General features: G+C 39.6%; 1 protein-coding gene across 2 annotated transcripts; it reads right to left on the reverse strand.

Moving 5' to 3' along the window:
- Positions 1–18,365: 18,365 nt before the first annotated feature.
- Positions 18,366–38,214, reverse strand: TBC1D21 (TBC1 domain family member 21). 2 transcript variants are annotated; one of them, XM_074296236.1, is made up of 11 exons: positions 37,933–38,214; positions 35,006–35,113; positions 34,635–34,739; positions 32,516–32,610; positions 31,308–31,418; positions 31,038–31,138; positions 23,782–23,878; positions 23,237–23,337; positions 21,435–21,551; positions 19,449–19,532; positions 18,366–18,504 (listed from the first exon to the last, which is right to left on the reverse strand). In XM_074296236.1, the coding sequence occupies exons 2-11, from the start codon at positions 35,062–35,064 to the stop codon at positions 18,472–18,474; spliced, it is 903 nt and encodes a 300-aa protein (XP_074152337.1). In that variant the 5' UTR covers positions 35,065–35,113; positions 37,933–38,214; the 3' UTR covers positions 18,366–18,471. The 2 variants fall into 2 exon arrangements, with proteins under 2 accessions (XP_074152337.1, XP_074152338.1); XM_074296237.1 differs by having other exon boundaries at positions 34,635–34,741; positions 35,009–35,113; positions 37,933–38,189.
- Positions 38,215–72,089: the final 33,875 nt, after the last annotated feature.

Below are 72,089 nucleotides of genomic sequence, written 5' to 3' on the forward strand. Positions count from 1 at the left end.
ATCAGACTTTGGGTCCAACTTCTAGGCCCAGGCTTCTTCCTAGGATCTACATATAGCACTTTAGAGTTTGCAAAACCCTTAATGTATGATTATTTCATTTGATCTTCACAACAACCCTGGGAGGCTGAAGCTATGATTATCCCCATTTTATGATGAGGGGAAGATGAAAGATATTAAATGACTTGCCCAGGGACACACAGTAGTTACTAAGTGTTTGAAGGAAAATTTGAACTCTAATCTTCCTGATTTCCAATCCAGAGCACTAATACACTCCTTAGCTACCCCATGAGTCCTAACTCAGTTTTCCTGGGTTTTGATCATATATTATCGTTCTAAGAGGCAGTTGGTTCAATGTAGTGGGATTTGATTCCAGGAAACTTGTGGGTTTAAATCCTATGTCTAGCAATTACTTGCTGTGTGACCATAAGTAAGTCTAAATTTTTCTGAATTTATTTGTAATATCTTTGTAGGGTTCTTGTGAAGACCAAATGGAATGATCCTTGGAAAGCCCTTGGGCCCAGTCTTCAAACTCCATATCAACATCAGCTGTTATTATTTTGGGTGCATTTTGAGTTCTTTCTGTGCTTTGCACTGTGTCTGGCACATAGAAAATAATTAGTGTTTGTTGACTTTATTTACACATCCCTTAAATAAGTGAATAGTTAAGTGCTAAAGATGGTTTGGGGAATCTGACTTGGGGACCCTTTCCCAGAGGAAGGGAATAGAATGGGCCTCTGCACTAGAGCCCATTGCCTGTCCTCTTGGGAATGGTGCCAAATGATTGAGAAAGAGAATTTTCTTCTGCCTTTGAGTGTTTATATCTGCCTTAGAAGAAGTCGATGAAGAATAGTTTTTTCCATTTAAATTTTCCATCTATGGTACTAATGCATAAGCAGTGGGCTGATCCCCAGGAAGGATGAGACCAAAGAGATTTAACTAGATCCTCTATGTTCAGGCAGGAGTTTCATTCTGGGAGAATGAAATGTCTATTCAATGGTCCCACCAAGTACTTTTACTTTGGGGATGAATATGAAAATGATAAAAATTATAGTTTTGTATTATTTACTTCTTTGAATTTATTAGTCTTTTGTGTTTTAACTATTTTTGTAATGAAAGAAATGATAATACTAGCTATCATTTGGATGGTACTTGGAAGTGTATGTAATACTACAAATATTATCTCCTTTAATTGTCACAACAACCCTTGGAAATAGATGCTATTCTTTTTTCTCATTTTACACATGAGGAAACTGAGGCAGTCAGGGATGAAGTGGTCTGTCCAGGGCCACATAACACTAGCTATGCCTGAGAAAATCAGAGGTTGTTCTGATTCTAAATCCAGAGCTCTACCCACAGTGCCAATTAATTACCATATTGTATCTGATACCTGTTTTGGATAGTGTCTTTTTTATAAAGGAAGCTCTAGAGCAGGGGTTCTCAAACTATGGCCCTTGGGCCAGATGAGGCCCACTGAGGACATTTGTGGGCCCGCCGGGTTATGGCAAATGGGCTGAGGGGCGGAGACAGAGGGTGAGTTTTTGTTTTTACTACAATCTGGCCATCCCACAGTCTGAGGGACAGTGAACTGGCCCCCTATTTAAAAAGTTTGAGGACCACTGCTCTAGAGGTTCTACATGGGAGACATAAGTTTTGTTTCAGAGATTTTACCAGGAACTCTATGGGGGTTGAGACACAAGTCAGCAAAATGAGAAAAACCTGCCCCTCTCCCTTACCATCTAGAGTCCTGTTCCCTCTGGGACTGAGCCTTATCTGTGTGAGTCCAAAGCCCATTGTGGGAGGGGGAGCTCCTTTGATCAAAGGCGACTTTATATAGATATGTGTTACCTATGCCTAGGAGAATGTAAACCCCTTGAGGGAACTGTCCCACATTTGAATTTGTATTGCAGGCATCAAAAACTGTTCTTGGCACATAGTTGGCGCTTAATAAATAAGCACTTATTGTGCATTTTTCTTTGTTTTGGAGCATGATCATCAAGTTGATTATAGACATATGTGTGTGTGTGAGACACAGAGAGAGACAGAGACAGAGAGACAGAGAGAGAGAGACAGAGAGACAGAGAGACAGAGAGACAGAGAGAGAAGTGACCTGAGGTGCCTAATACTTCCTCCAGCCTACCCACTTACATCTGCCTCTTGCCATAACACTTGTTGATTCCAGTCCAGGTTGGCGTCAACAGCAAAACCCAATTCCCTCCTCCCACTGATTTAGTATTTAAAAAAACACACCCAAGATAACGTGTCTGGAAATTAAAGTGTGGCCCACAACCAGCAACACACGGAAGAAGTCATCTTGTTAAGAATCTCAGCAGGGATGTAGGTAATTAATACTAACGCGTCTTCTCCGAGCGATCCCTCCATCACCTCTGCGTGCTCCAGCAGCTGTCACACATCTCATTCCATCATCACAGACCTGAATTCCCTGAAAAGGAGACAGCGAAGGAAAAATGATGCTCAATTATGTCTCCCGTCATATTTACCATGTACAATGCATAATTGTCGGAGAAGTCTGCTAAGCATAATGGAATATACTATTGGTCCCTCAGCCTCCAGCTACTGATGTGCGAGGCGGCCTGCAGGAAATGGCAAGTGGGTGCTGGTGACCGGAAGACTACGGGGTGCTGGGAGCCGGAGTTGTGAGACGAATGGATTGAGTTTTAAGAGACATCTCAGAAAGCTGGAATTAGTGCCTACATGGCTCTGAGAGATTTTTCTGTCTTTGAATGAGTTTAGAAGAGCTTTCCCCCTCAGGCTAGCCCATTTAACTAACTAGGTAGTATAATAGAGACAAGCACTGGAAGAATTTTGTGAGCTTGGGCAAGTCACCTCAGCCTCAGTTTCCTTATCTGTAAAATGATGATACTACTTCAGTGTTGTTGTGAAGATTATATAAGAGCATATCAAGACCTTGAAGCTCTCTATACATATTAGCCAGTATCATTATTATTCCTGATTCACAGCTTACTGGCTCTTTAAAAGGCAAGATAGTCTACGATCACGGCATATTTTGGTTTTATATGAAATTTTTAAACTTATTTTTTCAAATTACTATAAAAACAATATCTAACTTGGATTTTTAAAAGTTTTGAAGTCCAAATTTTTTCTCCCTCCTAGATATTGATTATAAATGTGCAGTCATACAAAACGATTTCCATATTATCCATGTTGCAAAAAAAAGAGATAAAAAAATACTCTAAATAAAAAGAAAGTTTTTAAAAAATATGCTTCAGTTTGCATTCACCTATATCCCACCAGTTCTTTCTCTGGAGATGGATAGCATGTTTCATCATGAGTCATTTGATATCATCCTTGGATCATTGTATTGCTGAAAATAGTTAGGTCATTTGCTGTTGACCACTATACACTATTTCTTTCCCTGTGTACAATATAATCAATCTTATTTCCTTCCCCATGCTCTCTCAAGCCTTGGCCGTAGCTGATCTCTTCTTCTAGTCCCAGTTTTTATTTTGGTCATTGATTCTTTGACTTGTTTCATCAATAACATTATTCTTGGCTTCCCTTCTCTGCCCTTGATTACTCCATCAGCTTTCTCAATACTCTGTTCTTTGTTCAGCTTTCACATCCTCCACACGTTTCTATACTTTAAATAATGACATATTTTGACCTAGCCATGGTTCCTGAGACATCAGTTTCCTTCCCAGTCTCTGTATCACTAGGTCTTGCCCTATCCAGTTTTTTTAAGTCTAGATGCTGAAATCTTTCCTTAACTTTCAGTCATCTATCACTTCTCACAGGGACTCAGATATAGTGAAAGGAACAAAGATGAAGGAAGGAGACTCTACCCAACCATGAACAATGAAGTCAAGAAATGACTAAAACATTTTTCAAAGAATTGAAAGTCTTTGGAGAATGACTTACATATTGGTCAAAAGGAACAAAGATAAAGGACAGAGACTCTATCCAACCATGAAAAATGAAGTGAAGGAATGGTTAAGATATTTTCCAAAGAATGGAAAGTCTTTGGAGAATGAATGACTTACATATTGGCCAAAATAATCTTAAGGAAAGTAACATTGTAAGACTTAAGAATTCTGTTCAATACACTGATCCACTGCAACCAAAGGAAAGATCCTCCTCACTCCACCACCTCACATCAAGAGAGTATCATATTTTGCCAGACATGGCCAATCCATGAAGTGCTTTGTTGTACTATATATTTTTTGTTCTTTTAAGAGGAAGATTAAGAAGTTACTGATAAGTAATAGATAGATAAATGAGATATGATAGGTAGGTGATAATTGATAAATGATAGAAAGAATATTTAAGCATATATATATACACATACATATAATTTTTTAAAAAAAAGCATTACAAAAACTTTTAAAAGTCTTAAGTTCATTTCTGGTATTGTTTCCATGCTGTGTTTGCCCTCTCCATCACTCTTTCCCCCTTTACTTGTGGTTGTCCTGTTCCTTATTCTCATTGAGCTGTGATGATAATGGGTAGTGTGGTATACTGGACAGAATGTTGGAGCCCTAGGTTCATGCCTAGTTCCATTATGGATGTGCCACTTATTCTTGCTAAGGCTCAGTTTCCTCATTAGTATAAAGAGGGAGGCCATTGAATGATCTTTAGCTTCCCTTATAGCTCTAAATTGAATAGGCAATTCAATGTGGTCTCTCCATAACACTCCCCAGCATCATGTGTATTTTTGTGAGGACAAGTTCTTAAAACAAAATAATATGGCTTTAACTGTAGAATTTCAAGCATCATCATAGGCCTGTGAAGAAAATGGTTTTAGGCAGATGATTTTCACTCTGATCCCTTTATATCGTACGTCTCAGAGCAGCTTTAAGATTAACCTTCTGAACGGTTTATCTTCATGCTAGCCCAGAAAAAAAAATGATTATTTTATCACAGTATCATAGAACTAAAGAGTTCTGGGGTAGGAGGGGGCAAACACATCAGGTATCACTGAGAACATTCTCCTGCCTCTGCACAGAGGAAACCTTCGTTTCACCAGGTTCAGCTTTGGAAGATCTCTGTTGACAAGAAGATGACCGTGGGGTGGAGAGTTATTGAATTTGTTGAATTAAGCTGCTTTATCATCTTTGTATTCCCATACAGTTCTTGGAACATAATCAGCATGTAAGAAATGCTGGTTGAATGAATGAATGAGTTGTTCCCACCTCTATGCGAGTTTGTTAGCTCCTTCCTAGAGGGATGCTAAGTTGAGAGCAGTTTTCAAAGGAATGGAATTGGGAAAGAAAATGTGAAAATACCAAAGGCTACAGGGTAGGGAAAGGACAAGAAAGGGTAAATGAAAGGCTATGGAATCGACCTGATTCCCCCTTATGCCTTCCTACTGTTCTAGATCTAGAGATGTTCCAGTAAATATTTAATAACCAGCTTTCCAAGAAACAAATGCATGCATGACACACTTTTAAGTCTAATCTGTATTAACAACAGTTTCTGGATCCCTTTCTTATTTAAACAGTCAACAAAACAATTCATCAAATCTTGATTTGTAGCATTTAAAAAATTCCAAGGTATAACAGGCTCATACTGAAAATTTAACAATGGACTCTCCCAAGACTGGAGGAGCTGACTCCAGTACACCCCTGCCTGAGTTCCAGCAATTTCTGGATCTTGCTGTTCATTCTGTAGCTCGGTGAGCTCTCCCTCCATTCTTTCTTATTCTTTCATTATATCTGAGTACCTGTCAAAAGGAAGATGTATGATTGAGTAGCTCCCCTGTTATTTTAATTTGCAAAACCTGCCATCTGTCTTCAGAGCCCCTGGCTGGGGTGGGGGGGCAGCACTAGGATCCATGTTATTGTTCCAGGCACAGGGAATGAATTCATCTTTCCCTTGCTTTGATTATATTGCTTGATGGATCCCAAGTTTCACGTATTGGCTGTCCTGACAAGAGAAGAATATAATACAAATTGGGTGTATAGGAGGAGGGGGAAGCGGGGAAGGAAAAGACGCTTCTTCTCCTTCATCATCATTCAAAAAGAGATGATGGGATTTTTGTCAAACTTTCAAAAAGAAGAAGAAAAAAAATTCCTGGGAAGAATGAAAAGATTTATTGGCTGAGATCTGTCCTGAAGAGTACCAACTGAAAAGGAGGCTATTGTCACGGTCTTGAAAGGGAAGATTTAGTTACAGTGAAGGTGCCTGAGGATCTCTCTGCCAGCCGCACTAAGGCTGTCAGCACCTCATGGCCCGAACAGGTGACAGTGGGAGATCGGAGGCCACCACCTGGGCCTGTGAAGGCCCTTCTGCCATTGAATTTCACTCCCACCCTTCTCGGCTTCTGCTTTTCCTTCTTTTCTTTTTCTTCCTCCTCAATATTTGGCTTCTTTTGTTCCTTCTTCTTGCTCCTTCTTATTTCCCTCCCTTTGTCTTCCTTCCTTACTTCCTCCTCTTTATTTACTTTGTTCTGCTTCTGCCAAGTCCTTATTTTAAGGGGAAGAATTTGAGCTTTTGTCCAAAAGTCACACATTTATTAAGCAAGAAAAGGATGGAAAACTAATTCTTGGGACTTCAAATGCAACACATTATCACTCTCTCCACTGTATCTCTCCCTCTTTCTTTCTCTCTCTTTTTCTGTCTGTTTCTCTTTATTTCTGTGTCTGTCTGTCTGTCTCTCTGTCTTTCTGTCTCTGTCTCTGTGTCTCTGTCTCTGTTTCTATCTCTCTGTCTGTCTCTGTGTGTCTCTTTCTCTGTTTCTGTCTCCTTCTGTCCCCTGTCTCTATCTCTGTCTTTCTTTGTCTCTCTCTTCTCTCTGTCTCTGTCTTTTTGTTTCTCTCTATCTCTGTGTGTGTGTGTCTTTCTCTATCTCTCTCATTTGCCCCTCAGAATTCTTCGTTGACCATCAAATAAAGTTCAAATTTTCCAACTGGACTTTCTATAACTGCCCCCTCCCCTCCACCCTTCTGCCCCATACTTCTCCACATGTGCCCTTTTCCGGCCTTCCTTCAGTCCCCCAACACCTCCAGCTCCACCCAAGGCTCATTTCTATGCCTGATTCTTTGCTTCTGCAGTTCCTCATGAATCCCATTCCTCTCCTCTTCAGCATCCCTCCAGAGGCAGCTTTTGAATCTCAAGTTGTTGCAGCCCCTTCCCAAACCCCTCCCAGAGAATCCCAGGCTTGGGCTTCTCTCGCTCCTCGGCCTTCCTTCAGCCCATATCCTGTCCTACTCTGCTGGTGCGACTCATGGCTCCCAGATACAGGAGCCTGCAGAGACCCCTGACCCTTTTTAAAGCAGGAACAGAATGTGGAGCTACCACGGATGTCCACCCAGAGATGTCCCAGCAGCCTTCCAAATCAACCTGTTTCTGCTTTGAATCCTTCTTATAATATGGATGGCAGGAGGCTAAGAGGACTGGTCTGGCTTCAGAGCTGCAGGGATAGGGATGGGGTCATCTCTGTGGACCCCCGTGTCACAGTGGGACTAAAGGAAAGGCAAGGACTGATAAAACTGAAGGAAGGAAATAACTGGATGAGCAGAATTAAAAAAGCAAACAGAATCCTGGGCAGGCCCAAGTAAGCACCTTATGATCCCTGAGGTCCAGAGTTTCCAAAGCTGTTTTTTCATGCTGGGAAGCCTAATGGCCTCCAGCTCCTGCCACTCTTTAAAGGGCTTTCTTCTTGCTAGAGTCCTGAGAGGGCAGGACACAGAGGAGGCAGAAGGAGCAGCTGCCCCAGACATCACCTCTGCTGTAATGAGCTTATTTAACCAGATGGAGGACAGGGAAGCAGCTCCAGCAAGCTGTTAATGAGCCGCGTGGGCTGACCCGAGGTGAGAAGGGGCTAGAAAGCTTGGACCTGAATTATTCAAGAAGGTAAAAGGCTGCCCACAGAGCTCCGTGGCCTTTCCACTCCTCTGCCCTTTCAGGGGGCAGACTGCTGAAGACATTTGTTTGCTAACCTCCGTCCCTTCTTCTTTTTTTGGGGGGGGGTGATGGAGACTGAGACCATCCAGTGAGATCTACCATGCTCCCACCACCCCTGCCAAGTGTGCTTCTATTCATGTTCAGGGAAATCATGGAGGGACGGGTACCAAGAAAGCCCCTCTAACCCAAAGGTGTCTTCTCCAGCCCTGTCTGAAATCCCCCCATTAGTGCTGTCTTCCTTTGGGTTTCTGTAATTCTATCTTAAGCATAAATCCTTCTTGGGAGGAGAAACTTATACCACTGCTTTGCCTCAGTGGGCCTAAGTCTATAAAGGCTTCTGCTGTGGTAGATGTGTGTGTGTGGGGGAGGGGATAGCAAGAAAAGGGGAAGGGGAGTGTGTATGAGAGGAAGAAGCGTGCTGATTCTGCGAGGTGGAAGTGGGGATTGTCCGGAGAGAGATTCAGAAACTTCTTCAAATGCTCCCAGAGGGGAGTCCCAGGTCCTGGATCTCACTTCTGTCATACAGCCCCCTTCCCCTCACCCTCCTGCTCCTCCGTCCGTGGCTCCCCAGTTCAACTTCCAAATTGTCTAGTCCGACTTCTGCGAGACTCAGTTTCTAGAATAAGTTGAGAATCCTTCAGCCCAACACGATCACTGGGTCATAAGATAAATAGATTGGTTGCTAGAAGGGCCCTCAGAGGCCCTCCAGTCAAAGCTTCTTAAACTATGGGTCATGATCCCATATGGGACCTCATGAGTGAATGATGGTTTATTATGAGTAATCTGTGTAACTACTTTATGTGACCATATACCTGGGGTTGCATAAAAGTTTCTTGTTGAAAAGGAGGCTCAAATGGAAAAAGGTTAAGAAGCCCTGATCTCGTCCAACCCTCTCATTTTCCAGACAAGGAAACCGAGGGCTGGAGAGATTAAGTCTTGTCTAAGTGACAAAGACAGTTATCCCTGGTCTCACACTGAGTAAAGATACAGCTCAGCACCTTCTTTAGGAAGCACAGCTAACTGACACATTTTATCCAGCGTGGTTGGACCCCATTGGACAACCTTTCCTCCAGAGATGATGGGCTTTCTTTTGAACACTTCCAATGACAGGATGCTCACTACCTCCAAGGGAGCTTGTTTTGTTGACAGACTTTTTAAACAATGGCCTATGAGTGCATCTGATTTTAATGAGACAAAGTTATTAGCCTAGGTCCCAATGTGTCTCTCTGCCAGCTTCCATCAACTCAGTGGTAATCTGTAGGCCATAATGGCATGAAGGTCGGCAATTTTGTATCTCAAGTGCTAATCCTTGCCAAATTCCCTTTAAACCACATAGATGTACTTTTCCTATTCCCACGTTGAAGAAAACAGGGCAGAATCCTCCAACATAGTTAAGCCATAAGTAGGAGCAAAAGGGGTTTGGGTGGGAATGGGAATGATGAGGAAAGCAAGGGAAGAATATTTTGATTTTCTTTGAAAGATAAACAAACCAATCAAGTGAGAGAAGAGCTCGTGTTTTTAATGTTAGACCGATAGACAGGTTGATAGATAGTGTTATATGCATACATATATATGAATAAATGTGTATAAGTGTATATACACACTCATATACATGTAAATGTGCATAATATGTACTGTGAACTCACATATACATACATGTTTTATACATACATTCACAATACAGCCACGTGCATACACATACATTATATATTAACTACGATATGCATAAACACATGTGCTCACACCCACATGTACACATACATGTATTATAATCACATGGGGTGTGTAGACACATACACACATGTACATGTGTGTTCACATGTATGTGTGTACATGCCTTGGAGACAAAGGCAATAGCATCAGTGTGATTAATTTCTGACAAATATCAAGCAGCAATTTTGACATAATAATGATCTTTCATTGGGACAACAGCTTTCAATTAAAAGAAAAAAAGCATTTTTCCTTCCACTAGTTTCACTTCTCTCTCCCTTCTTAATTCCTCAGTTCAGTTCAGTGAAAACAAACATTAAGTACCTCCTGTAAGCATAATACCGTGCTGGTGACTGGGAGAGACACTCGGTTTAAATAAATTCCAGTGTCTGATCTGGGAGATTGTACAATCTGGATTTTATGGACACATACACAGATAGCTATAATATCTAATAACACATGACAGGCACATAATGAAGAATCAAAGGGATATATGAGGTCAGAGAGGGAAGGTCATTACGAACAGAGAGATTCAGAGAGAAGAGGGTGAGAAGGCTGGGGTGTAAAGGACAGGTGGGACTGGGGGAGGTAGGGAAGGGGTAAGGAGGAAGACATTTCAACCTTAGAACAAACAGTGTAACTATAAGATAGGAAGCAGGATGGTTTTGGGGAGGTGAAAGTTCTAGACCTATAATTTTACAGGTATGGGGACCTCTCCCAAAGAAACTCTCTACCAAGGTGAGTTAGCACTTTCTCGGACTGACATTTCTGTGGCAGTTAGTGGATAGAGTCCCAACTCCAGAGTTAGGAGGACCCTCAGATCCAGCCACTTTTGTGGTGTGTGACCTGGACAAGTCACTTAATCCTGATTTCTTCTAAAATGTTTCTGAGGCACTGGGACATCATATAACTTTCCTACACAGTGTCACAAGAGGGACTTGGAACCAACCCTCTAAGCATCATATCAACATTCCTCACACAGAGTATTTTAGAGAGATATAAAAGAATAATGAAGGAAAGTAGTATGAGAAAAAGCAGGAAAAGTAAGGACGGCATCGGGGCTATGCTGATACACATTGAATAACTGGCTCTCCAAAAAAAAGTCTATGACATACTTTTAAATTTAAATCACCTTATTCACATTTTATCTACCACCTTCTTAAGTTTAAATAATCAGCAAAACAATAAATCAAGCCCTGCAGAATTTGTAACATTTAGTTATATAAATGTTCAGATTGAAAATTTAACAATTGTCTATCTTAAGCCAGCTTGAGCTGGTTCCAGTCTACTCTGGAGAGAATCCAATTGTGTAAGGTCTTAAATGCCAGGTAGAGAAATTTGAGCTTTCTCTGGAAGGTATTAAGAAGGCCCTGAAGTGCTTTAATCAGGGCCAGATCTATTCACATGGAAGTTTAATCTGACTGGCAATTGTGTAGAAGGTAAATTGGAGAGGGCAGAGGGTAGAGCCAGGAAGAATGGGTCAAAAGCCCTATGTCTTAATTTAGGAAGATGTCAAATCTCCTAGTGCATTATTGGTGGTAGAATAAGAGAATATTGATGTGATGGAAATAATTATTAACCAAGATTAATCAATTATTACATAAAGGCTATCTATTAATAGTGTTTATATAGTACTTAACAAACCTTTATAAAATGTTTTAAGAGCTACTAAGCACGTTATAAATATAATCTCATTTGATGGTTTTAGAAACCCTGGGGGAGGCAGTTTCCATTTTACAGATAAGGAAATTAAGGCAGAGGTCACACAGCTAGTAAGTGAAATCCAAGGATAATGCTCCATCTGCTGTAGCACACAACTAGAGTGAGAATCCATAGAACATTGGTCGCTGGATGAAGGAGGAAAGAGTCAAAGGTTACACTGAGGCTTTGGAAATGGTAAAATGGCAAACTGGGATGTCAATGAAAGAAATAGAAAAATCTGCAAATCAATATTTATTAATCACCTACTATTTCATGGATGTAGGAGGAATAGACTTAATTCATGTCAAGTGTAGGTGATAATAGGGTATCTAGGTAGATTGTTTTGTAAGCAGTTGGGAATATACATTTTGGGAGTTTGAGTGGAGAGTTCGGGACAGAGGTTAAGATTAGAGATAGAACTTCTTCCCTCCTCTCAGCAATACACTTCTGACTCATTCCCTGATGTTCTCCCAAGATTTTGTGATGAGGAAAGAGAGACTATGGCTCCCTGGGAAAACCTCCTTCACACTTCAGTCTACAAGCTGATCTATCTAAATAAACCATGAGAGCTTGAGGGAAATATGGAGCCAGGAAGAAAATCCAAATGTTGGGAAGGGGAAGTGGTCAAGGGGGAGGAGAATTAGAAAAGACAAGGAAGGGCAAGGCAAAATCAAGTAACTGAAGTGGATTCTAATCAGGGGAGGACTCTTCCTCAGCCTTGATCTGGCAGTCTATTAAGAGCTTTTGTAGCCAAACTCAATGCTGGTTCACTGATCCAGCTATTTATCTCCATTTTAGGATAAGTTATTATACTGTAACATACTTCTTGAATGCTGTATGAAGCAGCGATATCTGTGTCTCTCCATTAGTATCATTCTGTTTATGTTACTTCTGCAGGCCTTATTCATTTGGTTCCAGGAACTGGATGTTTTAAATAGTATTTTATTTTTCCAAATACAAGCAAAGATAGTTTTAAACATTTAACCTTTGCAAAACTTTGCGTTCCAAATTTTTCTCCCTGTCTTCCTCTTTCCCCCCTCCCTAAAGACAGCAGGCTAAAGATGTACAATTCTTCTAAATGTATTTCCATATTCATCATGCTACACAAGAAAAATCAGATCATAGGGGAAAATATAAAAAAGCAAAAAGAAAAAAAAGATCAAAATATTCTTTAGTCCACATTCAGATTCCATAGTTCTCTAGAAGTGGATGACATTTTACATCCAAAATTTATTGGATTTCCCTTCTATTGCTGAATTGCTGAGATGAGCCAAATCTATTATTGATGATCACCAGGCAATCTTGTTATTGCTGTGTACAATGTTTTCCTGGTTCTGCTCGCTTCACTCAGGATCAATTCATGTAAATCTTTCCAGGCTTTTCTGAAATCAGTCTGTTTGTCATTTCTTATAGAACAATAATATTCCATAACTTATTCAGCTATTCTCCAACTCATGGGCATCCACTCAGTTTCCTGTTCCTTGCCACTACGAAAAGGGCTGTTACATTTTTGCACATGTGGGTCCTTTTCTCTTTTTAATGATCTCTTTGGGATGCAGACCCAGTAAAGACACTGTTGGGTCAAAGGGGATGCACACTTTGATAGCCCATTGGGCAAAGTTCCAGATTGCTCTAGGAAGGAGATTTTGCCTCTATATTCTCTAAAAGAGAAAAGATTTTCAACCAAGACTTCATGTGTCTTTGTGGTTAGGCAGGGGAACATGGTGCACTTAGGAAGAATAGGGAGAATAGAACACTGGTTCTGAAGTCAGAAAGACTCATCTTTATGAGTTCAAATCTGGCTCAAACACTTTCCAGCTGTGCTATCCTGGGTAAGTCACCTAACATTGCTCGACTCAGTTTCTCTATCTGTAAAATGAGCTGGAGAAGCAAATGTCAAATCATTATAGTATCTTTGTCAAGAAAATCCCAAAGTGAAAACAACTGAACAACAACAAAAGAGGCATTTGAGGCTTTTTAAGTTAGATTGTGGTGTAATGGACAGAGGCCCAGCTGGCTTCCAATTCGAAATGGCTGTGTAATCTTGGGAAAATCCCTTAATCTCTTAATGCTGGGGCAGTTCCCTCAGACTTAAGTGCCAAGATGGCATTGATGTGCCTGGGTAGCAGGAGTTTTCTTTCAGGAGAGTTCCCACCACCCACATGCCATCCATGACATTTCTAAGTGCTGCCCAAACCAGATTTTGATGTAATTCCTACCTGATTTTTAATATGTTCATGTGTTAAAAATAAACAGATATGGATTTCTAAATCCACAGGGATCCTTATGGTTTAGTGACCCTCTTTTTTACAATTTGAATTTGACATTCCCAATCCTGATCCTCTCATTACAACTGATCTCTCTCATTCCTTTTCATTCCTCCTTTTCTTCCCACCTGAGTCCTACCCTTTACCTACAACCCTCCTCCTTTCCTCTTTCCCTCCCTCCTTTAGTGCTTCCTTATAGGGTTTCAAGCACATCCATTCTGCCCTTGGTACGTTCGGGGATCGGATTCTCTGTCCACAATTCACCGTTTGTCAGCAGAAGGGCTGTGAGTTGCTGTGGGGAGGCAATAGCTGGCAGGCCAGGGAAGGTCAGTCTCCACATTAATATCTGTGGGATAGCTCCCTCTTTTCATGGAGATCAGAGCGTTGGAATAGGACATTATCTGGATATCAGCTTTGGTTTAGCCTAAACAAGAATCGCTGATGTTAAAGCCCTCTTTGGCCCTGTCACCATTGTTCTTGGAGCTTGGAAACTGGTTTCTATCCCCACAAAGGAGCTAATTCAGTCTTTTCTTTCCTGGACTGTTAAAAAATCAGCCTCAGTTTCCTCATCTGTAAAATGGGGGGGGGGTAATGGCACTTCCTTCACAAGAAATGTGTGAGGATCAAATGAGAACTGTAAAAGCAGTTATTTTTAACCTAGAGTAACGATCTGGGAGTGACTTAATTGGGTTTTGCCTCTCTTCATATCCTGGCCACTTAGCACAATAAATGACATGTAATAAAAGTTTAATAAATGCTTGTGACTGGTTGACATTTTATAATTCCACACATTTTAGGAGGAAGGATTGTTTCACTCTTTACCCCGTCAACAATATCGTAGGGACCCAAAGCAGGAAAACAACTTCAGCTGCCAACTCCCACTCAAATCTAAAGGAGACTTAACATCCCCATATGATTATTTTGAGACAATTTAAACACCTGGGAGGCAGATCTGTTGCCCACACACCGAATACATGATCATTCCGTAACAAGGTTTATGGTCCCCCTTCCCTCCATATCTGCCAGCCAAATGGAGTATGTGCCGAGTGCCTAATTACAGAGCTTGACTGGGAATCTCTCCTCTGCCACTTCCTAGCCAGTAGAGCAAATCATTCAATCATTGTGGGGTCTCAGCTTCCTGATCTGTAAAATGGGCTTGACCTCTACAGGCCCTGCCCAGCTCTAAAGCTATGCTCCTGTGATCTGCCCACTTTAGACTTCTGTGCACTGGGTCTCTCTGTGGAATAGCCCCTAAAAGTGTCTGAGCTTCTACCCCCTCAGAGGCTCAGGCTTTGTTTTTAAACCATTCAGAAGATTAAGGTTCTAATGTCAGAACCATTCATCACAATTACTTGTGACTAAATCTAGACTTACAATATATTTTGGAGACTGGGCTTCCCTATTTCACCCAGACTGGAAGTGCTACTGTCAGTTATAACGTCTGGAAGCTTTAGCCTGCTTTGTGAACCAGGCCAGTTCACCCAGCATGAAGCAGCCTGATGGGCTATTCCCGGTCCATAGGCTTTACCATATTGGAGATAGACTTAAGTATGGACACTCATTTGGGTCTAGCCAGCTTAAGTGACTTATCAGCCTCAACCTCCTTAGCAGGAGGAACTCAAGACCCCTACGTTCAGATCAACTAATTGTTCAAGGCTTGAGTTTTCTTTCCCTCCTCTTTAATAGTATTTATTTTTCCAAATATTTCAAAGATAGTTTTCAATATTCACAACATTCAACACTTGCAAAAACCTTGTGTTCCAAATTTTTCCTCCCTTCCCCACCCAATAGCAAGCAATCTGGTATAGGTTAAACATACACAATTCTAATCGTATTTCCATATTCATTATGCTGTGCAAGAAAAATCAGATCCAGAGGAGGAAAAAAAAACAAAAATAAGCTCTGATCCATATTCAATATCTCGTTTTCTCTAGATGCAGATGGCTCTTTCCATCCTAAGTGTATTGGAACTGGCCTGAACCACCTCATTGTTGAAAAGAGCCAAGTCCATCACGGTTGATCATCACAATCTTGTTAGTGTGTACAATATTCTCTTGGTTCTGCTCACTTCACTTAGCATCCAGTCAGGCTTTTCTGATATCAGCCTGCTGGTCATTTCTTATAGAATAATATTCCATAATATTCATATACCACAATTTATTCAGCCATTCCACTCAATTTCTAGTTCCTTGCCATTACAAAAAGGGCTGAGACATTTTTGTGCATGTGGGCCTTTTCTCCCTTTTTATGCTCTCTCTGGGACACACTGCTAGATCAAATGGTGTGCAGTATTTTCTCTCTCTTTGGGAATAGTTACAGATTGCTCTCCAGAATGATTGGATTGTTTCACAATTCCAACAAGGCAGCTTGGGTTTTCCCAAAGAAATTCCTCCTGGGGCATCCAAGCCAAAGACTTCTTTAATGATTCCATTCTGATCCTCCTAAACACATCCAATAAGTGACTCCACTTCCTCCCTTCTATTAGATCAGTCCATCATTGATGAAACTGTTTACCCAGAGACTCCAGCTCTTTCATCTGCTGTCTTCAGGAAGCCTCCAAGGAGAAGAGATGCTATTGTAGCATCTGCTGCTGGCAGCAACTTCTGCCTTCCTGTCCCCTTAGTTCACATCCCTGTCTTCCTGTTAGAGGTGAGACTCTGATGTGGATGAGAATAAGACTTATGAAAGTCAAATAGAACTACTGACCTAACCCACCCCCTTACAGAGCAAAAACCAGGAGGGAATTTTCCAAGACAATAGAGGAAGAATAAGCTATAAACTCACCCAGTCATCTCTAAGGATCAAACCAATGTAACCAAGAAGGGACAATGGTTATAACCAGAGCCTTTCTTAAGGAAACAATTTGCTTTGGCAATAAAAAGTTAAATAAAAGCATAGTACGGGTTTGCTGGGAGTTCTTCCTTCACTGTGGCTACCAGGGGAAGTAAGATCTTTAATTTACTTCCATATTTAATTTTTATCTTCTTGTTCAAGTAAACAATTTGCTTTGGGAATAAATGATTAAACAGAGGTATAGTTTGTGTTTGCCAAGAGTTCCTTCATTGGCTATCAGGTAAAGTAAGATATTTAATTTACTTCCACATTTAGCATTAGTCTCCTTAGAAGCAATGTTCCCAAAGCACCTTAGATTGTTCCTGGGACAAACTGTTCATCCCGAGCCACTCGCATCCTCCAAACCCATTTCTACCCATCCCTATTCCTTGTGGATGGGAGTAGTTAATTTCAAAAGACTGGATTGCCAAAGACAATGGGGAGCTATGGGTCAGTTGCTGGGGGGGTGTGTCTTATAGATCATAGAGGGACCCTAGGTTGCCCCCTACATGGAGCCGCTTATACTCCCACAAGCTGTCACGTGGAGAGACTGGGGCTAAGACTGGGCTTCTTCAAGACTCAGGATCCCATTTCTCTCTCTCATCCTGCATATAAACAGAGGTAGGGGCTCAGCATGGCCCCAGGCACTGATGTGGGAAATGATCAGTGACCTGGGGGTGGAAAGGAGTCACGGAGAGTGACAGGAGAGAAGTGGTCCAGAGGAAGGTGCCCCTTGAAAGCTGCTGGCCAACCGATCCTGCAGCCTGCCTCACGTGGGTCCAGTGTGGAGTGCCTTGGCTGCCTCCCAGGGATATTATAAGGATTAAGATTATCTAAAAAAGCTAATATATATGAATCTCCTCTGATGATGTTGAGATCAGTGCTCTCTGCAGCTGCATGAAATCCTGGGCAAGGAAACAGGTTGGGCAGCCCAGATTTTTGCATTATGAAATTCTAGGCAGCCTCAGGTTAAGTCTGCGAGAGGTTTTGCAGCCTTAGGAGAGATTAGATTAAGAGTCAGGTTCATTTTGAAGCAAGATCTCCATGCTCTCTTGATCACTATTGGAGAAATAGTGGCAGACATGATCCATGGTCCAGACCATGGGATTCATTCCCCAATGACTCTGATAGCCAGTGGAAATAGAGCTCTGAGATTGTAATTCCACACCCAGGGAGGAATTCTGCACTGGTCACAACAGGCGGTGGCTCTCCCTCATTTTGGGGGTTCCTGTCACTTAGGGCTACCCCTAAGGATGGAGGAGGGGCTGACACTGGAGACCCGACACTGGTCCTGTGCCCAGCCCATTCAGAGTGGGGCTTATTCTGGCTGGCTTGATAAAAACCTTTGTGGAAACTTAGTTGAACCTACTTTTAGCAGTGATTATTTTTTAACACAGAATACACAGCTGCCTTTTAAATAGTTACTAACCTGCATAATTTCTTCCCAGAACTGTGCAATCTCTCTGCAACCCACACAATCTCGTTCCATCCCTCATGTCTTTTCTCAGCCCTTCCAGTCCCTTTCCTGCCTGCAAATACTCTTCCCAGCCCAAGGCAGTAGAAAGAATATTTAACTTGGAATGAGAAGACTTGACCTCTGACACTATTAACTGTGTTGCCCCAGGAAAATCACAGTTTCCATTTTCCTTATAGATAAAATGGAATGATGCTATTTTCGCTACTGGCCTCACTGGGATATTGGGAGGAAAGTGCTTTAGAAATTGTAACATGCTGTATAAATTCGAGTCATCATCATCATTATTATTATTCCCAATGCACATCATCTCTTCTTGACCCTGAGGCCCTTTTCCCAGCTTTCCCATCACTTACCATATTTACTGAACCCTCATCAATCTCTTCCCAGGTGGCCATTGTCTCCTAGCCCACCCAGCTCTAAGAGGCAGCCCAGTAATGGCTGGCGCTGCTGCTCTATTCTCCTGGCCCTTAGAAATGGTCACTCTCCCAAAGCAATGGTTATTTCCAGTGGTGCTGTATTATTCCCTCATCCTAATGCCTTGTTCTTGACATTACTGCCCAGGTAACTATAACTGTCCAACTTGAGCGTGGTACGGTTGTCTCCTTACTGGAAAAATTGTTTTAAATGTTCTGGAGGCTAAGGAGATAAAAGGAGAGAACCCTAAGGTCAGTAGGGGTCCAACACCATTCACTTAATCCTTTAGTTACTGAATTCATTACTTCATTCATTGATTTACTCATTCACTCATTTGTTCCCCTATTTATTTATTCATTTAATTTACTCATTTCTTGACTCTTCACTGATTCATCCCTTGGCTTTTTCATTCATTCCTTTCTTTACTCATCCCTTCACTTATTATTTTGCACATATATTCATTTATTTTTCACTCATTCCATAGTTAATTCATTCACTTATTCATTCATTTACTCATTTACTAATATATTTTTGACTCATTCATTTATTCACATCCATTCATTCATCCATTCTTTTTAATTCCCTTATTCATTTGTTCTTTTATTATTCAGTTATTCACTCATTCTTTAATCATTCTTTCCTTGAGATTTTATTTATTCGCTGGCATGCCTTCATTTCTTCACTTTTTGTCCTTTCATGCATATCCATTCACTCACTGATTCATTCACTCATTTATTTTCTCTCATTACTTTATTCATTCATTTATTTCTTCACTTATTCAACCCATTTAGTCATTCATTCACCTATTCCTGAACTTGATCATTCATTCATTTACTTTTTCACTCATTCATTCACTCCATTGTCATTCATTCACTTATTCCTGAACTTCTTCATTCATCCACTCCATTCTGTCATTCATTCATTTATTCTTGCATTTGCTTGTGCTTTCATTCATTTAGCACCAACATTTATCTATATATTCAGTCCCATTTTGGTTATGTTGTAGGGAAAGGCAGAGGAAAAAGTTCATCCTTGGGCTTACATTCTGGTTGAGAATCAATGTAATATAATTGGGCACCAAGTGTTCTCTCAAGCACAGAGGGGATGCAAAGGAATGCTAGTGAAGGAAGGCTGCCTTAAAGGCCCTGGAAGTTCTGAATACTCACATCCCTTTGCATTAGTTCAGCATAGACCAAACAGGCAGAAGAGATAAGCTCATCAGCATCAAGGTCAATAAGATTATTGCAGGCCTGTGGAGGAGAAGGAGGAATCGTGATTGATCTGGACCTGTCGGAGGGATGTATCCTCTGAGAACCAGCCTCAACCAGAGGGAGGTAAACACCTAGGGAATATGATGTGAGCAGCTCTGGGAAGGTTTGGTGCCTCAAATATCCCTTCCTCTTACTTAAGTCCCTGAAATTCTACCCACCTAAGGCTTTTTCTCCAAATAAAATTATTAGTTTTTATTAATAATTAACACATAAGAATGGATAAATCCATCAGATCTTTTCTTTGGGGATAGTCTCCTGAGAGCAAGTTTTGTTGAGGGGGAATGAAGGGAAAAAATAAATTCAGGTTCATCACCTTCACAACCTCCCCCTTTCTCAGCTGTCCTAGACAGATGGGGCAGCATCTGGGACTTCCCTATTTTCTTGATCCTTCCCTTCTGCTCCTACCACCTGAGTTATTGCCTCCTTCAGCGAATAGATATGAAGAACAAGTTCCCTTATCAGGTGATTCTAATTTATTTTCTTTTTCTTTAAAAAATTATCTTTTTTTTTTGTTTGTTTGTTTTGTGAGACAGTTGGGGTTAATTGACTTGCTCAGGATCACACAGCTAATAAGGGTTAAGTGTCTGAGATGAGATTTAAACTCAGGTGCTCTTGACTCCAAGGTTAGTGCTCTATCCACTGCACCATCAAGCTGCCCCCTCCATTTTCTAAAATAAGTTTTTATTACTTTTATTTCTTTACATCATCATCTCTCAGTATCATTTTTCTTTTTTAATAATAGCTTTTTTATTTTCAAAATACATGCAAAGATAATTTTCAACACTCACTCTTGCAAAACCTTGTTCCAAAGTTTTCTCCCTCCCTTTCCCCCACTCCCTCCCCTAGATAGCAAGTAATCCAATATAAGTCAAACATGAGTATCATTTTTTTCCTTCTCCCAGACAGCCAGCTCCCTTAACAAGTGGTATTATTTTAAAATGAGGGAGAAAAAGAGAAAGAAAGGGGAAGAGAGAGACAGAGACAGACAGGGACAGACAGAGACAGACAAACAGAGACACAGAATCAATGTCAACACAACCATTTACTACAGTGGAAAAAGACCAGAATCTTGTGCAATGTATAACACCTACCAGATATTTTTTAAGTGAGGGACCAATGATGGGATAAAATAATAAGAAGTGATATTTGTATGATGCTTTTATGCTAAAGCATCTTTTATGGTCAGTGTAAAAGCATCATAGAGGCATCAGCTCTTAATATGTTTATCCTATCATTGGTCCCTCACTTAAAAACTATCTGGTAGGTGTTATACATTGCACAAGATTCTGGTCTTTTTCCACTGTAGTAATTGGTTGTGTTGACATCGATGCTGGGTCTCTCTGTCCCTGCCTGTCTCTGTCATTATTGGTCCCTCCCTTAAAAAGTACCTGGGAAATATTATACATCGCACATGATTCTGGTCTTTTCCCAATGTTTTGATTATCTGTGTTGATTTTTTTGATTTTTTTCTCTATCTCTTTTTTGTCTTTAAAAAATACCATTTGTGACTGGGAGGAGGAAAGAAATATTGGGAATAACTATGATGTAAAAAAATAAAAGAGCAATATTTTAGAAAATAAAAATAAATTAAAAGTACTTGAGAGGGGACTTGCTTTGGCCAATAATAGATCTCAGGCTAAGCATCATTGATCATTGTTTTTAGGCCCTGAAGGGCTCAGAGTGAATGCAAATAGCAACTGTTTCTGTTTTGTCCAGAAACACACACATACACACACATAATACATACATATATATGTATTTTTGACTTGGGGGTGGAGCAGGGAGCAGGTACTTAAAGGTTGAAGGAGGAGGGGAAAAGGAAAAAAATGTGCCCACTTCTCTCAAAGATGCTAAGCCAGACCAGCCTGTGGGTTCCCTCACCATGACGATATTTTCACCATTCATACTCTCCAGTAGGATTTGCTCCTTCACCATCTGCAGCATGCTGTAGGCCACCATCACCTGGAAATTCCTGCAGGGTTTCCCCGTTAGCAAGACCTGTGGAAGAGATGGACCAGAGAGGGTCAGTTTGTACTGAGGGTGGGATAACTTGAGTGTTCCGGATGACCTTCACAATTGAACATCTGGTCCTGTGCTAAACTGCATTTGTGTTTATTTTGAATATGTCTTGTGTTTATTTACCTGTGATTGTTTGCTGTATCCCTGCCTTCTCCCTATGTTCTTTAAAGATAGGGATTACCTCATTTTTGTATTTCCAGTTTGGTATAGTATTTCTCTAGCTAATAGTGGTTTAATTAATGCTTATTTGATTGATTAGGGGAGATAAGAGGAAGGGGAGTCATGGTCCCTGTCCTTAGAGAGGGTTATGGTTTCCATGTCTATGAGAGGAACAAGGCTAAGAAGAAAAGAGAGGGCCATACACTATTCTTGGTGATACAGGGGAGTTTATGATCAGAAGTGGAAGCCCAGAGAAGGGGTGGATATCACGTGGTTGGATGGGGAGGCTCTTTGGATCTCAGGGCTGATTCTTGGGAGACTCTGTCTTGCAAGAGGCCTCAAGAGCTCCTCTAGCCCATCTAATCTTGCCTTAATTTCTTTTTCCAATTTTATTTCTTACAGCTCCACTCTAAGCATCCTGTATTCTCACCAAACTGAACTACTTAACCTGGTTTCATGCTCCCCTCTCTTCCCTTCATGCATTTATATCCTTGCTTTTCTACTTGTTGAAATTCTCCTTTCCTTTCAAAGTCCAGCTTACGTGTCCCCACGTCCTGACCTCCCCAGAACACCACACTCTTTCGCTTAGATCTCCTTAGAGCATCTTCTCTCCAGGTCTGCTATGTCTTGTCATGTTCTATCTTGGATCATACTCCTCCAGGTACATGCCATGTTCTACCCTGTTGAACTGAAGGCTTAGACTGTGTGCATTTCTATCTTTGTAACCCCACCCAGCACCAAACTCAGTACCATGCACATAGTTAACACAATGTTAACATAAATCGAATCTCTCTGCTTTAATTCTGAGATTGTACCCAGATTCCGTTTTTCTAGGTTTCCTTTCCCAGGAGAGAGACTTTATGAGGACTGCTTTGGGGGAGAAGAGCAAATTCTGACCAGAAGAGGTCAGAAACTAGATGATTATTGCAACTGGCTTATCTGGGGTTCCCAGGTCACTTGGGACATAGCCAAACATCCTGGAGAATCTTTAATCATTTGTCAACTATCCAGGTCATTGGCTGCCATCAATGTGTAAGTTGCAAACTAAGGGGAAAATTCAGATCTCTTCCTGCCATCTAAAAGAAAGATTTCCAGAGTGATTTGATGTGTCACTGATGCTGCAATGAAAAAAAAATCTGATTTTCCTCTGGGCTCCCACTGCAGAGGAGAGCACCCTACCTCCTCAAGGGACAACTTGAACGACCAAGATCTTAGTACAAGATCTCTCGAGATCCAACCAAGCAGAGACGAGGGAAGTTCCTGCCTTGCACCTAAGTGCTAGATTCCACTAGCCTGGTTTTCAGGTACACTGAGGTAGACAGATTTATGTAAATCAGAGCTCCCAAAGGAGCTGACTCAGGTTGACTTGGTTTCTGAGTCCTCTGGGAAAGTGAACCTGACTGTTTTAAGCATCATAAGAGAAATGAGTGGATGAGGAAGGAAATACTATGGGGTGAAGGGTGTGAACTTGTACAGATTCATCTACCAACCCCCAGGCTCCTCACCTCCCAGAGTCTCCAGACATCATCGAATGACTTGAATGCCCTTTGGAAGAGGAGGCAGAACCAGGGGAAGAGGGCTTGTATAGCCCCTGCACCTTTCCCTTCTGTGGGGGAAGAAAAAGAAACCCAACCAGCGACCCAGACATCATCCTTCTATGTCCCCAGCTCTCTAACCCTCCTCACAGACTCTCCTATCCAATCTCCAGAATGGGTTCTCCTCCTAGGGGCAGGAAGACAGGTGAGTCATTTCAGCTCCTAAAAGCCAGGACTATCTCGACAGTCAGGGAGCATCTTTGACTAGGTACCTGAACCCCCAGGTTCCCATTAGAAGTCATCCCACCCAGCTTCCAGCATTTGCAGAAGAGGAAACTGAGACTTGAGGGCTAAGAGACTTGTCCAAAATCACAGAAGGGCTGGTGGCAGAGTGGAATTGGAGCTCCAGTTCTTTCCCTTGGATCATACAATTGAATTCTTTGCTGACCCACGCCCCAGGGTCCCTGGCAGGGATGGAGTAGCTGAAGGAGGGAGATAGATAAAGGTCAACTCACTCAAATGCTCGGCAAAGGTGGGATCCAGGAAAGAAATCAAGTTGCTGAGAATTTCCAGATTCTTCGCCACCCCGATATTAATAACACAGCTATGCTCCTGGGGAGACGGAGGGTGACAAGTGGGAGAAAAAAGGAGAAAGGGAGGAGAGAGAAAGGAAAGGGAGAGCAGAAAAGAAGTGGAACAACTGGAGAGCAGGTCACTTGTGGTCCTCAAGAATGGCCTTCTTCCCCCAGGGAGACTTCTGGGGCTTCCCCATGTGGTAACACATAGCAGCTGACATCATTTAGGGCCAGGTCTCAGTTTTCAGGGTTCTAAGAAGTTTGATGTATCCCATGACCCAGGCAGGACACCTCTCATCAGACTCTCGGGAGAGCTAAGAGCAGAAAACCACTGGGAACGGACCCCTCTCTTATTTGGCTCTGCAAGCTGTATCAGCTCAAAGAATGGCCAGCTTGGTCTGAGGCAGACATCTCAAATGTGGATCCAGGGATCAGGGGAGAAGTGAGTTACTAGGAAGCTGGACAGCTGGAGGATTGACTCCTAGTGTAGTTGTGGCTGGGGGAAGGAAAATGCTACCCTAGTCTTGCTTTCCTGCTTGGAGGTGGCTCAATGACCACAAGAATATAGATTTAGATCTAGGAAGGACTTTATTGGTCGCATGGTCAAAATCTCTCATTTTAGAGATGAGGAAGCCGAGTCCTACAGAGATAAAGCATTCAAAATGGCAGCGACTATAACCATGGTGTCCAGATCTACAAATTAACATTAGAATAATTTTCTGGCAACAGCCCAGGTCGCTACCTAAAGAATAGCTGACCTAGAAACTAAGAAACTCATGTTTAAATAGGTTAACCACTAGCAATTACTCCTTCAGCTATAGCAACCCCTTTTTCTAAGAAAAACGCAAAATGGCACTGTGTGACTCCCTTGCACTTAGATTTAAAATTCTTAGTATATCACTTTCATTTCCAAACATCTCTTTTCTTCATGAAAGAATCATTTTTACAGCAAAAAAATAAATAGAATAAAAAGTAGTTAGAGGAAGCTGAGTGGCAGCGACTATGACCATAATATCCAGATCCACAAATTAATATTCGAATAATTTTCTAGCAACAGCCTAATTTACTACCTGAAGACCAGCTGACCTAAAAGCCAAGAAACTCCTGTTTAAATAGGTACCACTAGCAATTACTCCTTCAGCTATAACAGTCTAAGAAAAATACAAAATGGCACTGTGTGAGCTCCTTGCACTTAGATTAAAATTTTTAAATTATTTTTGTTTATCACTTTCATTTTCTAACCTCTCTTTTTTTCTTCATGAGAGAATTATCTCTTATAGCAAAAAATAAATAGAATAAAAAGTAGTTCAATGAAACTATCCAACATTTTTGGGAACTTGATATTATATTCAATATTCCATACTGATCATCTCTCAAGGTTTCTTCTTCTCTCTGCTTTAGCCACATACAAACCTTTCACTTTCAACATGGCAGTGGCAAAGTGCTCTTGCCTGTGACTTTTTGATGTTTATTTAATTAGCTTGATTTAATTTAAACTGATGGTGATCTTCATGTGATTTTTGTCCAATAACTAATGTATTGCAATGCTTTTTGAATATTGGAATCACATAAAATATTTTGATAAAGCCAGAAGACATAAAAAGTTGTAGCTTTATGAAAAGATAGCACTTTTTGGAGGAACAAATCAAGGAGCTTGTGAAGATGATTTCATTACATTTCTGAAAGCAATAAAAATTATTCATAAGCTCATAGTGATTTCACTTTTCAATGCTCAATGGGCAAAACAAAAACAAAATTCTAAACAAAACCAAACCCAAACAAAATCCCAACAAGATTGTGATTTGAATCGCACCTTATGTATCTACACCTCTTTGTAATGTTAGAGCAATTCTACAAAGAACTTCACAAGATCCTTCAAAATCAACATAGATCTTAATCTTTTGATTGTTGCAAAGGTTTTCATAGGTGAGTATAAAAATATGTTGAAAAAATATGCTTAAGGATTAAGAAAGAAGTCAATGGCCGTTGTACTACTCAGAAGCCTCATGTTTGTAAAACATAAATATCTCCTTTCAGAAGAGTGTCTGGACAAGGTAAGAATTCAAATCAATTATATCCTAACAGACAGGAAGTGAGTAGGTTCAGATTGTGTGAATCAATTCAGAATTAGTTATCTATGTTCAATAAGAAAATTAATTAGTTAGAATAATAGTCACAGTTAAAAGCAAATTAGAAGAAAAAGAAGAGAAGATATTTTGTGAAACTATAACCATTGTAATCTAACCTGTTAGAATAAATTGTTGATGTTGGAAAAATGAATATGAATAAGGGAAGAGACAACTACTCTTTGATCACCAACTTCTACCATTTTACTAATGTAAAAACAATCATTACAACAAGAAGACCAAAGTAGCCCAGAAAATTCTTCAGCCAATACACTGGATCTCCAGAGAACCTGAATTTTGAAAGTTAATATAAGTACTTACTACTTCCATGATCTTGAACAAGTCTCTTAAGTTTTCTGGGCTAGAATTATTTTGTGATTATGGAATAAACATGCTTTATTTTGTAATAGTTTAATGATAGATGATGAAAATTTGATTACTAATCATAATAATGAAAATTTGATTGCTAATCATAAAACTAAGTGAACTCTCTATCAGAGAGAATTCAGTTGATAATTATATATAAGTAGAGGTAAGAAAATATTGAGGCAAAATAAAAGATTTCAGAGCTGGGTCAGAGAAGCCATAACTCCCTCTCTGAACTGTCACTTTTTTTTTTGGCCAGGGAAATTTATTTAACTAAAGAAAGATTTAGGTTTTTTTCCTACTACTGCTACCTGTGGCTGAAATAGAGAAGCTATTTTTGTTCTTTACTATGATCCACTGCCAAGGAGGAAGAGGAAAAGAAAGAGGAGAAAAAAAGAGAAGGAGAATTAAGGGCAGGGAGAAAAAGAACAAGAAATGTATTTATATCGTCATCTGTTTTTTTGTTGGGAGGTGGAGAAGAAGAATCCTTCAAAGATCCTGAATTGTAGAGACTTTTGCCAAATTTAGGATAAGGGTTACTGTATTTTTCTAAGAGAACACAACATTAATTCAGTTGAAAGCATCAACTAAGCCTGAAACTGGAAGTGACAGATACTACAGTTGCTGTCAGGGAGCAAGCTCACTTGAGGAGAAAAGCAGCTTAGGAACAGACCACAAGAGAAGCAGTACAAATAAACCAAGTCATCCAGCTGAGACACCATGCCCAATGAAGTGTCATCCACCATAGTGTGGATCAGCACAGCTTAGCAGTGGAGGTATTTGTTCAACACAGAAACTAGACTCATCGAGGAATATTTATGGGCAATTCCTGAGACAGAGTAGACACTGAAGTCTGCAATTCTAGTGTTATGAGTTGCTCCAGCCATATATATTCTCCAACTATGCCTTAGTATCCTGGGACTACCCGGTAAATCCTGTTTTTGCACAGACACTATGTGAATTAGTGGGAGAGTGCAATTCAAATTTACAGGTCTCATTCTGAAAATGTTATGTATTTGATTTACATTTTCATTAAATGCTTTTGGCTCAGGTTAATTGAGTGACTGACTTCCAAATAGACTTTTCTAGGATAGGTAAGTACTCATGAGCTCCAGTGTTAGTAGAAAGAGTCATTCACAAGCATCACCCCTAGAGCCATGAGAGTAGTAAACGGTAGAAGTCATCTTCCTTCTGGGAAGCTCCAACTTGCCACCGTGGAAGCAAATGGAGTGAAGTAAAAGAGGAGAAATCTGTCTAACAATCAGAGCTATCCTGAAGTGGAACAAGCGGTTTAGACAATAGCAGCCTTTGCTACAGGTCTTCCAGGAAAGGATGGGTAGTTACTTGTTGGGAATTTTATAGCAGAGGTCCTTGTTCAGGCCACAATAAAGTAGGTCAGATGACCACTGAGATACTTCCAATTCACATCCTATAATTCTGAAAAATGAGAAGTGATCTTCCTTTGGTTGGGAGAATCAGTCACATATTATAATATATAATGTATATATATTATATTATATTACATATAAAATAATTATATATATACATATATATATATAAAAATCCTGTTGATTGTTCCTAATCCTCTACTTCCATGTGGACCTCTTACAAACGCTGCAGTATTTGGAAACATTGCCATTGCTGAACAATGTTGAACAAATATATGTGTGTGTATATCTCTATCTATCTATCTATCTATCTATCTATCTATCTATCTATCTATCTATCTATCTATCTATATCCTTGTTCAAGGCATTCACAACTGTGTCCAATGAAGTAGGAAGGGCAGGAGTGTCTAAAGAGTCCACAAGGAACACAAAAAGCTTTTTAAAGGGTTCAGATAAGAGAAAGAATAGATCACTGATAACTAAGGATGAATATAAAAGAAGTACACATTCCTGCATAACCAGTGTCAGGAAAGTGAAACCTCACACTAAGAGGAGACAAATGATAAAAACTAAGGACAATAAAAAAAGAAAAACAAAACAAAACACTGTTAGCTATGTGGGAGGAGAAAGTTCACTCTGCGGTGGGTGGATGGAAAGGTTGACCAACTCATCTTCCATTTTGCTCTTATGTTTTCTGCCATGGAGAAGGACCTTTGGCCTGAGAAGAATAGAACAAAAATGATTAAGAGGGAATTGGAACCCAAAGAGAAATGGGAAGATGAAAGAGCCTTTAGCTGTCCTTGAGAGGTGTTTCTAGATGAATTCTGACCCAGAGAATGGAAATAGCTTTTGGATATCACTGTTAAGCTTTCATTGTTGATTATGAGAGTTATAAAAGGGGTCAGGAGTGGCAATAGGTAGATGGTTTCCTAATTTTTCAAGAGGACGGGATAGTCTTTGAACTATGTAAGAGTGAGTTACTACCAATTTGAGGAGGAATAGTAATGGGGAGATCTGTAAGCACTCAGAACCAGCATAGATTCATAAAGGACACATCAGACTAACTTTATTTCCTTGTTGTTGTGGGTATTTGAATAGTAAGTCAAGTGAATATTAGAACATAAGATAATTGCATTCTGGCAAGGTATTTGACAATGTCTCTTGTGAAAAAACCAAGAGATATGAACAGGGTGACTAACTCAAACCAAATCCAGTGAGAGTTAGATGTCAATCTGTCAGGAAATCTCTAGCAGGAGCCCCATCTTTTGTCTCATTCTCCTCAAAATTTTCATGAATGATGTGAATAAAGGCTCAGATAGTAAACGTGTCAAATTTTCAAATGACAGCTGGGAGGGGTACCCAGAACAGTGAGAAATGGGATTCAAAAAGATCTTAAAGGGTGAAAAAGTACCTGAAACTACCATTATAACTCATTAGTCATGTAAGTCAAATGTTACAGTTGGATTCCTTGCACATGTATAGGGTATAGAAGGAAGCTCATGTAAAAAAGACCTGAGAGTCTAGGAAACTAAAATCTTGATATGACCCATCAGTATAACATAGCAGCTAATGGGACCTTTGTTTTTCCATCAAGAATAGCGTAAGATTTGTCAGAATGAGTATAAATTGATTTGTCCAGCCAGGGAGTGCCAGTCAGAGGTAAGATTTGAAACCAGGTCTCTCCCTGTCTCCACAGTCATTTCTCCATCAATTTGGATAAAACACTTTCTCTCTCATGATCTCTAATGTGATTTTAATGATATTAATGATACTACATTGTCCAGAATGAAGGGAATGGCGATCCTGCTATATTCTGTCCTGATTGGTGGTCCAATTCTGAGAGCCATGTTTTAGAAAAAATATTAACAAGTTGGAGGGTTTTCTGAGAAGGAATTAAAAGCTACTCTGCAGACAAAATAAACTCAGGGCATTTAGCCTACAGAAGGGAGGACAGAGAAAACATGAGAGGGGTTATGAGATATGGTTAAAGGGTTGTCATGGCGAACAGAATAAGGCTAGTTCTTTTGGATCCCAGAGGTAGACTATCCAAGGAATACATGACAGATGTTATCCCAACATAAGGAAAATGGGGAATATTAAAAGGTGGAGTGGGCTTCCTTGGATTTCCCTGTCTCTCAAGTTTTTAGGTGCACGCTGGACAGCGCGTGGAGGTGGGAGTTGTTCTTTGGATAGGGTTTGAGATTTTTTTCAGTTTTGCATTTCAGATACTCTGAATGAGAAGCACAGTGATATGGCAGATATCCTAGATATCTACCTAGACATCTACATCTAGGTAGAGGTCCCTCCCTCCATCTGGGATTATATAAATTATAAGGCAGTTGTTGAATTGCATCAAGGAAGGGAGTTTTCACATCAATATTGTGAAGAAAGTTTGCTTCAAGATGGTCAATATCTCTCAAATAAGCATAAAAATGCAAATGGAAAGATAGCCTAACATGACCTAGGCAAAGATAATTTAATAATAATCCCTCTAATAACTCACATTTATATTCTTCGTTACCGCTTACAAAATGATATCACGTCAACCTTTTGGGGAAAGTTGTGTATTGCTCCCCTTTTACAAATTGGCTTTAGTACTAATAGTGATGGTGGTGTAGTAGTGATCATGGTAGTAGTAGTAGTAGTGGTGGTAGTAGTAGTAGTAGTTATATAGTTGCAGTAGTAGTAGTAGTAGTAGTGTCAAAGGTAGTAATAATAAGAGTAATAGTTGTAATGGTGATAGTGGCAGTGCCTGCAGTAGTAGTAGTAATAGCAGTAGTTGTAGCAGCAGGAGCAGCAGCAGCAGGACTGCTAATGTTTAAGGCCACACTGTAGCGTTCTCTGACACGGGGCAGCTAGTGGCTCAGTGGGTAGAGCGCTGGGTCTGTAGTCAGGAAGACCAGAGCTTGAATCCGACCTCAGACCCATAATAGCTGTGTCACCTTGGGTGAGTCACTTAACTGTCTGCCTGGAGAAGGAAGTGACAAGCTGCTCCGGGTCTCTCTGACCTGACTACATAAACAACAGAATCCGTTTAAAATGCGACCCATCTCTGACCCAGCCCCCCTGACCCTGGGACGGAGGACCTATTGAATCCACCGGGGAGCACTCTATCCCTCATTCCCTCACACTATACAAGGAGAACGTTCATTCTCTGGTGGGGCTGGGAGCTGAGTGGGGCAGACTCTGGCCTCCGTCCGCTTAGTGTGAGTGAGGAGCTCCTGGGCACGTGGGGGCGGGAGGCTGGGACCCGCAGGACCAGGCAGGGAGAGCCCCCTTTTGGTCGGGGGTGGTGGGGTTTGTTTGGGCCACTCACGATCTTCTGCAGAAAGAACTGGAAAAGCCAGAAGGTCTCATGGTCATTTTCCACCATCAGCTGGAAGAGCATCACCATCTCATGGAAGCCCTGCTGGTATTCTGGCAGAGATATAGCAGAGCTGGGGTGGGGAGGGTGGAGGGTCACCCTCCTTGGGGTGGGGAAGAATGCGGGGGTGGGTGAGGGGAGTGGGGGGCCAGGGGCCGGAGGAGCCAGGGCTCGGGAGGCGGCTTGGGCGGGCACAGAGCGCGTTCCCCTGGGGCAGCTCACCCGTCTCTGTGTTGCACACGTAACTCAGCAGCAAAATCTTCTCCAGACGTTTCTTGTCTATGACGACGTTGCCCATTGGATCCTTGTCATAGAGCCTCTGGATGTCATAGGCTTCAGGAGATCAGGGAGACAAGCACAGAACCCCCCGGGGCCGGTGAGAACCTCCCTCAGCGGGCAGACAAAGCTGCCAGGGATGGGGCCCTTATCTGCCCAGCAAGGGAGGCTGGGAGAGCAGAACCGGCAGCATCTTTCCCAGGACTGGCAACCCCTCTCCCTCTAGGGCTGCCTGAAGCTCAGCGCCAGGAGGAGCCAGTCTTTGCTGACAGGGTTTGGGGCTGACCTCTGCGGGTCTTGTCTCAGAGTAAGGGGAGAGAAGGTGGAGAGAACCCTTCAGCAGAGCATGCTGGATGTTCAGGGCCCGAGTCGTCGCCCCTTGGAAGTCTGGGAGCGCATTTCCCTGGGGTTGTACCTTTCTCTCAGGGACATTTTTGCAGAGCCTGGGACAAGTTGCCTTAGAACTTGGGCATGGAGAACATAAAAGGAAATAGCTAATGTGGAAGGAAGAGCTGTGTCCTTGATAGAACCTCCCAATCTAGCACCCCATGTTTTTTTAGAACGGGTCATCGTCCAGACTCTCACAGCATCAGGGAGGAAGACAGGAATCCATCCCTGCCGAAGATGGAGCAGTGGGGGTGGATGGGATTGGGATATGAGAATTTTCTGATCCTCAATAGGTCCCTTCCAAGCTAATCAAGCTGATCTCAGTTTGCCCTTGATCAAGGGGTTCCCCCTGCTTTCTATCCATCTCTATTTCCTCTCCCTTCTCCCTCCCACCAACATAACCAACTTTGTCCCGTTCTCCATCCTACTTCTTTCAGGAAATTTTCTGTGTCTGTTCCAGTCAATACCGACAGGTCCCCTCCCAGTCTATGGCCTGGATGAATTACCTTGTATTATCTAGGTCTCTCACGTGTAAATCTACCTTCAACCTTATCACAATGTGCACCAGGGCAAGCACCGTATTTCCTAGCACCTAGGAACCTATCCTGAGAGGCTCAGCAAAGACTTAATTGTTGATTCATTGGCCAGCAAGTGGCTACAAAAAGCTTGAAAGCATCCAAAGCCACTTATACAAAGCCTAGGGAGGTCCCTTCCTTGGAAACATTTGAGGGAGGGGATCCTGGGGGGTTCTGTTCAGTTCTGCTCACAGATGTTGTTTCGGGTCTCAATGAAGTTCCGGTGCAGATTTTCCAGGAGTGGTTGGATTTTTTCATACATTTCACATAAAGCTTCATAGTTTTTCCTGCAAGGACACAAAGGGGATGTCTTTAGGGGCCCAGCGATGAAAACTTCTGTGACTCAGAGCTAAGGGCCAGTGAAGACAAGAAATCCCTGATCTGCCTGGGGCTATCAGGCATAAATGAAACACACTGTCTCTGGCTGGTGGGTACAGAGCTAATACCATTCTATTTTCACACCAACCTTAGACAGACTTAACAGGAAGAACAATGAACTTCAGATCTCTTCCAAATATATTCCCAGGGCAGAGAGGGAGTCACAGCAGATCTCCTGGGATTCTTTGCTTTCTAACCTTCTTTCTCCTATGCCTCTAGAATCCTAACAAGGCATGAAGAAGGGTCTCATCTATGTCAGGACACGAGATCCTGTTAGGGGAAAAATGCCCCCCATGGAAGGGTTCCTAAGAAGGCTTCAGTGAGAATCAGCTGGATGATACCATTGCTTGGGAGGCAACTGGGAGAAGAAACAAGACAGGACTGAGTGGGAAAAAGCTCACTGGATGTGTGAGAAAATCTCAGGATCCTACTGGCCCCATTTGCCTCTGTCACCTGCTTCACCTTCTATAAAAGATGCAGAAAGGATTTCTAAGCTCAGTGACACCGGACACACAGTTATTCTGAGAGAAGGCGTGACTTGTTCCCCAGCAAGTCCAGCTTATGCCATAGACACATGGCTGTACTCTCACTACCCCAATACCCAGGAACAGGAGCAGGTAGAGGATGCAATGAAGTCTATCCTGACCTCTCTAGCCCACACTGAACTCTATGCTCTCACCCTCAGAGCCCTTTGAATCAAAATCATTCCTTTTAGAACCAGATTTTATACTAATTGTCTTACATAGGGGAGTTGTGTCTTCCCACCTGGGAACTTGCCCCAAACACTGAACATTTCTACTCCTTTCCCTCTAGAGTTGAACTAAATGTATGGTTGAGCACATAGGAAGGGCTAGAAAATAAAACTAAATTAAAACTAAAACAATGGAATTGAAAGGAAAGATCGTGAAGGGTTTAGACTCTGAAAACCCCATATTAATATTATCTTTGTTCTATTGTATTTTTGTTTGCTTTGTTAAATTTCCCCAATTTCAGTTGGGTTCAGGCTGCACTCTGGAGAGCTGTGGCAGAAATGCCCTGGGTGTTTGACATCTCTGGCTTAGACCACGATGATGACACTTCCAATAAGGTAATAGGCAAAGCCCCGGATTTGGAGTGAGAAGAGCTGAGTTCCAAACTGAGCTCTATTCTGTCTTCTACAGGATGCTTTCCTGATCCTCCCATTCCTCTTCTGGTTAAATTAAGGTGGATGCTATTAATAAACGGGATGATAATTATGGTGGTGGTGATGATGATGATGTTGAAAACAAAACGCCTTCCCTCTGAAATGGACTTCCACTGTCTTAGTATGGATTAGCCATATGACAAGTGAATTTCATCTAATTTGCTTTTTTTCTTTATCTCTCCATCACTTAATATATTGTCTGGTACAGAGCAAACACCAAGTGTTTGTTGACTAACAAAACACAACTTCCAAGAGCCTCATTTTGCTCGTTTGTAAAATGAAAACTTATGGGTTTATGATTCCAAGGTCACTTCCTCATTAAAATGATAGAATTTCAATCCCAATAATAAATCATGGGATTTATGATCCTAATAATAGCCTCATTTATGCAGAGGTGTAATATCTCATTTGATCCTTACAAGGTGGGAAAAGATGATATTTCAGGAAATTTAGCTTGAGAGAAGAGGAGAAATGCTTCTTCCTCTGAGACTCAAAGAGCTGATGATAAGAGTAACTATGTACACAGCTTTACAAAGCCCTTCCTTACAGCAACTCCAACTTGGTCTGGGGTTTCCCAGAGTCTGGAAAAAGGTTTCAGAGAAGTAATAATACAAATGTTAAGGTTTCCATTTTATAAATGAGAGAGCAAGCCTGAGGAACTCATGATTCAGAACTCTGTTCTAGTCTAACTCATACTTTCCTCCATCCTATTCCCATAATATTACACAGATCTATAGTGACCCAACATACTTCCTGGTGCTGTCCACCATCAGACGCTCGTCCTTGGAGCTCCTCCATGAGTAGTAGCCTGTGAGGAACTTCCATGCCTCTGTCCTTACAAAGGGGTGCAAAACCCTGTGAGAAGAGTGGGCAAGGGGACAAAGCCCAGGGTTACTTGAGAGAATTCTGAGTCTCGCTGAGTTTTTCTCCCAAACCATTCCCTCCTCTCCCTCTCCTGCCCTCTCTTCCTCAGCCCCCCCGGTCCCCCAAGTCTCTAAGGATACAGGTGAGACCATGGTGATAATCATTTTTCTCCTTCCCCCAACTCTCCAAGGGTATTAATGAGACCCTGGCAGTAACCACTTTTTTTTCTCTTTCCCCAAATAAGTGAGAGAACTTACCCTCTCCAGGATATTGAGGCAAATAAAGTCTCGGGATTTGGCCAAGTGACCATTCTCATCAAAGTAGCTATCCCATTCTGTCTTGTCAATTGGTGGTTTCCTCTTTACCTGGTGTGGGCAAACCAATTTAGCACTGTTTTAAAATCTTGTTCAATTTTCTGTTCAAATATTGTCTTAAAATGATGTGTCCTAGAACAGACACTTGTCATTTTAGAAAATAGTTTCTGTAAGAGCTGAGATATTTTTGTAAATCTAAACTGCAGCACTGGCAAATTGTAAAAATGGTGGTTGGATGAATATTGCTAGTGAACACCACAGGTAGCAAAATAGGCTGTTAGACAAAGTAATGGTTCCTTCTTACCTCTGAGAAGGGAATACTAATCTGTCTGCTTTGATTGGGGAAAAAAGAGTCTTAAGTTTTCTGACTACTTGTTTAGAGATGTACTACCTGATTCTATAACTTCTTTTTCTGCTGTAGGAAAAAAGGATGCAAATGGTAAATAGGAATGGTGGAAAAACAAATTAAAGTCTGTTTATAATTAGAAGATGTAGTATATTCACTGCAAGAACTAACCGTTGCTGGTGTAAAAAGTGTTCCAAGTGGGCTTTTGATGGCAAGTTGAGGTTCTAAAGCAACAGAACTTTTGACTCTAAATTAAAAGAAGTAAAATGAGCTAAGAAAAGGAATTTCTATAAGTGAAGTCTGGTCTACACTTAGGATTGGAATAAACCATAATAGCTAAAGCTCAGGAGGAAAGATATGAGAATGTACCTGGATTAGCAGCAAGCGTAATGATGGTGATGGACATTTACCACACTCTTAAAGGTTTATTTAAAACATGTAAAGTAAGAACTTTAGGTAAAATTGAATTTTCTGTTATCGGAAACTTGACTATTGCTCCTATGCTCTCCTGCTAGTTTTATGACATCTAACTTTTTCTTATTCTTATAATTGTTCTGCATTGCTAATCAGAGGATAGCCCTTGTTCAGACCAGGTACAACATAAGAGATATCACTGTCACATACTTCAATACTGTACAGTCCCTAAAGGGGGGAAAAAAGAGTTTGAATCTTTAAAATCCTAAGCCCAGAAAATGATCTCTCAAATACTTCTAGGAAAAAAAGGTTCACGAGAAATAAGAGACTAGGGGTGAAAAGGGAACATGGCCCTTGCCAGTCTTCTTGGTGGGCCTTAGAAGGTATAAAAGGGGGAGGGAGCCACCTACCCTCCAGCTTCATTTAGCTCATAGGTAGAGAACCTAGCTAGTTTTCTCCCCTTGTTTTCAAGTGGGAAAAGTGGATCCAGCTCAAAATTAAGGTGGATGTTATTAATAAAAATGATGATAATTATGGTGGTGATGGTGATGATGATGGTGGTGATGATGATAATGAAGATAATGCTCATGATAATGATGTTGATAATGATGATGATGATGTTAAAAACAAAAATAACCAATTCCTGGGGGCAGCTAGGTGGGGCAGTGGTTAGAGCACCAGTCCTGAAGTCAGGACTCAAGACACTTAACACTTCCTAGCTGTGTGACCCTGGGTAAGTCACATAACCCCAAATGCCTTAGCAAAAACAAACAAACAAACAACAAAAAAAATAATTCCTGTAGGATGAAATCATCTCCATCTTGTGGACAGATTTTTTTCTTTGAAAGCTTTCCTTAGTGTACTCCTCTCTAATCCTCACCCAGGTGTATTGTGTCCTTCTGCTGACCCCACCCAAACCTACCCTCCCTAGCAGCATACTATGTTCTAAGTCTATATTTCTCCTCTTCTCATTTCATGAAGTATAATGGATGTTATTTTGGACTTGAAATCAAGAAATGGGTTTAAGTTATTTAAGTTATATTAGGAAAGAGTTTCTCTTTCTTCATCCACAAAGTAGGAATGATAAGAGCATTTCTATATTGTTGTAAGATATGCCAAGTGCTTTATAAATATTATCTCAGTTGATCGTCACAACAACTCGATGAGGTAAGTGTCTTTATTATCCCCATTTTATAGATGAGGAAACTGAGGAAGACAGGAGGACAAAATGATTTGCCCAGAGTCACACAACTAAGAACTATGAGAGACTGTTTTTGAACTCAGGTCTTCCTGAGTTCATATTCAGCATTTTATCCACTGCATGCCCCTTAGTTGCCTAATGATGACATTTGTGAGATTTACCTCATAAGATTATTGTTAGGATCAAGTAAAAGGCATGTAAAATGCTTTGTAAATTTTACTATGCTATAGTAATGTTTGTTATTATTTCCACCAAAGTATCTCCTTGGAGACAATCTAGCTAATTCACATTGAGGTTGATGACTTTTCATTGTCTTCCCTCCAGGAGACTTTGTATTTTAAGGAGGGATCGTGTCAAAACCAAGGGAACATAGGGTTTCACTTCAGTCAACTTGACAGATCAGTGTAGGGGCTCTCCTGTTGCATCAATCTGGTAACTGTCTGCTCCATCTCCATTCGGAGATGGCTCTGGGTGGGATAGAGGAAAATGGTTTCACTGATGAGAAAGAAACTCTCTTTCCCACCTGGAGCTCTCCTGCCCTAAGCCCTGACCGTTACACCTTTGCCTTCCCATCCTTCACGTAGCCACAGACCTAACTCTTGTCTGAAGTGGAGTGAATGGTACTATACACCAAGAATAGTTGAGACTCAGGTATTAGAAAATAGAACAAGGAAGAATCACAAGTAAGTGGGAAGGTGGAAGAGTCCTCCTGTGCAGAACTTAGACAGGAGGCTTTGCAGGAATAAGAATTAGTGACTTACTGAGCCAACTAAGACTTTATTTTCACCATGGTGAATGAAGCAAAAAATCTCCAAGTAAAATATATTTGCAGGAGGCAAAAGGCTTCTCTGAGGGAGGGGGTGAGATGGAGATTGGAGAAGCCAGTGTGGATCATTAGCAATCACTCACCAGGATAAAAGAAGCTGACTTCATGGCAGAGAAGCTGTTTTCTGGAGAGAGGGTGGTCATAGTCTCCTGTTAGCTATCTTCAAAGCAACCTTTAAGTTGGAAATTTCCCAGAGTCTTGAGGATTCCAGATCAGTGAAGAAAGTCTAGGGTCTCCACTGTGATTCTTTGATGAAAAGACTCTGGGTTGCTTACTTAACAACGAGATAAACTATGAAGGGGAGAGGACCCTCTCTCTGGTCTCTTCCACGAGACTGAACAGGATATGATGACATCACAAACACTCTAGAAGAGTCATCACAATGACGTTAGAAGCCTCGGGACCTTCTAATACAAGATGTGAACACTCTCAAAGGTAACTGATAACTGGCATGTGGTTAGGGCACAGGTAGGAGCTGCTATAGGGCAGAGGAAGGGGTATTCACCTAGGAAGGCTTCCTGGAGGAGGTGATGTATTAGTCTAGTCTTGAAGAACAGGTAATGAGTAGTAAGAATGAAGGAGAAGGCATTCTGGTCCTCATTCTTTTCCCTTCTTCAGAAGGTTTCTCTTCTGGCTAAACTATGCAACAAAAGCATTTCTCTCTTCTTTGCCCATTATTTTTTTCCCTTTTTTTCTTCTGCAAAGTCTCTTTTTTCTTTTCTTTTTTTTCCTGCAAAGTCTCTTTTTTCTTTTCTTTTCTTTTCTTTTTTGTTCTTTGCCCATTATTAAGAGATGGAGCTGTTTAAAGTTCATCCTCCCTAGCACAATAGCAGCAAGAAATCAAACACACACACAAATATTGCATGTGTGATTTACTGAGTTTTTCCTTCTCAGTAATCTTGGGAAATAGTGTACATATAATTACACCCATTTTGCAGATGAGGAAAACTGAAAAATGGAGAAGTTAGATGGTTCACCAAAGATCACATAGCCAATAAATGGCAAGGCCATGACTTGAACATAGACCTGATGCTTTTTTCACTATGCTAGGCTGAAGTGAGACTAGACTGACAGACTGCTCACTTCTAAACCTTTCAGTGAGGGTAGCGCTCATGGGAAATATGACTAGCACCCAGGACCTCTGCTCATCACCCCCAAACAAGCCAAGTTTCTAAATGTGGGGTTATATTGTAAATGCCATCTGGCTCCCAAGCATCTTTAACTATTAGGAGGCAAGTATAAGAAAAGGTGATGTGAAAGCCAGAGTTTAAACAACCTCTCCATTGCGGATGGTGCTTTCTTCTCTGAGCCAAGTGTCTTTAACCATGAAGCAACAACATAAAATACAGCTCCCCGCCTCTTGCTTTCAATTTCTTATTAACATAATTAAGCAGAGTCCCTAATAACACTATTCATTATCTCTTCAGCTGCAAGCAGCCGAGCCCCTTTAAATCAAAACACGTTACCTCTTCCCCATCCCTGCAGTCCCAACCTTGGGCAGAAATCACTCAGTTCAGCTTAGGCTGGTGTGTCAGCTTAGAGATGATACCTTTCAGAGCTTTGTCTAGAGCAGCCTTCTTGGAGCAGAGAACTTGGGTCAAGGGGCGCTGAGGGAACCGGGCAACCCGTCCTAAATCAGGGAAATTGCATTTTATTTGAGGCAAGACTTCCAAAGCCATTTTTCTCTGTGTCCTTCTTTATGTCTAAGAACCATAGGGATATAATCAGTTTCCTATATAGTGAGCTGAAAGGGACTTTTAGAGTCACTTCAAAGTCACACAATTCATTTTGAAGATAAGGAACATTGGACCAGAGATATTAAGATGACCAAAGTCAGCAAATGGTGAGTGTCAAAGCTCAGATCCAAAGTCAGGTCTTCTGACTCTGATACAAGGTCCTTTCTACTCTGTCACCCACCAGTAAGAGGAAAATTAAATTCACAATAAGAAAATATAATTGTCTACATTTACTCTTCTTTTGGAATAACTCTGAGGAGCAATTTCTCATCTACATTAAGACATTTTAGGATCAAGTTTTAACCCGAGGTACAGAGAGGGATAGCAGAGATATCCAATCAGAAACAAAATGTTGCATGAAATCTCATGGCTTCCATGAGTTTAGCAATGAGAAAGTACCTTACTCTAATTACCTGCTGACAGAAGACTGATGGAGTCACAGAAGTGCCATTCCATCACAACCAATCAGAAGGAAAGGAGTACTTCGAAACACTTTCTACCCCAACCGTGCTCTGATACCTTAAGACTTTTTAACATCCTAGAGATAGTGTTCCCTCTCCCTAGTGGGGGTTGTCAGGTAAAGTCTTGGTGAGACAAGACAGCTCTGAGATGTCTTTCAGCTCTGAGACTCAGTTACATACCTGTTTTAGAACCTTGCCTATCAGCCTTACATTTGTAGGCATTCATCTGTTCAGCCTTCTCAGGATTTGCTACAGGATTTGGGGGGGTGCTTGGAACAAAGTAAAATAAAGATCTCAGATGATTTCAAAGTAGATATCGGAAAGACAATGGAGTGATCCATGAGTCTAAATTAACCTTAGCTTAGCAACAAAGACTCGGATGCAGCAAATGAAGTAAAAGGTATATGGAAGAGACTTAAAAGACACTTACTACCTGAATTTGCTAGTTGAATTCAACTCAGTTAAATAGACATTTGTTAAATATCTCTGAGGGGCCAGAAAGGCATCATGGGAGAGTAGATAGAAAGCTGTCCTTGGAGCTGGAAGACCTGCAATTGAGTTTTGCTTCTGCCCTACTGGTTGTATGACCAACTCAACATTAATCATTAATGCCTCAGAAAAGCCTCTTAAATTGCAGAGTAGGGACTGATCTGCCTCTGGAGAAGAAGCTCCTCACCAGGGGTTCCCTCTACATATGGAATCAAAATGGGGGGGGGAGGGAGATAGGCGGCACTAACCTGACAAGATAAAACCACCCCAGCCCTCAGGGAGCTTCCATTCCACCAAAGGAGCATCACTCCCCAAATACTCCAAGGAGTATTTGCCATCAAGATGACTTCCTCTGAGTCTTTTAATGCTTCTTGGATACCAGTGCAACACTCATCCAACTCAATATAAAAATGTTAACTAGCACAGGGTCGAGCAGTACGTGGAGCATTCCACAAGACTCTCTTTTTGTTGGTATTCTTCTCACACTACCATCTAATCATTTAGAACTATTCTTTGCTGCATTCATTCATTCAGTTTTAAATCCCCCTATTTATAGCATTGCCTAGCTCAAAGATATCAAACTCACCATATCTGCCAGAACCAGATTAAAATGTAATTGGGAAATGTTTCATAAAATAAATAAAATTTTTTAACAAATATTGGATTACTTGCCATCTAGGGTGGAGGAAGGGAGATAAAATTGGAACACAAGGTTTTGCAAAGATTAATGTCGAATTATCTATGCATATGTTTTGAAAAATAAAAAAAAACTTTAATAAAAAAATGAAAACAACATGGATTATATTAATTTGTGGTTTTTTTAAAGTCAATATGCAGACATCAGGGATCCATTTTTATTTGACACCATTGATCTAGGCCACTTTCCTTTTATTGCCCAAAAAAACAGTGTTGAAAGACTGTCAAATTCTTTGTTAAATTATACCTACAGCATTGACTTGAACTACTACTCTAAATAACTCTATTAGAAAAGAAAATTGGACTAATCTGCCATTATCTAAGTGACATCATACTGGCCCTTTGCGATCACCACTTCCTTTTTTCTAGATGTTCATTATGAATGCCTCTAAAATGTTCAAGAATTTTGCCAGAAATTGAGTCAAGCTCACTGGCTTATAATTTTCAGATTGCTGTGTTTTCTTTTGTTTGTAGAAACGGGATATTTGCCCTTCTTCCAATCTTAAAGCACTTCTTTCCCGTTTTCCATATCTCTCAAAGACCATTTATCATGACTCATCAAGCACATCTGCTAGTCTTTTCAGCATTTTGGAACATCATTCATCTGGGGCCTGGTAACTTGAACTCAACAAAGATAACTATTCACTCCCTATCTATACCCTTTTATCTTAAATTCCATTTTTTTTCTTTTCCAATCTGAATGTGGCTATCACGGGTAGATAAAACAAGCAATATTGTGCATTATCTTCATTCTATTCACCCTACGCAATAGTTCTGTTTTTTCTTTTACCCTTCTCTTTTCCCAACATAACTGAGCCCTTTGAATCATTAGCATTCATCAACAGCTTCAGCTCATTTTGAGCTTTGACTTTCAACTCTTTTGTAGGAGTGGGCCATGCAGTTGCATTCAACCTCCATTACTTGCTCTTGCTTACCATCTTCTGTGCACATCTTTTATTTATCTAAATTGGTTAATAAGTTCTCTGCATTTCCACATCAGTCTCTTCAGAAGCTTCCATATTTTTCTCCTCACTGGAATTATTTCTGTTTGCATGATCATTCCTCAAAACTTCCCATTCTTTTGGGGTTTATTTTCCCCAGAGAATTTTATACCATGGGATCCTATCTACCCTTTGTTTGAATACTTTGAAATTATGTCAAATTTTAGGGAGCATACCAACTATTCCCAGTTTTCCTTTCCTCTCTATAACAAATTCTAACAAGGAGTAGTCACTTTTCTCTAAGATTAGCATCATTTCCACTTCAGAAAACCAAGCCTTCTTTATTGATAAGAATAATGTCTAGAGGGTAAGTTCCCTTCATCATTTTTTATATATTTGAAGGAAGAAATAATCATTAAGGCCATTTCAGAATGAATTAGATGTTCTGCTTTTGGCAGACAGAGAAAGCTCCAGCTAACTGATCTTCCATCACCATTATATCATGATTTCATTGCTAGACTTCTGATGCATTCCAAGCCTTTTTGTCTATTTCTCCAAATCTATGTTTTCTTTCTGTCTAGGTGGTTTGTAGCCAATTGAAGCAATGGTATTCTTTCTGTTTCTTCTGTTGATCCTTACTGAAGTGCTTTCTACCATGCTTCATTTCTCTGGTTCCTCAATTTCTTCATATGAGAATCTTTACTAAATATTAGATTCAAATGTGAATAGCAAAAAAAAATTATAAATAAAAACAAGAAAATGCATTGGGGATTAATTGCTACTTTGTATTATCTTAATCTCTGTCCTCCAGATATCATGTTCTTCCATCACCCCTCATTTATTGTATTCCTTTTAAATAAGGTATAATTCTTCCATATCCATGTTTCAGCTATTCCTTCAGGCTAGTGATAAATGCAAGGTTAAATTTGTCTATTTTTGCCTAATTCACTTTGCTGATAAAACCTATACTTTGTGCATTTGTGCAAATCTGAGGCTATTGGTTTTATTGCTGGCTCCTTTTAATTTTTGTTTCTTACAAATTAGTGGGCATCTCAGACTATTTTTATCCCTTTGTTGAAACTGCTACTCTCCAAGGTATCAAATATATAGGAAGTTCTCCAATTCCCTTTATATTTTAAAGCTTTTGATGAGATGTACAAGGCTGTAAGCAAACACAAACATATCATACTATAGTCACTGTTTTATGTGTGTTTGTGTGTGTGTGTGTGTGTGTGTGTGTGTGTGTGTGTGTGTATGTCGGTACACACAGACTATTAGTGGCTGTTACAAGATATTCCATCTCAGGTCAAGAGTCCCTGATTTTAAGCTATGATTCATAAATCCAAATCTAAGTAGCTCTCTGAGATTGTTGGTATTCCCCATGGAGGAAACAGCTGAGTTTGCATGGCATCAGACACTGAAAAGCCTCCTCTTCCTATCAAGATGAAATCCTTAAAGTAGTCAGACCACATAACTCCCAAGCACATATTCTAGCTAAGTAATACAATGGAGAGAGCACTTTGGATGCAGAATAAGATGATTTTAAATCTGTCCTCCTTAATAGGTGAACCTGTGAAATATGAACCTTACCTCTATTTGCCTCCGTTTCCTCAATAGAATAGATGCTTAATGAATGTATTTTTCCTTTCTTTATTCCTCTCTCCCCCATCTTTCCCTACTTCCTCCTCCTTTCTTTCCTCCTTCCTCCTCCTTTCTTTCTTTCCTCCTTCCTCCTCCTTTCTTTCTTTCCTCCTTCCTCCTCCTTTCTTTCTCTTTCTTTCTTTCTCTCTTTCTTTCTCTCTTTCTCTCTCTTTCTTTCTTTCTTTCTTTCTTTCTTTCTTTCTTTCTTTCTTTCTTTCTTTCTTTCTTTCTTTCTTTCTTTCTTTCTTTCTTTCTTTCTTTCTTTCTTTCTTTCTTTCTTTCTTTCTTTCTTTCTTTCTTTCTTTCTTTCTTTCTTTCTTTCTTTCTTTCTTTCTTTCTTTCTTTCTTTCTTTCTTTCTTTCTTCCTTTCTTTCTTTCTTTCTTCCTTTCTGACTTTTCTAGGATAGGTAAGTACTCATGAGCTCCAGTGTTAGTAGAAAGAGTCATTCACAAGCATCACCCCTAGAGCCATGAGAGTAGTAAACGGTAGAAGTCATCTTCCTTCTGGGAAACTCCAACTTGCCACCGTGGAAGCAAATGGAGTGAAGTAAAAAAGGAGAAATCTGTCTAACAATCAGAGCTATCCTGAAGTGGAACAAGCAGTTTAGACAATAGCAGCCTTTGCTACAGGTCTTCCAGGAAAGGATGGGTAGTTACTTGTTGGGAATTTTATAGCAGAGGTCCTTGTTCAGGCAACAATAAAGTAGGTCAGATGACCACTGAGATACTTCCAATTCACATCCTATGATTCTGAAAAATGAGAAGTGATCTTCCTTTGGTTGGGAGAATCAGTCACATATTATAATATATAATATAATATAATATAATATAATATAATATAATATAATATAATATAATATAATATAATATAATATAATATAATATAATATAATATAATATAATATAATATAATATAATATATATTATATTATATTATATTATATTATATTATATTACATATAAAATAATTACATATATATATATATATATATATATACTCTAAGCAGCTCTTAGATAGTTTAGGAGTTCAGAGGATGCAAGATCACTAGAACTCTTGTTTTAAGATAGCATAGATGGCCCTAAAGATCCAGGAGGTTTAATCCCAAGATTGGGAGGTCACTGAAAAAATTCAGGACACCCAAGACATGACCAAAAAGAGCTTCTCGTCTCATACAAAGTTGAGAAGGGATCAGAAACCAGTCTTGGCACAAAATCCCAATTCAAAAACTAAAGCTGGAAAGATAAACAAATCATATAAAAACTCCATGTGGCATAAGAATGATCATATCTCCAAAAGGAAAGAATTACTCCATAAAAAAACAAAAGCAAAGGAGATGAATGTAAATGTAAAGAATATAAAGGCAATTTTTGGATGAAAAAATTAAAGCTACTTAGTCTTATGGAAAAATGCTCTAAAGCACTATTGAGCAAATTAAAATAACTACCTCACACCTATCAGATTAATATGACAGAAAAGGAATATGATAAATGTTAGAGAAGATAAGGGAAAATGGAAACATTAATATATTGTTGATGGAGTTGTGAATGAGCCAACCATTCTGGAGAGCAGTTTGGAACCTGCCTAGGGGGCTATAAAACTCTGCATACCCTTTGATCCAGCAACATTGCTACAAGTCTGTATCCCAAAGATATCATAAAAAGGAAAGGGACCCACATTTTATAGCAGATCTTTTTGATATGGCAAAAATTAGAAATTGAGGGGATACCCATCAGTTGGGGAATGGCTAAACAAGTTATGGTATATGAAAGAAATGAAATACTATTGTGCTATAGGAAATAATAAACAGATTTCAGAAAAGCCTGGAAAGACATAAACTGATTCTGAGTGAAGTGAGCAGAACTGGAAAAAACACTGTACATGGTAACAGATGGTCAAGATAGACTTAGATCTTCTCAGCAATGCAAAAATCCAAAACAATTCCAAGGGACTTGTGATGGCAGATGCTGGCCACACCCAGAAAAAGAACTATGGAGTCTGAAAGCAAGATTGAAGTATATTATTTTCACTTTTAAAATTTTTTTTGGATTTTTTTTCTCATAGTTTTTGTTCTGTGCCTTAGTTTTGAATGCTGTGGATAAGTTCACTTACTTTGGCAGCATACTTTCCAGGGATGTTCACATTGATAATGAGATTGGCACACACTTTACCAGTTAGCTCAGTTTTTGGGAGGGTCTGAAGGAGAGTATGGAAGAGGAGAGGGATTAGACTGACTACCAAATGGAAGGTCCACAGAGCCATTGGGCTGACCTCACTGTTGTGTGCCTGTGAATTTGGTTCTAACATCATTTATACTTATTCATATACAATGTTCAGAGTTTTAGATGAAACTCATGGTTTTCAGAGAACCAAAAGGTAAAGTAAAATGGAAAGAAAAAGTCCCAGGAATATAATAGTTAAAATCCAGAAAATATGTATCATTTGTGTAATGATATGTATATGTATGTATGTATAATAAGCATACAGAAAGAAGCAGTTCAAGGATTAAATAGGTATAATTAGGATTACTTGAGACCTAGTATCTTACATAAATGCTAAGAGATACTAGAATACAATATTTCAAAAAGCAAAAAGCATATGCTTACAAATAAGGATATTTTATCCTTAAATAACTGAGCATTCATATTAATAGTTTTAGATGCATGTTTACAATTTGCATAAATGCATATATATGCATATAAGTATATTTATGTATATATATATGTATTGTGTGGGTGTGAATATATGTGCATATGTATATATGTATATACATAAATATATCCATGCTTAACCATAGTCTGCTTTGGGGAAGTAAGGAGATGAAAGGGGGAAAATAAAGTAAAAAGTGCACAGCAGAGAACAAAAAATAACCTACAAAGAAGCAAAGAAAATATGGGCAGTCATGAATAAAATCTATTCTATTATTATATGTTTTCTTGAAATGGAAATTTATTGTTACATATTTTAAATCCTCCCTGATGTTCTGAACATATGACAGTGTTTTGGTTTGGTTTTAGTTTCCTCTTCTCGTTTTCTTTTTCTATTTTGTTTTTAGTTTTAAATAAACAAACAAATACATATCAAATAAAATAAAAAGTTAGCTTTTCTAAAAAAACCAAAAAACAAAAAAACCAAACCAAACCTGACTATTATCCTACAAAGGGAAAATTAGATCTTTAATGGAATAGAAAACTTTCAAGCATTTCCAATGAAAAGACTAGAGATGAGTAGAATACAAGTATTCTTGTATCGCTTTTTCTGACCATCTTGTGAGCACTTGCTTTGTGTGAGTTCTCCCTAAAATAATCTTATCTTAGAAACAGACAAATTTATTTGTACAGTTGACAATATGATGATGTAGTGCTAACATTCTAATAAAAAAACAAAACAAAAACTGTGGCCCTGTATGACTTTAATATTTTCAAAGGGTATAAAGGGAATTGAAATAAGACAAACAGACATCCTAGAATGGATTGATTCTGTTCTGAGCATCTTAAAAGGGGAAAGAAAGAGAAGGGAGAGCAAAAGGAATACACTAGTGTGGAAATGAAGAAGGGAAAGGAATTTATTATTTCCCATAATTAGAGTATGGGAGAAGAAGAGTTTTTAAGTCTTCCAGAGTAATTTGCCTTTATAACATTGTTTCCCAATAATAAATCGTTTCCTTGTTCTGCTCAATCTGCTCTTATACCAAATGCTCTGAAATCCCTCTCTTGTCATTTCTTACAACACAATATTTCCTCATATTAATATCCAAAGTTTGTTCAGGCATTCTCCACCTGTAGGCACCTTCTTAGAACAGGACAGTTGATCTTCCTGAATTCAAAATAGGCTTCAGATGTGTATTAGCTTGTGTGACTCTAGACAAGTCACTTAAACCTGTTTGCCTCAGTTTCCTCACCTGTAAAAATGAGGTAGAAAAGGAAATGGCCAACCACTCCAGGATCTTTGCCAAGAACATCACAAATGGCATCACAGAGAGCTGGACATTACTGAAAATGATTGAACAACTACAAACACAGCTACTAAAATTTCTATGCAATTAAACAAGTTGCATATTTTTTTATTTTTTTTATAATATTATCCCTTGTATTAATTTTTCCAAATTATTCCCCCCTCCCTCTACTCCCTCCCCCCGATGACAGGCAATCCCATACATTTTACATGTGTTACAATATAACCTAGATACAATACATGTGTGTAAATACCATTTTCTTGTTGCACATTAAGTATTAGATTCCGAAGGTATAAGTAACCTGGGCAGACAGATATTAGTGCTAACAATTTACATTCACTTCCCAGTGTTTCTTCTCTGGGTGTAGCTACCTCTGTCCATCATTGATCAACTGGAAGTGAGTTGGATCTTCTTTATGTTGAAGATTTCCACTTCCATCAGAATACATCCTCATACAGTATCGTTGTTGAAGTGTACAGTGATCTTCTGGTTCTGCTCATTTCACTCAGCATCAGTTGATGTCTCTCCAAGCCTCTCTGTATTCCTCCAGTTGGTCATTTCTTACAGAACAATAATATTCCATAACATTCATATACCATAATTTACCCAACCATTCTCCAATTGATGGGCATCCATTCAACTTCCAGTTTCTAGCCACTACAAAAAGGGCTGCCACAAACATTTTGGCACATACAGGTCCCTTTCCGCTCTTTAGTATTTCTTTGGGATATAAGCCCAGGAGTAGTACGGCTGGGTCAAAGGGTATGCACAGTTTGATAACTTTTTGGGCATAGTTCCAGATTGCTCTCCAGAATGGCTGGATTCAGTTGCATATTTTTTGATAAGCCCATATGTTTTGACGAAGCCTTAACCCATTTCCAGCCCTTTTCCATCACATATTCCTCCACAGAGAGGTACACAATCTGGATCTGAGAGGGGGCAGCCCAGCTAACAATGGACCTCGCAGGAGGATTCCAATCTGTCCATCTGTGAGGCAGCCCATCTAACAGGTGGGGTCCTTTTGTTGGATTACTGTCAGCTACACCTATGCGATATACCTCAAACATTGTTGAAAGATCATAGCTATAAGGTCTAGGGAGAATTGTGTTGCTATGGATTTCTCCAATTAAAGTATCGCCTGGAGAGACTAGGTGATAGACAGGTAATACCTCAGCATCTAGGACAAAAGCATTTGCTCATTGATCTGGCATCTAGATCTGTGTACCATGAAACAATTAGATAATTTCAAAATTGACCAATATATCAGACTCCTGTTTAATTTCCAAATGCATTACAGGTATTTCAATTTCTTGTGATCACAGTGGGGATGAAGGTCCCCTCTAGTGGGGAGAAAGAACTTCAAACACCACTTTGATGTCTCTTAACTAATCCTACCAAATGAATTCAACTCAGGAGAGCTGCTGTAAGACATGTGGCTCAACGAGCTAGAGTACGTTGGATAGGTATGGTGACAATTCAGTGGATACATCAATTGCAGGTGTTGGGATCAGTCTCGTGAGCTCTAGTGTCATAATTCTCCACTAAGATGATGGATGCAAAACTCTTTGCAAACCTTAAGTGCTATAAAAATGCTCATTATTGTTGTTATTATTGTTCATCTATAGTTTCCAAGGCTCCAGTGTGGTGATGACTTTGTCACTGCTAAGCTCAAACCATGTTTACGGAGCAATGTGGGCATGTACTGGTAAATGGCACCCTGATTTGGAGTGATTGCCAATTTCTGAAATATAAACGATCACACTGAAAATTTAAGTCAGCTCCAACACACCCTCAAATATGAGCGATAATGATGTTAAAATTGCCCAGATTATGAGATGAAAACTAAGAGGGTCCACACAGGGTAGTTCCCCTTCAACAGGTCCAAAAGATCGTCTACAAACTAGTTATTTAACAGTAAGTAAGTGTAAGTCCTAACTGAAGAATCAGTGACCATGACTAAGGTTGGGACCATTAATATGACTGAACAAATTCTAGATACATTACTTTTTTCCCCTAAATCATATAAAATGACTTTTTAGATTCCCATGATAACCTTAAATAACTTTTTTTGGATCAAATAGAAAAAGAATCTAATTAACTTACAGGAAAAGTTATTGCTAAGTTTGTTGTGTTGGCCAGTATCCGGATTTCAAATTAATTATTCAGTTCAAAAGTAGGAGAGGAGGGGAGGCAGGAGGAGAGCATGAAATGTTTTTTAAAAAGGTTGAAAAGAATGAAATGAGGAGGAAAGGAGAAAGAGATCCCAGAAAACTCTAGGGACTGCTAATGGAGAAACATAATGTGGCTAATTACATCTCTGAAAGCTATCTGTTCCAAAATGATTTTTTAATGAAAAAATAATGCATTTTCCTTGCCACTTAAATCAAGGAGGGAAGGAAGCCAGTGAGGCCTGCTGAAATAATCCCTCTGCACCTGCCTGGACATGTGTCAGCACATCTCACCTGAAGTTTCTGCTCCTAAGCCCTGAAACCCACTCTCACCTTCCCCAAAAGCATTTAGATCCTTAGAGGAAGTCATGTTATGGAAAAGAGGAGGTCTCACACTGGCCATGATTCCATAAAAGCTGGGACTAGAATTCTAGAATATCAAGGCTGTAATGAGCCTTCAGATTTCCTAGGGCCCAATCCCCTTGTTTGACAGATAAAACCAAGGGTCAAAAAGGTCCCCCAATGTAATTAACACCATGGTAAAAGCCAGAACTCTGCTCTTCTGAATTTTAGAAATGTTTCTAAATTATGTATAAGTGAAAGTGGGATTTTTAAAAAGTGTATAGGTGGGATTTGAATTTTGAATTGAAAATGTCTTAATTACAAATTTCTATTATCAATGATTACATGCTTTCTCTCCATTTAAAATAGACCTTCGTGGGGGCCTGATGGGGTGCCTAACACTTTAGCTTCAGTTTTTTGGGCTCCATCCTACCAGAGAGTAATAAATTTATAAATATACCTTCTAAGAAACTAGGAGAACTGCAATGTAAAGTTTCTATGTAAAGGAATCATTTCCAAGGTAAATTGAAGAATGCTCATAATATCATTGCTTAATTGATCAGGTTTCCAACTCAGAGATTTCAAAAGTCAAGGTCTTAGCTTGCAATCTGACATTTGACCCACTGACATATGAACTACAAGACAATAGACAAGGAAGGCCCAGCTGCTTTCCGACTCATGAAAGCCATTTTTTTTCCATTCTCATGTGGTAAGTTCACAGTTGGGTATACAATGATAAATATTTAATAACCAGCTCTCAGAAAAGAAAGCAAATCCAATAAACACTTATTAAACACTGACTATGTGCCAGAGACTGATACAATTAATTTAAATATAAAATATAGTCACTGCCCTAAACTAATAGGGGAGGGACAACATACAAAAGAAGTCTGGAAAAGGGGGTAGAGGGGAAACCAGGGGGTATCAGGGACATCTTGCTTGTCCCGTGGAGTTGAAACCAGGCAGAACAGCAAATGCAGAGTTGGATAAGTATAATTTTCTCCATCAGTTTGTTACATCTAGACAAATCAGTATAATAATTTAAGGTGAGATTTATTAAATTTGGCTCTGAGTTCAAGCTGGCTCTGATACCCCTTGCATGAAACTGGTCATCGGATGAGCCAAACTCCCTGCCTGGGCCCAGTTCCAACAGGAGTATCTATGGCCTTGGGTCATAGTACCCACCAGTACTACCAGTGCCAATCATATATTCTACCTCTGTGGACCTAAATGTGTTATGCTCTATAATTCACTTTATTTCAGAAGACATTTTAAAGTGCTTTCTATAATTGAACTCTGGATTTAGAGCCAGAAAACCTAGTTCAAATCCTGACTCTTTTATTCATGTGACTTTAGGCATAAAAGATACACTTCCTGCCTTTCAAGGTCCTTATCTGTAAAATTTTGATGTTAGATTAGATGTTCTCTAAAAATCCCTTCCAGTTATAAAGATCCTATGTGACAGGAACTCTGCCCAACACTGGAGATTGCTGTTATTTAGTTGTTTCAGTTGTATCTTACTCTTTGTGACCTCATTTGGGATTTTCTTGGAAAAGATACTGGGAAAGTTTGCCATTTTATAGCTGAGGAAACTGAGGCAAACAGGCTTAGGTGACTTCTCCAGGGTCACACAACTAATAAAAGTCTCCGGCTGGATTTGAACTCCAGACTTGGTGCTCTACCATTAAGTCACCTATTTAAGGCAACACTGGAGATTCCCAGACAAAAATGAACATCCAAGGCCTTCGAGATACTAACATTCTACTGTGAGAGCAACGTGTATATAGATTAGTAAATATAATAATAGTGTATGTGTATGCATGTATACACAAACATATATACACATACACATACATATATGTGTGTATACATTCTATACACATATAACATTTGTGTTAAGTAAAATATATGTATTATACAAATATACAGAGAGAAAGAAAGGGGGGGAGAGACTCAGAGAGACAGAAAGACAGACAGAAAGAGGGTGAGAGAGAATAAGCTTTGCTTGGAGCCCTAATACTTTTACCAGGTGAGAATATCTTTTTGATTGAGTTTCAGAATCAATCAGTCAAAGGTGTGAATGTCTAAATGAAATGTGAACAATTCCTCGGCTCCTGTATTGAATCAATCAATCAAATGTGTGAACCAGGTATGAATTGAATGAAAACAGATTATATCACATAGGACATGCCTTGTGGTTGTTTGAAGAGAATCAGTCATGCTTTGTGGGGCTAGGATAAAACAGCAAATCAGATTGGAATCCAGCATTCTAACAGCAGGCCAGAAAAAATGGTGGAGACTCTCCAGCCCAGCCCCTGAGAAGGAATCTCTTGGCTGCAGTGGTGAGGGGAGGGAGAGTCTCTGTGTCCTTGCCCAAAGAATGACCTTGTGAACATTTAAAAGGTAATAGACTTCACATTGGAGCAGTCACAGTTTCCCAGGAGCAGCAACAGCTGAACAAGAAATACTAGAAGAAAGGTGGCTTCTGAATTCCACAAGGGCATTGACCCTTGGAGACCACCAAAGAGCTATGTATATTGAGGGGAGCTTCATGAGAACTCCACGGAGAAAAAGTTTAATAACAGGGACCTGTGAGTTATTACTCTGCTTTTGTGCCAATTGTTCTATATCTGTTTGGTAAATACCCCTAACTGAAAGATAATTATGTATGGGGGACTAATTGATATGGAGATTTCAATTAGTTAATCACTATTGGGGAGCATATCAGACTGGGGCCATGAACAATGGTACTGGAAAATCATTTTCAGTCAAAGGTCACCTCCTCTAACCCTTAGGGGCTAAGTAGTTAACTGTCTTCTGGATAGTTGAGTCCAGTTCAAGTGTGGGTTATTCTGTATTTATTTTCTGCAAAAAGATATACTCTGACGTGTACAAAAGTACTCTTTCAGAAAAACACACGTAATCTGAGAGCTCCCTCTCCAATTTAGTACTCATGAATACTGGGTCCCCAGAAGACAGCTACTCCCTTTATATTCACAGCAATTCTTTGGATGAGCCTCAACTGGTGAACTTACCTATAAGTCAGACAGGAGCCACAACTAATTTCTCTCCTTCATCTACACTTCAACACAAAAGTATTTCCTAAAAGCAGCTTCTCTTTGTAGCTCTACTCTTGACTGCCAGGGCTAGTTCTCCTTCAAATATATAGTAAGCTCTCTTCTCTGCTGCCCTAAGTCTTGCTCCCTGAAGCTGTTTTTTGCCTTGAATGTTCTTTCTATGTATGTCTTACCAGAAAGAGGATCTTCTTCCCGAGTCATAATTTCTCCTACTAGGCAAGTAACCTTATTACAAGGTAACCATGGATGATGGAAGGTGAAGGAGAGAAAAACTTCCTCCTCACCTTCAAATAATCCCTTCTGAGAAAATGGGTCCTTCCTACTGATGGCTGCTGCAAAGTTGGCAAGCTCATTTTAAAGAGTCCTTAGGGTGATGGTCAATTTTCATACAGCCAATGGAAGATGACTCTTCCAGTTCCATTAAAGTCACTTTTCTATCCTTCATGAAAGAAGGAAGAGCATACACACTTTCTAAAATTTAATTTGACAACTCCTTAAATGCTTTTTCTTTTCTTTCTTTTTTTTTTTTTTAGGCTGGCGTTAAGTGACTTGCCCAGGGTCACACAGCTAGGAAATGTTAAGTGTCTGAGACCAGATTTGAACTCAGGTCCTCCTGAATTCAGGGCTGGTGCTCTATCCACTGCACCACCTAGCTGCCCCTGCTTTTTATTTTCAATGAGAATTCAGAAGAGACCCATTTCTTCATACACAGATATCTATGTAACCCAACATGCACACATTCAAACATCTATGTTCACTTAAAATTTTGCAACCCTAATATATCTCTTAATTCAATACCCTCCCGGGAGCACAGCACTCTATCCCCTCTCACATAACATTATACCAATGCAAACCCCAACAATACACATGTATACCACCACAAATACATACACACGTATACATAAACTCACATACATACTTTCGGGATACATACTTTAAAGTGCACATAGATATACAGCAGAACCACTGATGTCAAGATTAAAGTTGCAACAATCTGTCTCTAAATTAAGTCAATCAGATTACCACGAATAGAGTCCATTTCTAAATGTTCTCATTGAGGAGGTAAGCTCTATCTTCCCTTAACTTTAGCCACTGACTGCCCTTAACAATTGATTTGTCCAAGGGTAGGTTCAATTGTTCAATGGTAGGTTCATTCTGTAAGTGGCATCTAGGTGATGCAGTGGATACAGTACCAAACCTATACTCAAAAAACTTGAGTTCAAATCCAGTCTTAGACACTGTCTGTATGGTCCTGGGTAAGTCACTTAAATTTCTTTGTCTCAGCTTCCTTATTTTTTTCATTAAAGCTTTTTCTTTTTCAAAATATGCGTGGACAATTCTTCAACATTAGCCCTTGTAAAACCCTGTGTTCCAATTTCCCCTCTTCCCCCACGCCCTCCCCTAGATGGCAAGTAGTCTAATTTATATTAAACATGATAGAAATATGTTAAATCCAATATGTGCATACATATTTATATAATTATCTTGAAAAAAAGAGAAGGAAAATAAAATGCAAGCAAACAAGAAGAGTGAAAATGCTATTGTGTTCCATACTCAGTTCCCACAGTCCTCTCTTCATAACTGAACAATTGGAACTAGTTTGAATCATCTCACTGCTGAAGAGAGCCATGTCCATCTCAATTCTTTTTGTACATCTTATAATCTTGCTGTTACCGTGTATAATGATCTCCTGGTTCTGCTCATGTCACTCAGCATCAGTTCATGTAAGTCTCTCCAGGCCTCTCTGAAATCATGCTGCTGGTTATTTCTTACAGAACAATAATATTCCATAACATTCATATACCATAACTTATTCAGCCATTCTCCAACTGATGGGCATCCATTCAGTCAGTTTCCTTACCTGTAAGAATTAACTGGAGAAGGAAATGACAGACTATTCCAGCATACTTGTCGAGAAAACCCCAAATGGGGTCATAAAGAGTTTGAGTGAAATGATTCAACAACAAAAATAATGTGTAAACTGTGTGGTAAGGGAGCAGTTCTTAACTTTCCTAATTCTACCAACATCTGACTGGTCCAGGCAGTCACTCCTGGAGGGAAGGAGACAGGAAGCAGCTTTGCTATTTATTCAGAATCCATAAATTATGGAAAACCTTGCTGCTAACATGCTCAAAAAGTAGGTACATAGTCTTTCCCTTGGGCAGGGGAATAAAGAGAAGTTGTTAAGAGAGAATACTCCCTGGACTCTTTGTTCATTAGAGAAGGAAGGGAAATGAACATACTGCCAAGCTGCTCATTCTTTTCCAATCTCTCCTCTCAATCTCTTCACACCCTTTTCCTGTTCCCTTTTTGTTTCTATTCTTTATCTCCCCTTCAGTCTGTCACCTTTCTTCTTTTTTGTTTCCCCTCCCATTCCTTTCTTGTCTTTTTCCCCAAGGGAAAGAACTCTTTATTTCATCTTGTTTCTCTCTTCCCTGTCTTTCTTCTCACTCTCTTTATTTCACTGTTTTGTTTTTTCCATAATTTCCCTTCTCTAGCTTTTCCCTTTCTATTTTTCTCTATTTTTTTCAGTTTTATTTAATTTAACAAACATTGAATAAACACCTACTATGTGTTAGATTCTGGGGAAGGAAACCAGAGACAAAAAAAAAATTAAGTCTCCTTCCCCTATACTTCTTCCCTATTTCTTTTCCTTCTTTATCTTCCTCTTGTCTTCCCTCTTTTTTGCCTGACTTATTAATAGCCCAATTTTCCTCTTATCTAGAAAATATTGTCCTTTATCTGAGGATTCCAATCAACAGTTGAAGAAACCAACAAAAACTACCCAACACTATTAATCCTGGCAGCGACCATGGGATTCTTCAACAGCGACTATGTGAGACCAGAGAACAAACTCGGGAGAGGCTTTCCACCTGGTAGTGACTATAGGCCAGTAGAAGACCAGCAGACCAGTAGAAGTTAGTGCCATTGCAATGACAGCACCAGAAGGCAGCAGTCACTCTGCAGTATCAGAGATATGACTCTTCTTCACATGTATCCTAGTCACACATTTACAATATGTATTTTTTTTTATTATAGCTTTTTACTTACCAGATATATGCATGGGTAATTTTCCAGCACTGACAATTGCAAAACTCCTTATTCCATTTTTTCCCCTCTTCCCCCCCTCCCAGATGGCAAGTTAACTAATAATGTTAAATATGTTAAAGCATAAGTTAAATACAATATATGTATACATGTCCGAACATTTATTTTGCTGTACAAAAAAAATCAGACTTTGAGATATCGTACAATTAGCCTGTGAAGGAAATAAAAAATGCAGGCGGACAAAGATAGAGGGACTGGGAATTCCATGTAGTGGTTCATAGTCATCTCCCAGAGTTCTTTTGCTGGGCGTAGCTGGTTCAGTTCATTACTGCTCTGTTGGAACTGATTTGGCTCATCTCATTGTTGAAGAGGGCCGCGTCCATCAGATACAATATGTATTTTCAAAATATGTCTACTCTCAGACTGCATGTGTATTTGTGGGGGGATGTGCCCTTGTTTAAAGAGACTATGTTCTACTGTGATTTTTCTTTCTATATTATTTAATTAAATGGATTTGCTTTGAACTAATTGTGTTCTCCAGCTATTTTCTTGCTATTAAAAATAAAGGTTGTGGAGGGTTGTGACCTGTGATTTTGAGACGATGCGGCCCCACAGTGTTATGGTCTTGGAGCACCTTGTCTAGGGGTACCTCCATGCAAATAAAGGATGTTTTTAGTTTCTTTGTGAGGGGAAAATAAAACCTTTTTCAACAATGATGGAGCTCTCACATTGGACTACCTCCTTGAAGCAGGTCATTAATCTCACAGAGGCCTTTTAAAATAGAATTAGACTTTCACTAAGCCAGGATAATTAAAATGTTGGGCTACCAACTCTAGAATATGTGCATAATCCAGGTTTTTGAACAACACTCTCTTCATGGGTGGTCAGAATGATTACTTGATCATCTATACCTGCATGAAGGGCATAATCATTGAGAACTTGGGAGAGTGGGATTCTTCTAGCTTCTGAGAGGGGGCAGGCAGTTTCAGATTCTTGTGGAGAGATCCTAGGAGGGAGAGAATGGAGCTGACGTCTTTAACATGTCTATATTTCCAACTCTTGCCAACTCAGCCCCTTAATGCAGACAGAGAAAGTCAAATAATCATGTTTTCCACCAATGAGTTAAATCTTAGACCAATGCCTCATTCCAGGTTACATTTGATTCCAGGACTTCTGAGACATCTCCCACTCTTAAACTCGTCTCAAATCTGCCTCATTGTCTGGCTAAGGCCTGAGATCTCTCTCCTAGGGACAAAGCCTTTCAGTCTCCAAGTGAGAATTAGGTTCTCAGACTTAGAATTGACATGATTTTGGGGGAGGGAGATCAGGGATTAACTCTGACTAAGAGATTGGGAGCTGACCTCCAAGTCTGTCCTAGGGGTGAATTTAATGGAAAAGGGGGCAGAAAGCAGGACTTTGGTTCCTACAAGAATAGGAAAGAAAGGCTCAGAAAATGGAAGCTGGAAGCACAATACACAAGCTTTTTTTGCTTTCCAGTGCTGTTAGGCTGTCCCTAGAGGTCATTGATTCCAATCTCTAAAGCTGGTATTGGAAAACTGGGTCATTTTTCAGGAGCTGGCTGGTTTACTCTGTTTTGTTTTCTTTTCCTGAAACAGTTCCATTGCTTAGATCTATGAGAGTCTCCAGTCTTGGCTGACAAACCATTCATTTATAGGTGGGGTCCAAGGGAGGAGTCAGGAAAGCTTATTAATGGGTGCTGGAAAGAAGAGGCAGACTAGAGGGCTTCCCTGGGGCCTCAGTACAAACAGGCTCCATCAAAGTTTAATGTTCCCAGCTTAATGAAACATGATGTTCCTTTCCACCTCTTCCATCTCCGACACAAACGCTGGGAGGGATAGACAGAGGCTGGGGCTGGGAGGTGGAGTAAGAATGGAAAGACCAGCAAGGGCTGCAAGTGGTAGACCAGGAAGCTGCCTCTGTTGCTGATTTTTCTACTTAAATATCAGAGGATCTCCTAACTTAAGGGCGCCGGTTCAGATGATAAAATACACATGTGCCTCTAAGAGCCCCACACAGATGGCATGAGATGCCCATGATGGGGAGGGAAGACACACAGCCATTATCATGACACTGAAGCAACAATCTATTGAGATTTGTCTTCCTTGACCTGGTTCCCTATTCTTTTTCTTGCCTTTTGACACTCAGAGATGGCAGCTGTTCTGACCATTGTTGATTCTGGGAATATCATTTATTACCCAGTCTCAGCCCAGCCTGCTAAGCATTTCTAAATCAGACTTTCCAACCCTCCCGTCCTACTACTGCGTTAGTAATCTGCTACAGCCTCTAACTTTCATCATCTGGTCCCCAATTAGAATGAATTGTTTTGTGAACTTGCAGAAAAGGGAGAACTTGGAGAAAAAAAATGCAAGATTTTTATGTTGCTGAAAGACTGACCATAGCTTGGGAAAGAGGGAAGAACCAAGGTATGGCTACTATTTAAGCTATACACCTTCTTGTTATTGGGGTAGTGAGGGAAAAAAGTGGAAACAAGGAACTTGTATGGCTCAGGCACTGGGGAGAGGAAGCACACCCCAGGTCAAGGCTGTTTCTGGAGGTAAGGCAAGTGCAAACAAAGAAATGGGGTAAAGTGGACTCTTAGACTGTAATCTGGCTACAATTTCCCCACTCCACTAACTACACTTCAGACTTTGATATATAGAAGCCATTTTTAGGTGGCAACCATTCAGAGCCCCAATTTCTCCACCAATGTGGCAAGTGTGCCTTCCAGATCATATTTAAATTAACTGGAGACTTTCCAGAAATCTCCCAATTGCTCTCACAAATAATCAGAGCACATTACTACAAGTTGGTACAACAGCAATGGATAGAAAGGAGTTTAAGAGTGGAAACAAAGGGTGTTCCAAGCAAATTTTTGAAACTGTCTTTGGGAGCAACATTTTTTATTGACATCTTTTGTTTTGAGGTCACTTACATTCTCAAAATGTCCCTTCTATCCCCTCTCAAAGGGTCATCCCTTATAATAAAGAATTTTAGATTCTTTATTTTAAAAAATGAACAAAAGTTCAGTGAAACCAAACAACATATTGGAAAAAATCTGACATCATATGTAGCAATTGTGCCCCAGGTCCATCTATCATCTCTAAAAAGACCCACTTTAAGTTGTATGGATAGGTAGTTGTTATTGCTAGGTTAGAGTACCATTTAAGTTGTATACCTCTCGAAAATCTGTTATAGTTATTTTTGAGTCCTTTCAAGTGGATCTGACTCTTTGTGACCGTATTTGTTTTTATTTTTGGCAAATATACTGGAGTAGCTTCACATGTCATTTTCTGGCCGATTGTACAGATGAGGAAACTAAGGCAAGCAGGGTTAAGTGACCTGACCAGGGCCACTGTACTGGTAAAGTGTTTGAGTTGAATTTGAACTCAGAAAGAAGAGTCTTCTGAACTTCAGGCTATGGCACCCTCACTGCCACCTGTTGTAGCTGACTATTCTTTAATTTAGTTCAATGAACATGCAGCTGGCTGGATGACCCATAACCCTTTTCATTAATAGCAGCTGTGTAGAGGAGCCAATTGATTGTTAAATTTTCAGCATGAGTATTTATACTTCAGATATTGGCAAATGCTTCAAAATAGGGCTTGATGGATTGTTTTGTTGATTGTCTTGACTTAAGAAAGTGATGGAGAAAATGTCAATGATGCAGATTACATTCAAATGTATGTCATGTGTACATTTACTTTTTGGAGAGATAATTAACTTCAAACATTGACCAGCATGCCTCTGATTAGTGTGTCCATCTGGGATGGATGGTGCAGATGAACAAAACGGGCCGAGAATGAAGCTCAGAGAAGGACGGTCTTTACTTCTTTACAAAATTGCAAAATTCCCTTCCTACACTGAAGCAATCTTTTGAAAAGCAATTATTTTATAACTATTATTCGATAATTATTCTATTATCTGTTTATTATTATTATTACCATTATTATTATTATTATTATTATTATTATTATTATTATTATTATTATTATTATTATTATATGATTGGGATGCAGAATGCCAGTCTGTAAGGAGCTGAAAATGAACATCATTGGAGGACTTAGCACTTAGTAGGAGTGGACAGGTTACAGCATCCAAGCAATGAAGAACGTCAGTCAAGAGCAGGAAGGAAAGATGTGTGACAGGAAGAGAAGATGGATCTGTCCCAGAAGGAGGTTTGGGAAGGATGGATGGACGGCCTACAAGCATCTCTGATATCCTCAGCCTGTCAGGAGAAAAGGGGGAAGGTCTCCGAGGAGATGCCCTTTGGTGAGTAACAGGGTAGGGATGCTTGTCTATTCCTCCCTTTTCCTTGGCTCCATGCTAATATACTTGGTCTGGACCTTCCATGCTAGGCTGTAGCACTTGGTAGCTGTTAGTGTTGTGGCTTTGAAGTGTATTTTCTCCTTTGGTCTCCAGATCCCTGATTTTGGCTTGGTGGTAGCTGCCTCTCCCCGCCCCCCCCCAGGCTGACTCATTTATACCCTAGCTGAGGCACAAGCTGCTTAATCACTGGATTACCTGCTGATAAACTCGCCCAGGCCTTGCAGTTGGACGGCAGGCTTTGCTACCTGCTCGCCTTTACTCTCTTCAACAAATACCTGGACACTCACCTTTGCCCTTTGCTGAATTGCATGAGTTCCAGCAGGAGGCTTGTGGATCTGTGGGATTAACTGCCCACTCCCTGAGGAAGCTGCTGAGCCCTGTCAGATACAAAGTATTGGCTCTGGAAGCAGATGGCATCAGGCTCTCTGCCCATAAGCAAGAAATGCAGCAAGGTTCCCAGGTTAATGTGCAGAGTGGGCAGAGAAAACACAAGCTTTCTTGTTGGCAAATCTTGGGTAGCAGCATGGCTTGGAGGGTGAGATTTGGGCCCAGAGAATGCAGGTAAAATCCCAGTTGTATCACCCACAGCCTTAACTTAAAAGGGCCAACTCTGTGGTGCAGTGGTTAAAGTGCTGAACCTGGAGTTAGGAAGGCCTTAAAATGAGTCACATACTTATTGTGTGCAACCGACACAATGGCCAGGTTCCTCAACTATAAAATGAGAATAATAGCTCCTCCCTCTCAGGGTTATTTTGAGGAATAAATATATGTAAAAGTGCTTTATAAATCCCTAAAGGTTATAGAAACACTTCCTTTTGTTATGAGGGTCAAAGAAAGCTTCTTCCCTAGTAGGTCCAGCTTGACCCCCCCCCCCCCCACCTGTCCTCATCTTGCTGAATTGTCCATCACCTGATGAGTCTGTGTCAGCCCCCCCCAGGAATTGTTGAGGTGGCAATCCTGGTCCAAGTATTTTTGTCCCCCTTATTGTTCCCCAACCCCCTTGGGACAAAAAATTAACCTTCCCTCTGTTCATCCCTCAGGAGCAGAAGGCACAAAAGTCAAAATCAGAGGACCTGGATTTCACATCCTGGCTGTTCCTCTTACTGCCTCTGTGACCTTGGGCAAATGACTGGCTCTCTGAGACTTAATTTCCTTATAAAAAGAAAGTGGACTTAGTGACTTCCTTTTAAATTCTATAATTCTATGTCTAGTCATAGCTAAATAGTGTAGTAGATGGAGGTCAGTCCTGCTTCAGACATTCACTAGCTGAGTGACTCTTGGCAAGTCACTTTAACTATGCTTGCCTCAGTTTCCTCATCTGTAAAATGTGAATAATAATAGCACCTACATCCCTGTACAGTTGTGAAGATCATATGAGGCTTTAGAGGCTTTACACACACACACACACACACACACACACACACACACACACACACACACACACATATATATATATATATATATGTATTAGTACAATACCTAACTCATAATAGATGGTTTTTGTAAATGTTAGTTCCTTCTTCTTTTTCCTTCTTTTCTTCTTCTTCTTTTTCTATTCTTCTTTTATTATTATTATTATTATTATTATATTATTATTATTATTATATATAGCTGTATTGTTGTTTTTTATCTGTGTGACCTTGCTCAAGTCACATAACCTGTGACCTGACCTTTTTCTTCAGAGTTTGTCTTATTCAGTCTCTAAAATCCATTTAGTTTTAAGTCATATGATCAGGGTAAGTTTCTTGACTGTTCACCTAGGTAGGTGCTTTTTAAACAATATTGAAGTATTAATGTAAATTCATGGGATTAGTAGCTGAAAGGAACCCTAGAGATCAATTGGGCATATGCCAGAGCCAGCTCAAACAGGCTCAAGATAGCCTATTATTAAATTTCCAATGCCAACCTTTAGACTGTGGAAATCAGTAAACTTAACAAATACAAACTTGATGAATCATTTTGTGGATTGTCTAAATTGAAGAAAATATTAATAATGCAGATGAAGTTTGATAGTGTGTCCAGTTCAGAAAGCTGGTTGTTAAATGTTACCAGCACACTCCTGAGTCACTTGACAATGAGGAATCTGAGATAAGTTGAATACCTCATCCCAAATCACAGTGAGCAAATAGCTGAAATGAGGTTCAAACCCAGGTCCTCTGACCCCAATTATCTCCATGAACTCCCAAAAGAGAACCTTCTGATAAGCTCTTTTAGCTACTACAATGGCTGCCTCAGAGCCATGAGCGCTATCTCCCTTCTCCTTCCAGAGTCTGGCAGAATGTACTTGGGAACACACAAATGAGCTGTACTTCTGCTTTTACTCTGGTGACCACTATAGTCCATCAGCATTCTCCACACACATCTACCATTTACTCTGTATCCATGCAGATTGGGGCACCCCCTAACAACCCCTCCCTGCAAAGACCTAGAACATAATAGCAAGATAACACCAGGGATGCAGATAAGGCAGTATTAGTCAACAAATTGTTCCTACAAATAGCAGACCTGGGAGTCTTAGGAAATTAGGAAAGTAGTTTCCACCTGAATCTTTTCCCTCAAGCTTCCTCGGTCCTATAGTTCTGCTTTAGCTTGACCCTTGACCTGACCCAACTTCCAAAGGTTTGGGTGTTTTAGCCTTCAAAAATGCTAGGAACTGTATGGGTTTATTTCTCACTGTGAGAGTGTGTCACAATCCAATATATGAATGATAGATGAAAAAAAAAAAAAAAGCATACACATAGCCTAAACAGTGGAAAGGGCCCCTATTTTCTCAGGAAATGTATCTGGCATAGGAAGAGGTCTCACAAATTCTCAAATCTGGAAGCATTTTTCTGCATCTATTGATAAGATACTAATTTTATTATTACTATCTACTATATTTATCATTTTCCTGATTTTGAAATATCCTTATGTAGCTGATAAAAAAAACCTTATATAAGATCTGAATGAATATTTTGTGATATATGGCTTTTTGATTTTCTAATATTTTATTTATTACTTTTAGCAAACATTAATGAAATTTACCAAAATTTTTTTTTTTACTTTTATCTTTACCAAGTTTGGGGATCAAAACCCTATTTGTCCCATGAAAATACATTGGTAGCCTGTCAAATCACTTAACTCCCTTTGCCTTAGTTTCCTCAATGATCTGGTAAAGGAAATGGTAAATTACTCTATTATCTTTTCCAAGAAGATCTCACATGGGATCATGAAGAATCAGAGACTACTGAACAACAATAGTATAATGATTATTACTTCTACAAAGGTTTTGAAAAAGTCACTGGTGAATCCATTTGATTCTAGTGACTTTTATGAGGTAATTAATTTAGCTTCTGGCTAATTTCTTAGTTAATTTAGGTTCTGGCTAATTTCTTCTCTAGAATACCAGAGAAAATAGAGAAGCATCAAGAAAGTGTTGCCAAAAATAAAAAGCAGATATAATAATAAAGTCCACAAAAAAAACCCCAAACTCATTTTTGTTTCAGAAACTCAAGATCATTGGAAGTTCTGTGCTTTTCCCAATGCAATCTGGCCTCTACCTTTCCTTCTATTCAGTTCTAGACAGTATTTACTGTTCATACACAATGTTTTCCAACATATATATATATATATATATACATATATATATGTTGATAGACTAGCTGATAATACAACTTCATATCATATTCCACTTTATAGGTATTTTTCATCCACTTGATTTTCTCAGGTGAATAATTAGGCCAAACTCTTTTGAATGATGATGGATTTTCTTTAGGAGGATCTTCAATGTGTCAGGGCTTTATACTCTCAATGCAATTTCATTGGCAAGCAGCATCTTCTGGAACACTTTACCATTTCTTTCATTTGGATACTTTCCATGATAGTGGTAAACATATTGGATAAACGTATGTCTCCCTATTTCATGCTTCACTTGAAATAAATAAGGCTTACTGAATTTATCTCTAAAATTGTAGTGTTTATAATATAATTTCAAAGAAGATTTCAAATCTGCATAGACAAAAATAAAGCAAAAACTGAACAACTGGAGAAATATTCCTTGCACATAGGTGAATAGCCCTACTTTGATTAAAAAAAAACAAATAAACAACAACATAAAGTCTCAGTATTTCCCCAAAATAATTTAGTTAACACTATATCAGTTAAAATACCAATGAGTTATTTTATAGAACATCAGCAAACAATACAAAATTTATATTAAAAAATCAAGGAGAATTGTGGGGGAAATGATGAAGAGGGGCTTGCCCTGAGAGACTTTAAAAATAATATAAATTTGTAATTGTCAAAAACGATCTCATATGAGGCAAAAAAGAAAAAAAGGAAAAGTAGATAAACAGAACAGAATGGGGAATCCAGAAATAGAACCAAACACATCCAAAAGATTAGTGTTTGATAAGTTCAAGGGAAATAAATCATTCTTCCATAAAAGTAGTTGGGAAAATTGCACAGTAGTGTGGTAAAAATGAATTTAAATCGATATTTCATACCATATCTTCCAACGTTAATTTTCAGTTGAATCAATGTGTTAAACATTTTCAAAATATAAAATGTTATAAGAAGAATATCCCTCTCCCTGCTAAAAAGAAGATATATTTGTCTCTATCAAATAGAAGAAATAAATGGGAATAAATTGGATGGGTTAATTATACAAACTAAGATTTTCTATATCACAGAAAAATGAAAAGTAAAAATTTGGATACTATTTCTAAATATGTCTCATAAAATTTTCTGACCTTAGACTCTGAAAAGAAGTAATACAATTTGACTAGGATGATACTTAATTCCCCCAGTGGATAAATGGCCAAAGGCTATGACCAGATAATTTACAAAAGAAGAAGTGCAAATTGTGAATGATCACTTGAAAACTTATTCAGTTTCTCTAATAATTAAAGAAATGCAAATTAAAATAACTCTTAGGTAGCATCTTATGTTCATCAAACTGAAAAAAAGAATTCATTTAAATGAATTTTTAACATTAGTGCAGGAAATAGAGATACTAAGTAGGAGAGAAAAGAATATAGGTTATGAGGAGTTCATGCCTAATGTAATTAAGAAGGTAGTAAGATATCAAACTTCTGCCCCTGATTAATTCGAGTCATTTTGCTGAGCTGAACTTCATCCCAGCATTCCTATACTGAGAACACTATCAGTATGATTGTGCTTCTCTCTAGCAGAGATCTTTGAAAGAGCAAGGAGAATGGGATTCAGGCTACAGGATTGGAGAAAGGAACATAGCTTTCTGATTTTTCAAGAAAGAATGAAAACAAACCTCATAACCCTTATGAGTTTGGCCTTGATTACTGGTAAAATTTAAGAACATTATTAAAGGGATTGAATACTAGTATCCAGAAAAGGAAACAGTGAGCCAAAGGCCTATAATATCTTCAAGACAATTCATGCTAGATTAAGTTGATTTCCTTTTTTTTTTTATTTGAGGTCCCTAAACTAATAGATAAGAAGTATCCTGGAAGCTGGATCACTAGCTGACCTTCAGTTCCTCAAAATAGGAGTTCCTGATGGGATGGTCACATGGAAAATGACTGCCTACAAGAATATTTAAATATAGATTTCAAATAACTTGTGTATGATAGATGGAGAAATGAAGTCAATTGCTATGGGTGAAAACTCTTGGTGGCAGACAAGTATGTAACTTCTAAGTCACTTCAGTAGACAGAACAATGTAAGGTGAAAAGATGAATTTTTTCCTTCTGGGCAGTGGAGAGTAAGAAGGAGATGGTCCTTTTTCTTCCACTTATTATCAGCCTGCCAATAAGGCCATCTATCCATTCATCCAAGCAATATTAAGCCATTGCAATCTATTATTCCATCTCACTTTGACTATGGTCCTCAGTTCATAAGATTACAGATTTAGAACTGGAAGGAATTTTGAGATCATCTTGGGCACGAGATTGATTATAAAGACCATTGACCATAGAGAGATCATAGGTTTATAAATCATAGGAGAATAAGAAAGAGTATAAAGGAGAGAGTGTTTAATAGCATCAAAAGCTCCAGGGAAGTCAAGAAAGAAGACAATTAAGAAAAGACCATTAGATTTGGCAATTAATAGATCATTGGTGACTTTATAGAGGGTAGTTTCATTTGAGGTAAGGATTTGAAATTGTAAAGAGTTGAAAATGAAAGAAATGGAGGCAACAAAAGATGTCACCCAGGTGACTGCCAAGTCCACTACCTCAGAAAAGCTGGTTTGTGAATAACTGGAACATCTTCTTTCCTTTCTCTTTTACTCCATGATTTTTCTACCCCATGATTTAAATGAAGGGTGTTTAACTTGAGGAAAACTAGTTGGGGGAGGGGCATAGGTGATGGATGTTTTCAAGCATTCAAAATACAGAAGAGGAATTGGGTTTGTTCTTCTGATCCCCTAAGGACAGAGCTTGGAGCAATGGGTGAGTTATAAAGAGGCGATATTAGGCTGATTGTCAGGGAAAATGGCCTGACATTAAGAGCAATCTTAAGAGGAATGCTTTAGGGGCTGCTTTAGGAGGCAGTGGATGTCCAACATCACCCCTCCCAATAGGAGATGTGAGGTTTCAGTAAACTTCTTCTATTTCAACATTCAGAAAATGTTTAAAGGTCCCTGAAACCACCTGAAGCAAGTAATAATAGACAGTAAAGAACAGTAAAGACTGTTTCAAGGACAGGAAGTGGTAGGTTGGAAGAACAACAATGGAACTCATTGCTTAGGGAAACATGTTTCTTATGGGAAAAGGAATAGTATTAACCAATAAGTGAGAATTTAGCAAATTTTTTTTTACACATCAGATACTGCTCTGTTTATAAGTTTGAATAACACTAGCTCTACAAGATAGTGGGACTATGGCTATGCTCTCCCAGCTTGGTGTGTGCTATCTTGTGTCCAGGGTAACTGAGCTGTTATGGGGGCCCAGGTTTCCATAAGAGAAAATAGGACAGGTCATGGGATGAACTGGACTTCAATCTAAGAGCACTTCTACACAAATGCAGGAAAAGTATCTGTTATTTGGGTGCCAGCCAGGGCATCTCAACTTTCAATGACCATTCCTTTAAGAACTAGAATGGATGCTTCCAGGAGAGATTGATAAAACCATTGACCTGGAGCTAAGACTTAGACTTAAGGCTAACCCTCTCATTTTGCAGATTAAGAAATGGCAAGCCCAGGGAAGAGGCATCTTTTGCAAAATCACAAGCTAGTGTCTGAGGCAGGATTTGAACAGAGGCCTTCTTGAATCTAGCTTTGGCTTGTAAAATGCCAGAGCCAGTCACCATGCCATGTCGTTACCAAGAGTTTGTCAACTTGTTGCTGGAGTTGTCATAGCAAATTACTTATCATGACCTACTGGTGATGTCCTCTGAAAAGATCCAGTGTTAGCGAGCAATGGGTTATGCCATCCAGGGGACCACAAAAACCATTTTAGTCCTCTCTGTTAAAAAATTCCCAGGATATAACATAAATAAACTTGGTTTAGAAATGAAAGGATTATCTACTGAAAAGGTAGGATGTTTGCTTCTTGAGGATGGGGATTTCATCTTTGTATCTTCAGTACCATGAACAGTGCCTGGCCTGTAGCAGTTGCTTGATAAATGCTTTTAAATAAAGTTGCTATGTTGATGAAAGGTGACCAACTATAAACATTCACCAGGTCCTTGAGCTATTTCTCATCCCCAAAGGAAGTGATTAGGCCCCAATAACTAGCAGTGGGTAGGAGCTAGGTCAGAGGAAACAATAAGAGAACCTCAGGAGCTAAGCCCAGAGACTAAAATCATAGACAAAACATTTTGAGCTAGGCAAAGTCTGAGACTTTGAAGCTCATCCAATAGGCTGAGCACTTAACCTGTGAAGGCAACCACAGTAGCCAATGAGCACATAGGTGGCCTCACACTTTGGCTGCCAGGATACACAATTATACCAGAGGAGATGCACTGGCCACATCCCCTGGACCTATTTCCTAATGGAAATTGGCTGATCTGCCAATGGCTCTGAAAACAACTTGGTACAAGTGGTCTCTATGCCAATTTATCAGTGAAGAAGAGTGGAAGAACACAGAGTTCCAAGATTTTCATCTGGGCTTTCTTGGCCACAAGTTTGTCCCTCAGGCATGGAATCTATATGTCAAATGTAAAGTCAGATAAAAGCAAAGATTCCTGCCAGTCTTTGTCTAGAAAATCACTTGGCTTCGCTCCAGGAATATATTTCTCAATGTGTTGCAATAAGATTTCAATTCACCAAAGTTTTATTAAAGCATCCACCATGTTCCAGGCAATATGCTTGCTGCTAAATCTACAGACAAAAGAGAAAACAGGACCTGCACTCAGACAGCTCATCATTCTCACATATAATTAAATTCACAATATAAAAAAGAGAAAAAGTTATGGAGTGATAGGTAATAACTGGAGAAAATCAGGAAGGGAGGGAAGCAATAAGCATTTATTAAGAACCTATTTATGTCCCGAACATTTTATTAAGTCCTTTGCAAATATTACCTCATTTGATCAGCAAAGGTCTTGTGGAGTAGAACCTTAACTGAGCTTTTATCAAGGTAGAGATTCCAGGATATGACTAAGGATCAAGAGGATTCTAGGCAAGTAGGATGCACTTCCCTGGGATTTGGAAATACTCTAGTGTGGCTAAAATGCAAATTATGTGAAAGAGCTATAATGAGTAAATCAGTCTGAAAAAAATCTGCTGACTCCAACCTACTTTGAAGTCCTTTAAATACCATATATTTTATTCTAGAGGAAATAGGCAAACTACTGATTCTTCTGGAACAGGTGATGCTACTATTGACAGAGAAAATCAAATCGAGACATTCTAAATGTTTGCGGGCATAAATAATAAGCTGGAAGAATTCCTCCTAGCCCAGCACCCCCTCCTACCTCTAACTGAGAGGAAGTCCAGCAGAGCTCAGCTGCATCCAAGTCAGAAATTGCTTTTTAATTCTTCAGACATTCATGACTTCATCAATGATGCAGAGCATTGTCCCCTTCATGCCACAGTCTTTGAGGATTGCCATGGCCAGAAATCTCTGGCAATAGCCTCTTCAAACAGTCTTGTCCTTGTTTCTCATCCTGACTCTAATCATATGTTCATTTCTCATTTCTAACCTTTGCTGTTCAGTCATTTCAGCCATGTCCAATTTTTCATGATCCCTTTAGGGTTTTCTTGGCAGACACTAGAGTGGTTTGTCATTTCTCTAGTTCACTTTACTGATGAGGAAACTGAGTCAAACAGGAGTAAATGACTTGCCCAGAGGAACACAGCAAGTGTCTAAGGTTTGAACTGAGGTCTTCCTGACTCCATTCCTCATGCCCTACCTAGATGCCCCATTCTAACTTTAACCCTAGACCATACTGGAAGCCTTTTACAACTAAAATATGATGGAGCCTGTATTCTCTGGCTTCAATTTCTAAGACCCCGAGGTCACCTCCATAGCACAGTGAGGCAAAGAACTTTATTTGGTGCAGGGAATTTAAAATTAATTTTTAAAAATAAGAGCTTTCATCATTAACCTTGTGAGACATCTAGAGGGATATGCTTGGTGCCAGTTTCTATCTCTTGGGAACATCAGATAGTCAGGAAAGTTTTTTCATAGCTCTTAAGGTTATAACTTTCACTCATTTCCTTGGTCAGGCTTAATTTAAGTGGAGGAAGTGTTCTGAGCTATTCTGAGACCCCAGGTGTGGACCCTGCTGCTGTAGAAGATTTAAACTAATAACGCACGAATTGAGAAACTCTGGTGTGTCCATCCAGTGCTGATGCCAGGGGGAAGAGAGCTATAACACCCACATTCTGGAGTCTCTGGCCTTGAGGCACTTAGTCTGGTGAAGGAGGGACAGATTCTTGCCCTCAGAAAATCTCTGGTCTGATTTCGAAGAGACAAACTGTGACTGGAGTGGGGGGAAGATTATGAGAAAGAGAAAATCCCTCTGCATTGCCCAAAGTATGGGAAGAGACACAATCCCTTCCTCCAGGAGTCCCTAGGGCAGGGTCTTAGCTTATTTCATGTCACAAATCTCTATCAGTCTGGTGAAGTATTTAGGAGAATTCTCAGAAAAAAATATTTTTTATTTACATTTAAATAGTTTCCCAATGTATAAAGTAAAAATACATGGGATTACCAAAGAAGCCAACTGAAAAACAATTATCCAAATTTTTTTTTAATTCACAAACACCAGATTAAAAACTCTGATTGTAGAGTGAGGGAAGAGGCAAAAATACCAAAATCCAATATATACATATGTATATATATGTATATACATACATATGTATATATATGTATGTATACATACGTACATATATACACATATATGTATATATAATTATTATATATAATATATGTTATATAATATATATGCATAGTGTGTGTATACAAACTAGAGATATTGTATTCAAGTCTTGTGTAGTTTTCAGTTTTAACTGCTTTATATCACTATATACGTATGTATATGGAACACTATGCTATAATGTGTATATTTATATATAGCACACACATGTGTATACTTTTGAATATATACACACTTTTGCAACTGTATCCATACATGTATATCTGTGGATCCTCTGGGCTGTGCATGTGTCTGTATATAATGCCTAGATTGTGTGTAGATGTATATAAGTGATACACACACACACTTTTGGAACACTCTCCCTATATAAGTACATATGTCTGTGCACATACAATTGTCCTGGGTTTGTGCTGTCACCAATACCTGCGATGCTCGCTGTAGCATCGCCAAGAACCTCAAGAGATTAAGTCCTTTGCCCCTGATCAAAGCTGGCCAGGGTCTCCGCACAAGACTGGAGCCCTCTCTGCAGCCGCCACATTTCTAACTCTCCCAAGAAACAATGTTGCACTAAAGAGTCAGCAGAGATTTGCCGACTGCATGATCATAGATGAATTCCCTGAGGCTCAGTTTCCAAATCTGTAAAATGAATTTTAATGATACCCCTCCCATAATGTCGATAGTTAACATCATTATTATAATAACTACCACCTGTCGCTGATACATTTCTGTACTGTGTTAGAATGTAAACATCAGGAGGAAAGGGGTTGTTGTTTGTGTCCCAGCATTCATCATGGTGTCTGTACTTAGTATGTCCTTAATAAATGTTCACCGATTGACTATTGCTATCAGGGTAATGAGAGACAGGATGAGTTTTAGAGCCATAAGACCAGGTGAGTCTCCTCCCCATGCAGGTGTCTGGCTTCCCCCTGGATGATTCCTCCCCATCCCCTATCACCATGGTGAGATTTCTCCAGCTCCAGGACCAGTCCTTCTCTCTCTGCCTTTGTCTCTCTTTAATGAGCGTGTCTGTCAGTGAGCCCAGTGTGGGAAAGGCTTAGAT

Source organism: Sminthopsis crassicaudata, chromosome 2, assembly GCF_048593235.1.
Source record: "Sminthopsis crassicaudata isolate SCR6 chromosome 2, ASM4859323v1, whole genome shotgun sequence".
NCBI lineage: Eukaryota > Metazoa > Chordata > Mammalia > Dasyuromorphia > Dasyuridae > Sminthopsis > Sminthopsis crassicaudata.

Coding starts and splice junctions, on each gene's coding strand:
- TBC1D21 (XM_074296237.1), bottom strand. CDS start 37,992: ATGACCACCCTCTCTCCAGAAAACAGCTTCTCTGCCATGAAGTCAGCT. Junction 23,879..31,037: donor AGTTCTTTCTGCAGAAGATC/GTGAGTGGCCCA, acceptor CCGTCTCCCCAG/GAGCATAGCTGTGTTATTAA. Junction 21,552..23,236: donor ATGTCTGGAGACTCTGGGAG/GTGAGGAGCCTG, acceptor TCTCTTCCACAG/GTCTTGCTAACGGGGAAACC.